The sequence below is a fragment of the Pararge aegeria genome, chromosome 23 (assembly GCF_905163445.1).
Source record: "Pararge aegeria chromosome 23, ilParAegt1.1, whole genome shotgun sequence".
Lineage (NCBI taxonomy): Eukaryota > Metazoa > Arthropoda > Insecta > Lepidoptera > Nymphalidae > Pararge > Pararge aegeria.
The window spans coordinates 1975313-2047401 of NC_053202.1; the positions used below are offsets into that span (position 1 = coordinate 1975313).

Below are 72089 nucleotides of genomic sequence, written 5' to 3' on the forward strand. Positions count from 1 at the left end.
TTACCTTTTCAAAAAGTTCAAAGTTAGACAAGGGTGGTCTATATACAGTGACAATTATTAATTGCTCTAATTCGACCGAGGCTAGCTCTATTGTCCGTTCAACAGACAGGCTCACAATATCATTTCTGTTTTTAAATTTTAAATTTTTATTTAATAGTATTAAAGAGCCTCCATGAATTGCAGTAACTCTGGTGAACGAACTACCAACCTGGTGGTTACCAAAATTAAACAAGTATTCATGAGTCTTCAACCAGTGTTCAGTTATACATAAAATATTAATGTTGAAATCATTCAAAAATAATTCAATCTCTAAGTCCTTTCCTTTAATACATTGAATATTTTGGTGAACCAAGTTGATATGATTAGAATTAGATTTTTTGTATATTTTTTGGTTTACTTTTAAATTGTGCAATGCCTTAATATAATTTATATTGTATATGCCAGAGATAGTCTCAGTTGTCTGTTTATCTAAGCAAGAGGAAACCTCTGTTGTCTCCTTAACTAGTTTAAAGTAGAATGACTTGGAATGATTTCCAAGGTGTTAATGTCAGAATTATTACACTGCTCAATAAAAGCAGCTTGTTTAGCCAAGTTCTTGGCTGTAATTGTAAAAAAATATGATAGCGAAACAGCTATCTGTCGTTTAAAATAGTGTGATAGGTAATACCTATCTCGGTACAAATTATAAGAAGGACTAGCACACTTGCTAAAGTCAATAATATGAAATTTTTTATTATATGTACATAAGTTGTACAAAGTCATGTTTAAATTATATCTAATAGTATTTTCTTGGTGTGGCAAACTATCACAATAAGGAAATGTGTACAATACTATACTATTTACATTTAAAGTATTTAGAGAATCAAAAAGTTTAATTAGATCGGGTTTGTTGACATTTCCTCTATTTCCTATTAGGATAATTAAATTAGTTTTAACATCATACAAATTCCTATTTTTACAAATAGCAGCTACAATACTTTTAAAATCTGATTTGGGTAAACAGAAGTTCAAAACTGTGTGTCCGTTTAACTGTGAGTTAAGATATAAGCCCATGTTACATCCAATTTCATCGCTGTACATAAATGTTTTTGTTGAGTTGGTACTATGAGTAACAGATGGAATAAAGGAATTATTAATATTTATATTTGGTTTTGAGTTACTTAACCTGACACACATATTCCTTACACAAGATGGTGATGATACTGGTGACACAGACTGTGGATGACTACATTTACTATGAAAACTATGGGTGCATAATGAAGTGGCTTTACCACTGTTGTGTTCAGGCTGATTTCTAAGTTCATCTGAAGTCTGCGTGTACTCAGATATCATTTTCCTTTTATATATGTCATACTTAGCTGCCAGTGTACGCAAAGAGGTCTGTAATCTGGCTATTTGTGCTTCTAAGATCTGTGTGTCAGATTCATAACTTAATCTATTATTTTCTAACTGTGAACTATACATTTTAATTTCATTTAATAACTCTAAACGTTCCTTTTTTGGTCTTAGAGACTTAGCAGATTTTTTATGAATTTTTAACAGCTTCTGGGTTTTTCTTATGTAACGGTTTAATTTTATATACTTTTTTAGCTTCCTACTGCTGCAGGTATGGACCACTGTTGTATCTGAGTTTACTATCAATAATTTGGATAAGTCAGTATTAACAGTAGACATGTCAGCAGCGGCAGTAACCAACTGCGGGGCCCTATCAACTAATTCTTCATATAGGCTTTGAGTGTGTATTGCTGTTGTGTACTGTGCAGCATCTTCCAGTTCGGTGATATGGTGGTGGGCATCACTTAGCTCCCGCTGCAGAGTAGTAATCTGGCTCAGAGCCTCCTCGTACTCAGCACGGCACTCATCAAACCTATTTACCAGCAACTGAAGTCTATCCCGCTCTCCTACAATGTCTACATACTTTATGTGCAAATCCGATAGTTCTGATTTTAGTCTATTATTATTCCTAAGGACGTCTAATAATTCCTTTTCGTTTTCATCTCTTTCACTATTCAGTTGGGTACATAACTCCTTGCTTGCCTTTAATTCTTTCAAGGCCAACTGTAATTTTGATTGCTCCTGGCGCGCTAAGGCTCTGCGGGTCATCATTTTGTAATAAAATAAACTTGGAACAAGGAGTAATTACCCAAAGAATGCAAGATGACAGGTAGTTTAGGTATTGCAGTGTATTGTTGTAACAATTGCAGCGTTACACTTGGATAACAGGCAATTGCAGTTACAAGTATGTATGTGTTTTTCACGCGCTAAATAGTTGTCTTAAAGCCAATACGACTAATAGCACTCTTTAAAAACACCACAACAGAAGTTTAAAATTCAAGTTTTACTAACCTAACTGTCACTTGGTTTACATCGACGAAAACTTTTCTTACGCACTTTTAACACTAAACTATTAAATATATACTACTATTTATTGTATAAATTAGGCGATTACATTGGATTTGGGCTATAAAAACACACTAAACAAATTAAAAATACAAATTAAATAACAGAGATCTTTGAACCGAGAGTAATCAGTCTCAAAAAAATAATTCCTCTTCTTCTAGAAAAGTTCTCTTTTTCTCTAACTGAAATTAAAAAAAAAACAGATAAAGGATTCCTATAGAAGGTAACTCTTACTTTTCAGTAAAAATCCCATCGAAATTTTTGTTTCGCCCGGCTAAAGATATTGTTACTATAGACAACTTAAAGAAGGTTTTATCATTCTAAACTAGGTTCTAAAACGTTCTAAAGTTATGCAAAGCTTTGTCGACTGACAACAAAAACTTCATTCTGTATGTCAATAAAAAGATCAACGTAAAATCTGTGACAAATATTTGTAATGACATACGAAAAGCAAATTAAAAAGTGATAACCTCAATAACTTGTATGTGTATTATACTTCCGTGCACTGCTTCACTCTTCTGTACTCCACTTATTATAATCTGTCCTTGGATTATTTTCATACCTTATATTTGCCCTTCGTGTTTTCTGTGCTTCCCGCATTGGTGGGATGAAGAAGACGACTGATTGTTTGAGAAGCAGCCGAGCTTGAATATCAAGTATAACTTCCAAGAACTAAAGAGTATTAAAACCAAGCACAAAATATGCGTGGATTATACTAGCCCCCCGTGCTTACCCTGCTTTGCTAATTAGGAAAATGTGTAAAAGTGTTACATAGCAGTAATGCTGGAATGGTAATTGATACAATTATCAAGAGCTAAACAATATTATTAACCAAGCACGAAATACGTTTGCCTTATATTAGCCCGCCTTGATTACTCTGCTTTCCAAATTGATAGTTTAACTCAAACAAAGACTACGAAGAAGAACGTGGACGTTAACAAATGTGAATAAATAGCAAATAGCGACTCAAGCAAGCACAAGTCAAGGATTATAAATGTTCATGGCATAGCCCAGCACGTAAATTATTGATACACAACAAGTTTTATTACTAAATCCTGACTAAACCAATAAGCTAATAAGGCGGTGATATTTATTTCAATAAATAAGTAAATCACCAGATCATACTTAATACAAAGGAACAGCGTATGAATATTATAACCTAGCTCAAAGCAATACAACGATGTTTTAACGTACCTAGTTAAAAGAATAATTACAAAAAAAAACGATCTAGTAGAAAATTTCATAGTATAAATTTCAAATGTGTCTTCTTGTTTATGTTCTGCCCTTATTGGTTAGTCCTTTTGTATCCTGTATTCCTTGTTGTGATTGTTGCATGGATTATATCATACCAGATGATAAAGAGAAACCGGAAACATATGATTAGTATCAAAATTAAGTGAATATTTCTAACCAAACAACCTTACTTGTGTTATATTAAAAGCAAGCAAAAGTGCTGCATCCATCAAGCACTAATATATTTTTTTTAAACGTATATTTTTGTAGTGTTTTTAAGTACCCATTTTTTGTTACTAAAAATATATATATATTTTGTGTTTCACGAAAACAACATGGTCTAGTATTATCTTGATATATTAATACCAAGGTTAAGCTGTTATGCTGAGTTATGATATAGAAAATAATGTAAAGTGCTTGGTTTGGGTAGTCAAATGTGCTGTTTTCCCTTATGTGGGATATGCTGTCCGTTTATATTGAGTGGTTTTATTGCTTGTTTGCCGTTCATATGCCCTCGATTTATAATTGGTTGTTTTAAATTAGATGACGACGAAGATATAGCATGAAAATATACGTGTTTGTTTTGTAAATGCATTATCTAGATGGAAATGTATAAAATGTTAACGCGCCAATTTTTCTTTTATTGTATTAAAAATAATAAATAAATTTAATATAAGTTCAAACATCTTTTTGGCATTGGGCGTACAAATTACCACAATTATTATTTTTGCAAGCATGACTTTATTAATTGACAGTTACTATTTAAGACATCATGTTAGTCTATATAAACAAAAAGTGGATATAAACAGTCGACTAATAGCCTCAGAGCCCAGGACGACCAGACCTTCGTTAATGAAAGCTGAAAGTTCTTCTTTGCCCGTCCTCTATACAGGTAAGGATGGCCAGGAAATAGAGAGTTTGAAAATAGTTCCTTAAATTCGTTAAAGAATAAAGCTAATTTTTTTAAATTTTATTAGGGATAACTTTAGAAGTCTCGTCTTCCATTGCCGGACACTTCTGACATTCAAAATTCGTTTATTCAAGTAGGCTTACTTCAAAAAAACTTCTGAAACGTCAAGTCTAACACTGTTCTGGCCTTTTGGTAGGTTTCGCCGTGGCTAGTCACCGCCCTACCGATAAAGACATGCAGCTTAGCTATTTAGCATTCCGATACGATGTCTTCAACTTTTACCTGTTAGGGAGTACAATGGTATACCATTTCCTACAATCCGAGCTCACTTCGCTAGTCCGCGCATCCACTTGTAGTGGAATTAAAAAAGCGTACAATAAAGCATATTTTGATTTCATTTCATTTTAATTTGAAACAATAAAAACTTTGCGTCCACTTTACTTTTTCAACCTAGGTAATGGATTAGGTAATAAACTCACTTCTATTCTAAGAATGGTTCCCACTCGATTGTGTTAGACGTAGAAGCTTCTCGTAAATAAGATTACTTACACTGAGGGGTAGAAAGATTTACGCTTGGATTACGAAGTTGTCGCCTATAACCGAATCCTTACTAATATTGGATTTTTTTTTGCCTGTGGAAACAACCACACTATACACAAAGGAGTGCCAACCGAGTTAACGTTCCGGTACGATGTCGCGTAGAAACTGACTAGGGGTAAGAATATAACAGGTTACAGTGGAACTCACTTCGCAGTGCACGCAAGAAACACTCTGTATGCACACCCATCAACGACGGAGGTGTTAGCCACTTGAGCGCGAAAATGTGCGTGTGTGATATATGCATATCGTCTGAGAAAGGTACAGAAATCCTTTATGGGGATGGGTATATGCTTTTATAATACAGGTAATATTAGATCTACCTTTACCTAAGTTTAAACAATATCATCATCATCATTTCAACCAATGGACGTCCACTGCTGGACCTAGGTCTTTTGTAGCTCCACAATCCAGCGGCTCCCAGCGACTCGCCTGATGTCATCTGTCCACCGCGTTGGGGGCCGACCTACGTTGCCTTTACCGGTGCGGGCTCGCCATTCCAACACCTTAAGACCCCAACGTCCATCGGTTCTCGAAGCTGTGCGCCCTACCCATTGCCACTCGACTCATTGCTTCGCGTCTCGCTGAGCTATGTCCGTAACTCTAGTTCTCCTACGGATCTCCTCATTTCTGATTTGATCACGTAGAGATACTCGTAGCATAGCTCTCTCGATCGCCCGCTGAGTAACTCTGAGCTTATGAGGCCCATAAGAAGAATCAGAGTTACTCAGAGGTAAACAATATATTAAAACACATTTAACCAATTGAGGAATTACTACACGTTTCATGAATTCCTTAACGACAAGGCTGCTTGGAAGCAAGCCCCTACGCTCTCGTCTCTCACAAAACAGAAAAATTCTAAAGAACAGTCTTTAAACTATTTATTTATAAGCTTTTCAAGGGAAACAGTACTATTACACATAAAAGTAATGCCGTATTTTTGTATCACATAAACCAATGAAGTTTCCACAACTTGGTTATACATATAATACGATAACATTAACCACAATTGCTTAGGAATAAGTACAAGCAATTATTATACAAAAAGAGAAAAAAAAAAATTAATTAAAACAAAAACTTTAAAGCTTATAATACTTATTAACTATAAAAGTATTTTGAGAGCAATCTGAGTTTATCGTCGGCTCTTCTAATAGGAATATGTCTTACGAACTGCTGGTAGAGTCACTACAAATAGATGGACTTGACGTTTTAAAAGTGCTAATAAACTAGGCCTACTTGAAATAAACGAATTTTGAATATTGTTTTTTTTTTAAATACACTGGCAACTCCCATCGCCATCAGACCTGAACAAAGCAATGCAGCTTCGCAGCAGAAATAAGCATCGTTGTAGTACTACCTCGGACGAGCTCACAAAAAACTCTATTATAAGACTAGCCTTGTATATCTTATTATTTCAAGGCGGATAATAAAAAGCAAAGAAATAGTATCCAAGTGCCAATATGGCCTAAGAGTTGCGGGAAAAGTTTTATCGCAAAGAAAAGTCGTCACGAAACTTTTCTTAGTAAATCTCTTATTGTCATGGGTAAAGGCAGCTTTCCACTAGCGAATTTTTCACCTTCCAATTGACACAATCACTTCATAAAGATTTCTTCAAGGCAACCAATGGAGAAGAAAACTCTAACTAAAGAAAATGGCTAGGTGGTGCATATAAGTGCGTAAAAAATATTTCATTACTTAAATAAATATATAGATAATATGTATACAATATTTATTTATTGTTATATATGTTGGCTAATGACTGATAGTTCAAGATAAATTGCTTAATATGTCCACAACTTTTATTTCGTTATTCGCTTTTTTTACAATATTATTATAATTATCATTCTTCGCTTAGAACCTAACACTTCTAAAATTATATCCATTCCAAGTACTCAATCCATAATTGGCGCCATCTTTTTCTTTTTTTTATTATTTTTTTTTTTCGGCATATAGACCAAAGAGGAAACAAACATACAATTTATATTCAAGCTAATATAAATTACTTAATTATTGTTGTAACTATTAAAATAATTATTGTCTAAATTATATTATAAACCTAATTTAAATAGGTTTTTTTTACAATTAGATACACTTCAATATAAAACGCCATTTATATAAAGATTAATATTATTTTATATATTTAAATAATATCATAAACGTAAATAACGCTAACATATATTTAATATTATATATAATACAAATTTTTGTAACTAAATTCGAATAAATAAATAACTTAAACTTAATGCTTTAGTAATAAATTTACTATATTCTAGTCCGGGGCAAACTAGAAACAAGTAGTTGCGTCCGGCACCCCTAAAAAAAAATAGGGACTCATTTTAGAAAAGTGCAAAAGGCCTTCCTGAGATACTTGTTCAAGCGCTGCTATGGGTATTACCCCTTTATATACCCAAACAAATTTATTTTATGTTGCTTAGGGTTCATATCCCTGGAGGTTAGACGGATTTGCGACCAACTAAAAATAATGTGCCAAATGTTACGACATGTCGATGCTCCAGATCTTCATAACGGCTGTGTTGTATACGTGCCCCAAAAGACAATAACCTTCGTCCACGACAAAACTAATTATTCATGGTCCCTTCCTGTAACACTATTATCATCTGCATATCGTCTGCGTAAGGTACAGGGATCATTTGTGGGATTGAGTATACGCTTTTATAATATGATTCCTAAGGTGATTTTGGACCTGCCAATGCACAAGTTTAAAGAATTTGTTAAAACACATTTATTAGAGCGAGGTTACTATACAATTGATGAATTTTTTAATGACAAGGTTGCTTGGAAGCATCCGGCTCCGCTTTCAGCTCTCACAAGATAGAAAAATGAATGTTAAAATACAAAATGTAAATTGTTGATGTTGGAAAAGAGCAACTGCTGAGTTTCTTGCCGGCTTCTTCTCGGTAGAATCTGCCTTCCGAACCGGTGGTAGAATCACTACAAACAGACAGACTTGACGTTTCAAAAGTGCTTATATTAGGCCTACTTGAAATAAATGAATTTTGAATTTTTGAATTTGAATTTATTGCACGAAGCATATCACCTGTACCGCGTTCATTGTCGTCATTCAATGCGCTCTTGGATAGCATTGCTCAATGGGATCTATTCCATGACGGGTGGACAACATTGTTCCGTGAATTAGTTCGAAGAAGTCCATAGTTCTGCTACTTTATCTATTTAATTGTTTCCGTATGTGATATCTAGTTTCAGAGAAGCATGTTTATATTTTAAACATTGAACTATATTTGTTTTATTCAAATTTACTTTTAAATTTAAAGATAATAGCCATTCTATTATTTTATTTAATGTTCTATGAATTTAATTTTCTACTTCATTTTCTGTAGGATTTTCTTTAGAGATAAATCTATATTTAGCAACATCAGCATACATAATGCATAAATGTTTTATGATTTTTGGTAATTCGTTGATAAAATTTAGAAATAAAAACAATAACTTCCGCCCACTAAAATGCCGGAAGTAGCCATAGAGCTTTCCCACAGCCTCGCTTAGCTCTGGTGGAAAAGTTGCCTAACCCTGTCGTGGTCGGAAACGGACTCTTTTCCCGTTTCTGCCTTTTCCGTAGGAGTTTTATCTTATTTAAAAGTTTTGGGGGATCTCTCGAATCTGTGTCCTACACACAAAACCGTTTAGGAGTGTTTTGTGTTTTTTCCCCACTTTTAGTTTTTTTTTAAATCTGCGGATTTTGTTTAGCGTAATTTTTGTTTATCTGAACAAGTTAGCAATTTTTTCCGGTCTCAATTTTAATTTTAATGAGATTATATAATCGAGTCTTTCTCGAGTTCCAAACAATTTAATATATACCAATATTTAAAAGAGAAGAAGATTTCTCTGTTTGGTTATTTATTTGTAAACGATAAACTGTTCTTTTTTATTTATTTTTAGATAACAACATAGCCCAAATGCTAACTCAGAATATCAGCTATAAGAATATCAAATCCTTATCCTTACATATTATAAAACAAACTCCACCTACGCGTCTGTCCGTCTGTCTGGGCGTTAATCTCAATAACTACTGAACGAATTTTCATACGGTTTTCACTAATGGCCAGAGTGATTTATGAGGACGGTTTTAGTGTTTAATTCATTATTTATGTCTGTACATTGGCTGAAATATAACGATAATTGTTAAAGATGTCAGCTGAAATATAACGATTGGGAGGATTTGGCGTGTACCGCGTTAATTATTTATGATACATACAAACAATGAGCTACATGTTTAAGTAATCATCATTGCCGACAAAAAAGTCTGAGAAGCTGCATTTCTATTATAGTTACTGAAGTCAAAATAACCGCTTTTTGTTCAAATTTTTTATCAGAACTCGGGTACAATCGAAAGATGCTGATATGCTATCATGCTATTAATTCTTATTCAAATAATTAGTTTTATAGTTTAGATTGATCAAATACCTAAAAATTCCAATTGACCTATCGTTTAGAAGTTGCGGCAGGTGTAAAAGGAGGAAAAATGCAGAGGTGTAAGCTAATCGGGTTTTCCTATCTTTCCCTCTGCTTTGTCCCATCAGCACGTCTAGCATGGGCAGGAGACAATTATCTCCCCTGGGAAAGGATAAAAAATTATCTTCTCCCATAGCTTTATCAACTCTCAGAGCACTGACGCACAATTGGAAATAATATCCAAATAATATATGTGTATAATAATATAGGTGGATACGTTAATTATATATATTATAGGGATATAATTAACGTATTATATAATCGGGGGACATCATTTTTGTACAGTTTAATTAGGTACAGAAGAAATAAGAATTTCTATCTATATATAGCTATTAAAAAAGTGTAATGAAATAAAATATGAAATTTGTTAAAATGTTTAAAAATGTAATTATGTTATGTAGTTTAATTATGTGAATGAGTGTAATATGTATTTCTTTATTTATTGATAGTAGAATAAATGCCTTTTTATTATTATTATTATTATAAGGGATAGAAGGAACACATTTGTAGGTACTTTCTACGGCGCCTAGGTTGTGAACCCCTGCTAGGTTATGAACTAGTCTATCACCGCTTATTTAATTCATATAAAACTGTATTAAAACCCTTATACGTTTTCTTTAACATTTTTGACAGTTGATAAGTGTTAAGATGGAAAACGTAATCAATTTAAAAGACTCTGGTAGCAGCGATACGAGCATCTCCTCAGAGCTTATTATGCGAAGTTGACACACTCATGCGGCGATGTTTGGACAGGGTGATGAATGACGTCATTATAATCTAATCTAAATTTAATAATATATTAGACTTGCGATTCTCTGCGACTTTATCTGCGTACAATTTCTTATAATCCCAAACAAACTTCTTTACACTATTATCACATGCTAAAAATATTTCTAACCGACCTACAAAAAGGACGTTATAACTTATAATGAAAGGTGAATTAGTCTAGAGTTTTCTTAGCTATGTTTTATGAAAATCAGTCCAAGATGGCCGCTGCCACAAAATGGTTACATATTTTTTCACAACTCCCTCAATATGGCTATCATTAGGACAAATTTTAAATGCAAGATGGCCGCCACCGATGGTTGGCATTTTGTGGTTGCCAAGCCCTTTCATTTGATACTACATTGTAAGTCGGAGGGTTTTTTATGTATTATAAAATATGTGCAATAAAGATTACAATCAAACAGAGTTGACAAAATTATTTATTTATGCCACACGCTATACCAGCACAAACTTTTTGCAACGGGTTCCGCTCTAAGCCATTTCCTAACAGCAGTTACCCGTCACCTAAGCCAGCGCTTTTATATTTCGGTCGAGCAAACAGCTTTCGCAGCCGTAATGTTGAGCTATAAAGGAAAACTGTTATTTTTACGCTTCGCGGTGCACTCAGAAACGCTATATTGCAATAAAGTAGTTCAAGAACTCTAAAATATTTCGAGTTCTTGCACGTGTATTAAAACTGTAAAAGTCTGTATCCATACTTGCACTTATCTTATTTCTTCGAACCAGTGATTAATTACGGATCTGACACGTCGCTTAAGTCTTATAAGAAAGCTGTGATTCGCTAAGCGGGCGATGGAGAGAGCTACGCTAGGAGAATCTCTACGTGATCTAAACAGAATTGATGAGATCCGTAGAAGTGCTAGAGTTACCGACATAGCTCAGCGAGTCGCAAAGGTGAAGTGGAAATGGGCGGGGGACATAGCTCCGAAGACTATCGTCGTTGGAGTCTTAAGGTGCTGGAATAGCACCCCGCATCGATAAACGCAGCGTAGGTCGGCCCCCAACAGACGACATCAAGTGAGTCGCTGGGAGCCGCTGAAAACAAGCGGCCCGGGACTGTGGATTTTGGAAGTCGGTGGACGTTAATCGGTTGAATTTATGCTGATGATGATTATAAATTTATTTTTGGCTCTCTCACTCACTTTTCTCGCACGTCCGAAGATTGGTTGGTAGATAATGCTTGAGCATTAAACCCCCCATTTGCAAGCCGATTTATGTGCGATAGAGACGAAATATTCTTCTATATATATAAAAGAGAAAGTGTGTGGGTATGTTCCGTATAGGCTCCGAAACGGCTGGACCTGGCGAGTAATCCTGTAAAGTTTGGTGACGATCGTAGAGGAGGAGTGCTCCTATTTTTGAACTGTCAAACTGTCAAATACAGCTTTTATTTACTATGATGATATTCTATTGCTGGGTGTACGTGGGTGTAGATAATGATCTTCACCCGCTCGAGAAGGGAATAGTAGAGAATGAATACGGAGAAAAATAAATGATTTAATATGTTATGAGACTTAAATTAAAAATTTAATGATGTATGTTTATTTTTTAAATAAAATAAAGCAAAATCTAGCCCGGCGAAGCGGGCTGGGTACGCTAGTCAATAATAAAAACTTCCAAGCATGCTGGTTTCATTACCGCTAAAACGAGTGATATTATTTAGCTAAAATACACATAACACGGAAAAGTTTGAGGTGCATCGAACAGCCTCCCTCTGAAAGGAAGGCCGTAGGCTTAACAATTAGGCGATATTAACTGCGAGTTACTGAAATTTATATCAACTGCTTTTTGATTCTAGTTCATAGATCCATTAACTGCTTTCCCCTTCTCACTCTGAGAATAGAATAGAATAGCTCTCTTCTCTTCTCTTCTCTGAAGTGATGAAATTCTTCAATTGGCGCTTTGCTGCTATTGGTTTTAGCGTGAGCATATATCGTTTATAGTCTTCCTCGATAAATGGGCTATCTAACATTGTAAGAATTTTTTCTAATCGGATCAGTAGTTCCTGAGATCAACGTGTTCAAGTAAACAAACATACAAACACACTCTTCAGCTTTATATATTAATTATTTTTTTTATTTGAGATTAGTGAAGCAAGGTCGCAAGGTGGCATTGTTTAGAGGTTTAGATTGCAACAACAAAGATGTTGGAAATAGTATTTACTACCCTGCAGTATAAAAAGTAGGTACACACCAACTACGTCACAAAGTCTAGATATCTTTAGGCATCCTTTTACGACCTATAACGTCGCTATACCACCGGTGAGGCACAGTGCAGTAAACTAAAACGAGCGGGTTGATGGAGTTTTATGACGACAGACTCTATTTTGAAATATGTAGGTACGTATACGTATATTTTTTTGTATATAGGTAGTAAGTTATTAACAGCCGATTGGCGCAGTGGGCAGCGACTTGCTTTCTGAGTCCAAGGCTGTGGATTCAATTCCCACAACTGGAAAATCTTTACGTGTATAAGTACTTATGTATTTTATTCGTAAAAATATTCATCAGTCATTTTAGTACCCATAACACAAGTTACGCTTACTCTGGGCCCCTGGGGCAGATGTGTGTATTGTCATAGTTTATGAAAAAAATAAAGAATTAAGCAGTCGGCATACCTGATGGTGAGTGAAAATGAGCAACAAATTTCGTTGACCCCTCATCGACAAATTACCAGCCTACTACACGGGTCTCTTCTAACAATGAAAAGTGGTTAAGGGTTTCACCACGCTGGCCCAGTGCGGATTGGTGAACTCCCTTTGAATGAATGAATGAATGAATACACTTTTATTGTACACCACATAAACATACAGTAAAATTATAAAAAAAATTAACAAAAAGTATACAATTTGGCGGCCTTACCTTACTACTAGATACTAATAGCGATCTCTTCCAGGAAACCTAAAGCGTTAAACACATCCCTTTGAGAACATTATGTAGAACTCTCAGGCATGCAGGTTTCCTCACGACGTTTTCCTTCATCGTCGAAGCAAATTATATTTTTAATTGCTTAAAACGCACATCTTTATATATATATATTTCTTGTGTGCGTGTGTATGTCACTGAACTCCTCCTAGACGGCTGGACCGATTTGAATGATTTTTTTGGTATACGTTTGGGTGGCACCCTGGATAGTTTAGTGTGATTCTAAACCATCCAGGCATTAGCCCGACAGACGGCGCTGGGGTCCGCTAGTAGCATAGAAAAGTTCGAGGCGCGTGCTGGGATTCGAACTCGGTACCCCGAAAGTGAAGTCGAGCTCCTACCCACTGCGCTATCACAGCTTTAGTTATAATCGATCTTAACTAAAAATAATTTGTTTTGGAAGGTGTGTCACCGCCAAAGGCAAAACCAGTGAAAGAAAGGATCTTAAAAGGTGCAGTGAAACGTAAAGGGGCCTATCGGGGCCGCTAAGGTAAAATACCTTGGAGAAATTCCCCAATAACCTTGTCTTTATTGATATGAAACATGGACGTAATAAAACTAATATTAAAGACACACGTGACTGAACGTAACTTTCGGGGCAGCGTCTCAGAAGTTTGTGATATGAAAACAAACATCAATCACTTTATACAATCCCGCGTAACTGCGTTACTTGTGTGGGAAACCTAGGTCGAGGTCGGATGATTTTTTAAGGACCAAAAACGGACGAGGGTTGCCAACTGTGCCAACTTTAAAATAGCATAGCTATTGTACTATATTTCCTGTAGGTGTACTTTACAATCTGTACACTCCATAATTTTCTGACATAACTATGTATACAATGTATGTATACAATATTTTGTTTATTTTTCAGTGTAAAGTATGTTTTAAAATTATATAAAGTTGCGATGAAATAAATAATAAGTTCAAAGTTTATATAAAACGTAAGCTTACAGAAAACTCCTATTATAATAAGTATTAAGGATTATATAGATATGTTTGTGTGTGTGGGCTTGTGTGCAAGTGTGTCTATGAGTGTTTGTGACGTGTGTTCGAGTGTGCTGTGTATACGTGTCTGCCAGCTTATGGCATCGGAGCTCCCGAACAGATGAACCGATTTTTATTTCTTTTATTTTTTTTGAAAGGGGAATTAGATGGATTGTTCTTAGCTATGTTTGATGTTCGGTATCAAATGAAAAAGATTGGCTAGTAGAATTATATAGACTATAATAATGATGGGGTTTCTTTTTATAATTATCTCTGTGATGATGCATTCTAAGATGGTAGCGGACTAATCCGTTAGTGTTATATTATATATAACACTAACGGATTAGTATATTAAATCCATACCCCGGCTTCTTAATCGGCTTCCACGCAACATCGTTTTTCATTCGCCCTTGACTGCAATCTCACCTGGTGGTAAGATGATACAGCCGCCCGGTGTCGGTCATCCTGATGCGAAAGTGCTACAGGAGCATGTTACGCTGAATAGCTTAGCGGCAAGGGTGGCAACTAAGAGAACCCATATGTTTGGATAACATCTTTACAAATATAATTCCTATAAGCAAAAATATTATTAGTAAATTAGACTCTGATCATTGTGGTCAAATTATTCAATTTGAAAATGTGAAGAAAAATGTTTCTAAACGTAAAATAACATTTGTTCCTGTAACATCCAACCGCATAGAGAAAATGAGATATAGCCTAGTAAATGACCTCCCATTCCTACCCTCAGGGGCGACTCCAAATGCAATGTACAGCTCCTTTTTCAATACCTTTAATAGACTATTTCATTCTATATTTACTAGTAAGTCGGTTGTGATTACTGATACATTAAATTTTAGTGAGTGGGCGACAGTTGAACTTCATAAAAATAGGCAAAAGCTGTACGAATTGTATGCTGAACGTCAATTTAACACTGGTGATAAGTTTGGGGATTATGTTAAATTGTTTTCCAAGAAATTTAAACGCGCTTGCCACTTAGAAAAGACGCGATACATCAAAAATAAAATTAAAAATAGCAGCAATGCAATCAAAACTACTTGGAACATAATTAATGAGGAGACGGGAAGAGTAACACCACGAAATATTAATTTTAAACTTAATGTAGATAATAAAGCCTTAACAACAGATTTCGAGGTGGCTACTGCTTTTGAAACCTTCTTTACCAACATTCCCGTCTCCACAACAGAATCATTAAACTCTTCACCAGATATGGCTCTCTCTCTATTAAAGGAAAATGTGCCTGAGTGTAACCATTCTTTTAAATTCACGCATGTTAGTGGCTCTGACGTTATTAAAGCCTTTAAATTATTAATTAATAAAAAAACAAATGATCTGTGGGGCATTTCCGTAAACGTTGTCAAATCATTAATTGATATTGTTGCACCCCATTTAGCCTTAATATTTAATAATTGTATAGATTGTGGTGTGTTTCCTGACTTAATGAAACTTAGTAAAATAGTTCCATTGTTTAAATCGGGTAGTACTTCTGACCCCACTAACTTTAGACCAGTATCCGTACTACCCACTTTCAGTAAAATCTTTGAAAAACTCATTTTAAATCAATTACTTTACCATTTTCATAAGTATAATTTACTTCATATTAAGCAATTTGGTTTCACACGGGGTCGCTCAACAATCGACGCAGGTGTTGAGCTAATACAAAACATATTTGAAGCCTGGGAGGAGTCACGTGATGCACTTGGTGTGTTCTGTGACTTATCTAAGGCGTTTGATTGTGTTCAACACGAAACGTTAGTTAGGAAACTACACCACTATGGAATTCAGGGTGTAGCTCTAGACTTAATGAGCAACTATCTACGCGATAGAATTCAGAAAGTCGACGTGAATGGAAAACGGTCTAATGGATCAGTTATGAAAATAGGTGTCCCACAGGGGTCTATATTAGGACCATTTCTGTTCCTTATTTACATTAATGACCTTCCTTACCTTGCCAAGGATAAACACGGGATAGTTCTGTTTGCCGATGATACATCACTGACTTTTAAAATAAATCGACGTGAACTAGCTTTTGACGACGTAAACAACTCTCTCGCTAAAGTGGTACAGTGGTTTGAAGCTAATAATTTGGTTCTTAACGGAAAAAAAACCAAGTGTATAAAATTCACTTTACCTAATATTAAACACGTGAAAACCACTGTACTACTTAATAATGAGGAACTGAAACTGGAGGATACGACAGTTTTTCTAGGAATAACGTTAGATTCTAAACTTCAATGGGGCCCTCATGTAAATAATTTATCGAACAGGCTTAGTTCTGCTGCCTATGCGGTAAAGAAGATACGCCATATGACCGACGTAGAAACTGCTAGACTGGTATATTTTAGTTACTTTCACAGCATTATGTCATATGGAATTTTACTTTGGGGTAATGCTGCTGATATTAGCACTATTTTCGTGCTGCAGAAGAGGGCTGTTCGTTCTATCTACAAAATGGGTCCGAGAGAGTCATTGAGAGATAAATTTAAAGATTTTAAAATAATGACAGTGTATAGTCAGTACATATTTGAAAATTTAATGTACGTCCATAAAAACATTTCTAAATTTAAGAAAAAATGTGACTGCAATAATTTAAACATTAGAAGTAAGAATAAACTTACAGTGCAATATACTAGGTTACATAAAATTCATAATTCGTTTAAAGGAAATTGCATACAATTCTACAATAAACTACCAATTGACATCTTGGAGATGTCTCTTAATAAGTTCAAAGTTTGTATTAAACGTAAGCTTATAGAAAAGTCCTATTATAGTATAAAAGACTACGTAAACGATAAAAAAGCTTGGGTGTAAATTATTGCTCTAACCAGGTTGCTCTTCTAATAATTTAAAATTACATTGTGAGATGGCGATAACAAAAAAAAAAAAAAAAAAACACCCGGCTAAGTTTGTTGTGGGCTTCTTCTTAGACCGGGACGCGTTTGGAACCCTCGGAGCTTTAGTTTTAAGTTTACGAATGTGGTTATCGCCGTCATCTCACTACCGTGTAATTCTTATGTACGCATCAAAAGTGCCACCTGTGGGCCTACTTGAATAAAGATATTTTTGACTTTGACTTTGACTTTGACATAACAGTCTCCGACCACAATGTCGTAGAAAAACAGGAAGGAACAAAAGAAAACAAGAAAAAAAAACTTCTTGGTACCATAAATAAACATGGCGGTAGCACTCGCTCGGTCGCAAAAATCTCTACTGCAACTACCGAAATGAGACCGAGATAAAATATTTTTAACCTTCCATAGATTTGTAGACTCAACGTCGTCACATCGAATAAACTTTTTATGCGATAATATTTGACGGTGGGAGCGGTGTTATGGGCTATTACGACCATACACTCTCGTGTCTTGATACCTTTATGGTTTCCACATCAATAAAACCTTTGGAACGTTCTTCTTGGCATACTAGATAATTTTTATTCGACTTCAAATAGCAGATAGCTGTACCTAGCTAAAGTCTATTTTTTCTTACCTGTTTTATAATGTAAACAATCTTTTAATTACTATTTAGTGTAAATTTTATTTTAAATTTGTTAAGAGAACAATTCACTAACTAACTTCTTCAATTCTGTGGTTACATAACATTATCAAAAGAACATCGGTAGTCATACAGACTGCCGACAGCAGTGAAAACTCAAAACAACTGTTTTCGACATTAAATACTTTGTTTTTTCATTTATTTTTAGCTGATACCCGCGACTACGTTCGCGTCGATTAAGGTTTTTGTTTTATTCCCGCGGGAACTCTCTCTCAAAAAGTAGACTAAGTATGTGCTACCAGACCACTAATACCAATCTATCTCTGTCACAAATTTCAGCCAAATCGGTTCAATCCTTGCGACGTGATTTAGTAACAAACATCCACACTTTCACATTTATAATACTAGGTAGGATAAATAATAATAATAATAATTGTTTAATTCAGGTAAAACCCATCTTAATATACACGTAAAAAAAGTAGCAAAGCAATTAAAAAGATCTAAAAAATAATAAATGAAATGAAAACAATTCAAAAAATACAAATAAAATATAATAAATTACCCCAAAAGAGGGTTCGTACCCTTATAACCTACTATTTACGGTTTCCGTCGCGATGCACGGCAAGCCAGCTTATAAACATATACCTAAGTATATTAAGTGCTCACTATTGCACAGTGCACAGCGATTTAACAACTGAATAATCAGTGGTCTCAAGGTAATTTCGGACCTGCCAATGCATAAGTTTAAAACTGTGTTAAAACACATTTAATATAATAATAAATCGTGGTTACTATACGATTGATGAATTTCTTAACGACAAGGCTGCTTGGAAGCAGACTCTGCTCTCATCTCTCACAAGATAGTGAATTTAGAAGATTGTAAACTACAAAATGATGTTGAAAAAGAGCAATCTGCTGAGTTACTTGCCGGCTCTTCTCGGTGCAATCTTCCTTCCGAACCGGTGGTAGAGTCACTACAAACAGGCTGACTTGACGTTTCAAAAGTGCTTATAAACTGGGCCTACTTGAAATAAATGAATTTTAAATTTTGAGTGGCCTTGCTAGCGCTTATTTAGCCCAACGGCTAAGTCTAGCAATTCAAATAGCGCCAGCATTTTGGGTACCATGCCCATGAACAGTTAGACGGCTTATATTTGTTGTAAATATTAATTTTAGTTTGTAATTATAATTATTTGAATTCTAATTGGAATTATATTACAGCTTGAATAAATAATTATAATATACTAATTACTAAGTAATCTCAATTTGTTATTTGTAAAATGGTGTTTAAAAGACCAACCGCTGAGTTTCTTGGCTGCAGGGCTAACACGGGCAGGAGACAAAAATTATATCCCCCGATTATATTCCCCGATTATATCCCCTGACAAGGGATATAATTAACGTTTAACCTCGTTTATTGTTACATATATATTATTCGGATATTATTTCCACATGTGCGCCAGTGCTCTGAGAGTTGATAAAACTGTGGGAGAAGATACATTTTTATCCTTTCCCCGGGATATAATTGTCTCCTGCTTATGCTAGCCGTGCAGATTCTTTTCGGTAGACTCTGCCTTCTGAATTACAGCCTACAAACAAACATACAAGACGTTGCAAAAGTTAGGTATTACTCGTATACAAGGCCAACTTGACAAAAATCGTAGTTTTAGTAATAGTTCATATCCAATATAATCTAACCGAAGTGCCGAGTAATAGGTTAGTTGAGTCACAACAAACCCTCTTCACACCACGTTCACAATAAAAGACGGACGGGATGGGTGCGAAACGACATATCTTTGCTGTGTCCCGTACGTACATGAAAAAAAAACTATATTTATAAATCACTAGTTCTTGCCCGTGTCGTCCGCATTTATCTCGGTTTTTGGATTGGTTTTTAAATCGTGCGCCACAAATTTTAAAATGAGATGTGCATTCGATAGAGGGCAGTTCACTTTTCCAAACAAACTGCTTTTCGTTTTTTGAGCAGTTTCGTAGTTTTTGTGAAAATCGAAAATGAAAATTTTTGTTAATGAAATTCAATAATATAGTAAAAACTTTGCGAAACTGAATATTATTGTTTTGAGGTGCCGTATCGATAAAAAGGTAGTGACTTTTCATAGCAAACTGCTATTCTTTTTCTGTGGAAAAGCATAGTTTTTGTGAAAATCAAAATTGGGATAGCCTTTATTACTCTCCGTCCTTGCAACTAACTCTTTGCCAAAAATAATGTTAATTGGTATATTAATATGAAAATTAAGTTTAGTTTGCTTTACTCCGGGAAAAGTAGGAGAATCTGTATGGTGACATTTATAATTACTGCAATCCTTATACTCCACACCAAACAGATCTTGGGCAATGTACCCTCGTAAGGAAATGTTGAGGAATGAACAATTGTGAAGTCAATATAATAAATTAATAATAAATATACTACGACAATACACACATCGCCACCTAGCCCCAAAGTAAGCGCAGCTTGTGTTATGGGTACTAAGATAGCTGTTGAATATTTTTATGAATATAATACATAAATACTTATAATATACATATAAACACCCAGACACTGAAAAACATTCATGCTCATCACACAAACATTTTCCAGTTGTGGGAATCGAACCCACGGCCTTGGACTCAGAAAGCAGGGTCGCTGCAAACTGCGCCAATCGGCCGTCGAATCCTATATCTCCTGAGACTGCTCGGGTGTCGGAGCGAAACGTGCGTAGAGGCGCGAAGTATAGCAAATTAAGTTAAATTTTCGTAATATATAGTGGAATTCTGCAAAATAACGCCTGCTTATATCCAATATCTTAATTGGTTGCTCAGTTAGGGCAACCAGTAAAGTAAGGACAAAAAACAAATAAATAAACATACTTTACAAAGGAACTATTTAAGGCCTTATTTACCCTGGGGCCAAAACAGTTTCTTCATTGAAATCAACAAACTATTGGATATTATTTTTTGGTCTTTAATTTATGGGTCGGCCAATCCTAAAATACGCTTCTGAAGGGAACGCTAAAAGTAGTACCTAATATTTCACGGCCGCACGAATCCGAGGCTTATTTCTACGGGACGTGACGTCAAATGTACTTATCAACATAAGTGGGATTATAACGGAAGAGTAAAAATATTTCCTCTTTTCCCCAAGCTTTTATTTAACTTACCATAGAAAACGTGGAGCAGTGGGCGCTGTGGTTTTAAGTCGGAGGTGCCGGTTTCGATACCCGACAGGGGCATTTTGTAATTTTATTATTTCGGAGTTTTATCTGGTATTGTGGTAGGCTTCGGCCGTGCCTTATTACCACCCTACCGATAGAGACTTGTCGCTAGGTCGGTACGATGTTGCTTAGAAACCGATTAAGGGTACCTATAGGTTTAATATAACTGCCATACTACCTAACTGGTTAGCCCGCTACCATCTTAGATTGCATCATCACATACAACGAGGTGAGATTGCATTCAAGGGCGAAAGTGTAGACAATGTCGTCACAAATTTTATCTATCACATAGTGGCATTCACACAAATGTTATCTATCAAATAGTGAAATTTTTAATTTATTTATTAATTTTTTATTTTTACCTAGCAGGCTTATTTTTTTTAAAACATTTGTTATTAGGGTCCAAATAATTGAACAAATTATTTTAATCGCTACCGTCGTAAAAAATCATGTTTGTTTCATGATCATCTGCTTATATTGTATAAACTTTATACTGTTTGTATAAAGTCATTAACGGCTAGAACACCAAGCCAGAAAGCTAGTTCATAAAAAATAAAACAGCTGTCAATGTCAAAAGTTCTAAAACAGATGTCAATGTCAAATAAATTTGCGATTCATGTCGCAGGCGAGCGTTTGCGTTTGCTTTCATTTATCTCAGGAATAGTAAAATAATCATTTAAAACCATGGAAAATATAAGGGAAAAGTCTTTTCAAGACTATCGCAAGAAACTAATGGAACACAAGGAGGTGGAATCACGGTTAAAAGATAGTAAGTTGAGCTGATAATACATCTATTTGTGCCGACTCATCGACATTTATTGTTAATTATAAGGCATTTGGATAGCAATTTGATCCTTTATACGTTATTTGCTAGACATTAATTCCTAGACTATTACCAAATTACTCTACCCACGTCATTTATCTTAACTCAGGCTTGTATCAATTCTGTCCACCACACAAAATGGTGCGTTTTCCAGTGCTATGTCGCTATTCTATCACTGGTACCCCAGCGTCCATCGGTCTTCAAAGCCGAGTAACTGTTTATTCATGTCTGAAATGCTCCAAGAAGAAATAACGGAAGTGATTGCTGGAAAAGCAGTGTTTGAGAAACACTGCTTTTCCAGCCAGAAGGCTAGCTTGTTACTATCTTAGACTGTGATAAGATCATCACTTACCAGCATGTGAGATTGCAGTCAAAGGCTAGCTTGTATTCAAAATAAAAATTGAATTTCCAATTTTAAAACACAACATTGCCTTTTATTACAGTGCGAGAACAATTAAAAGACTTAACAAAACAGTATGACAAGAGTGAAAATGATTTGAAAGCTCTGCAAAGTGTGGGGCAGATAGTTGGTGAAGTGCTGAAGCAACTAACTGAAGAGAAGTGTAAGTTATTTGATTCAGTTATGACCTCATGGCTTGCTTTTGTGCAATTGGTACAATTTACTAGGCCAATCTTATGTGGGATGGAGGAGACAGATTCTATGTTGGAATGATCAGAGTGAGCTGACAATTGGCATGAATTGACGGCCCATTGGTGCAGTTTGCAGCGACCCTGCTTTCAAGAGTCAAAGGCAGTGGGTTCGATTCCCACAACTGAAAAATATTAGTGTGATGAGCATGAATGTTTTCCAGTGTCTGGGTGTTTAAGTATTCATGTATATTATTCATTGAAAAAATATTCATCAGTTATCTTAGTACCCATAACACAAGCTACGCTTACTTTGGGGCTAGATGGCGGTGTGTGTATTGTCGTAGTATATTTATTTATTTTTATTATTTATTTATTTATTTTGATTTTCAGTCATAGTAAAAGCCACAAATGGCCCCAGATATGTGGTGGGCTGTCGACGTCAGTTGGACAAGAATAAGCTGAAGGGAGGCACCAGAGTTGCTCTTGACATGACCACTCTAACTATTATGAGGCATTTGCCGAGAGAGGTAACATCAAACAACAAATTTGCTTCTTCTTAGACCAGGGCGTGATTGGAACCCTCGTAGCTTTAGTTTTAAGTTAACGATTGTAGTTACATCACTACTCACTGCTTTGTACACATTTTGTATATAATAACGCATCAAAGGTGCCATCTATGTGCCTATTTGAATAAAGAAATATTTTACTTTGACTTTGAATCTATTATAGGGAGTGGTTTATCTTTGCAATATTTTTTTCCTTTTAAAACAAACAAATTTAATAACACATGGGCTAGATTTAAATTAATTATCTTATTTAGTAACACTATCATCTCAAAAGATGAAAATTATTTGTTGATGGGCTAGTTGAGATATTTTCGTAGTATATTTATAAATTTATTTGTTTGCGAGGGTATCAAAATATGTACCTAATAATTGTGGTTAATGTTATCGAAACCTCATTACTTTTATGTGTAATAGTACAGTTTGTTTCTCTTGAAAAGCTAATAAATAAATAAAATGAAATTGCAATTCCAGGTTGACCCCTTGGTGTATAACATGAGCCATGAAGATCCAGGTGACGTCACATATTCCGCTATTGGTGGTCTACAGGAACAGATAAGACAGCTTAGGGAGGTATGTTTGTTTTGTTTTAAAGAACTCTGATAATTACCCAATAGTAGTAAGTCACCAGATCTTAAAGCAATATTGTTTTAATATTGCTAGTGGCTATGAGAAAAATGTTTAGAGACCAATGGATTATTGGCAACTGGCAACTGGCTGAATTAATTAGTTGCTTGGTTAAGGCGTTAAGGAAAGACAAAGCAACAAACCCAATTTCGCATTAAGTTAGATGGTGATAATAAAAGCTATATTTATTCCACAATACAATAAAAACGTACGTTAGTTCTTATTTTAGATGGATCCCATAGGATGGGTGAAAGCTTCCTCAATATCTTTTCACACTTTTCTGTCTTGAGCAGCGTTCATCCACTCCGTCCCAGCGATATGGATTATGTCAATAGAATAGAATAGAATTGTAGTCCATCTATTATCTTTGCACCTGGAGATGTGACCAGCCAAGGCATGATTTAGAGCATCTGTTAGTTTTGTTTTATTTCTTATTTCTGTACTGTGTACCTTATGTATCTTTCTATGCTTTAGGATGTTCTCCTCTCCATGGCACATTGACAAGTTATCTTATTTTTTATTCTTTTGGTATATAGCCAAAGTTAGATAATGATAACAAAATAAATTACCCAGCTATGCTAAAACTTAGTTGTGGGCTCTTCTTAGAACGGGGCGCATTTCGAACTTCGTAGTAATATTACCACCATCACTTCACAATTATGTAAACAGATATGTATGAATCCTTCATAAGTGCCTATGACAAGGCGACATAAATAAAGAATATTTTAATTTTGAATTTCGAGTTTTGTCATTTCCTAGTAAGTCTAGATATCATCTGATAAGAAGTTTAAAAAAGACTCTGTTTTTTTTTCTAGGTCATTGAACTGCCGCTCATGAACCCAGAACTATTTGTCAGAGTCGGTATCACCCCACCCAAGGGTTGTTTACTGTACGGACCACCCGGAACAGGCAAGACTCTGTTAGCACGAGCGGTCGCTTCACAGTTGGATGCTAACTTTTTGAAGGTAAGAACAACTTACATCATCATATAAACCCACTACCGGCCCACTACAGGGCATGGGTATCCCACTATGAGAAGGGTTTAGGCCATAGTTTACTACGCTATCCCAGTGCGAATGATGGACGGCATGCCTTTGAAAACATTAAAGAGAACTCCCAGTAATGCTGGTTTCATCACTATGTTTTCCTCGTACGCACATAACTTTGAAAAGTTAGTGGTGGATGCAGGATACTTTGTGGCGCCATCTAGTTGAGTAATGTGGAGACGTACACCACACTGTACATCTTAACAGGTCTACCGGCTACCATCCTAAACAACATCATCATTACTCTTCCACTACCCTACCACCTGAATACCGCCAGATGAGATCGCAGCTAAGGGGTGACTTTCTTTTGTTATTATAACAATAACACTTAAATCTAAACAAAAAAGTCTGGGTTAGTAAGTTATCTACATAATATTGTAAGGCGCAGTACGGCGATACGATGAAGATACAAGTAACACTTACTAACTAGCTCTCATAGCAAGCTAATGCAAAAATCTCTTGTGCTAATAAAATAGAAAAAAAAACAAACAAATAGAAAATCTAATTAATTTATATAAAAGAAAAGAGGAGACTAAATATAGAGACTAGATTTACCAATTACCAATGCATAAGTTTAAAGAATGTGTTAAAACACATTTATTACAGCGAGGTTATTATACAATTGATGAATTTCTTAATGACAAGGTTGCTTGGAAGCATCCGGCTCCGCTTTCATCTCTCACAAGATAGAAAAATGAATTTTGAAATGTAAAATGTAAATTGTTAATGTTGAAAAAGAGCAACTGCTGAGTTTCTTGCCGGCTTCTTCTCAGTAGGATCTGCCTTCCGAACCGGTGGTAGAGTCACTACACACAGACAGACTTGACGTTTCAAAAGTGCTTATATTAGGCCTACTTGAAATAAATGAATGAATTTTTGAATTTTAAATTGCTAATGAGAGAAAATAATAATAAGTATTGATAAGGTACTCGGCAATTATTTTTGTAGCTACCTTCAGACAGCATGAAGATGTCAACTTGTAAAGGAAATTAAAAAAATAAGTGAATTCCATAATCAAATTTTTTTTTTTCTTTTCTAGGTAGTATCATCGGCCATAGTTGACAAGTACATCGGCGAATCGGCGCGTCTCATCCGGGAGATGTTCAACTATGCCAGAGATCACCAACCATGCATCATTTTCATGGACGAGATTGATGCTATCGGTGAGTGGGAAAATCATCATCATCATCATCGTGTCAACCAATGGACGTCCTCTGCTGGACATAGGTCTTTTGTAGGGAGATCCAAATAACACTGTCTTGTGCCGCTTGTGTCCAGAAGCTAGCAACTCTTTTGATGTCATCCATTCACCTCGTGGTTCTACTAACGCTGCGTTTACCGGTGCGAAGTCGCCTTTCCAGCACCTGGGATCCCAACCCCAACGTTTATCGGTTCTATGTCTATAATTCTGGTTCTTCTATGGAACTCCTCAAATAGAGAGTAAATAAAGTGAGGTTTTCTTTCTCACTATGAATTCCTCGCAGGTGGCAGACGTTTCTCCGAGGGCACCAGCGCTGATCGTGAGATCCAACGTACGCTGATGGAATTGCTGAACCAGATGGACGGCTTTGATTCACTGGGCCAGGTCAAGATCATCATGGCGACCAACCGGCCCGACACCTTGGACCCCGCCCTCCTCCGCCCCGGAAGGTTGGACAGGAAGATTGAAATACCACTGCCCAATGAGCAGGCCAGGTATGTCACTTGAAGAGCAATAATTTAATGTTTTCTACAGAAAATTTGTTAAAATAATAAACTGAAAAGCGAAAACTGACTTTGTTAAACAACTAAAAAGCAAGAAGTAAATATTTTCTCGAATATTCTTTGAAATTTGAGTACTAGCGGCCAGATAAATGACATAGCAAAACTCATATCTGTCGTCTAATTTAAAAATGGAACGACTTTACTCCGAAACATGGTATCCAAGGAGGTAACTTATCAAGGTTTTTATTAAAATTTCGAACTGGCTCGCAAATAAGGTTTTTGTTAATAAAAACAAATGAGCACTTTAAATGCGGAAAAAAATATTTTTAGTATGGCTGTACGGTTATATACCTTTGCCCTTTCAAGAACAATTTTTTTTTAAATAAATAGTGTTTTTAAATTTAAAAAATATAAAAATTGCATTCTTTTTCGTATCTTTCATTTCTTTAGTAGTCTAGCAGATGGTTACAAGTTTTTATTGACATAGCGTACAGACTTAATTTAAATTCATTTCTATTTTTTTTATTTTTAGGTTAGAAATCCTCAAGATCCACGCGGCGCCGATCGCTAAGCACGGCGAAGTGGACTACGAGGCGGTGGTGAAGCTATCCGATACTTTCAACGGCGCGGATCTCCGTAACGTGTGTACCGAAGCTGGTCTCTTCGCCATACGCGCCGAACGGGAATATATTGTTCAGGTTAGTAGCAGCAGCGCTCTTTGTGACGGAGCTCGTCCTGCTTTTTACTTCCGCTAAGCAGCAATGCTGTGTTCCGGTCTGAAGGGCGTGGTTGCCGGTGTTATTACAGGCGCATGAGGCTTAACACCTAGCATTAAAGTGTTCATTTTAATCGCCCGCTGAATGGTTCGGAGCCTTCTTATGGGCCTCATAACAAGGCTCAGAATCACTCAGCGCGCGATGGAAAGAGCAATGTTGGGGGATCTCTACGTGATCAAATCAGAAATGAGGAGATCCGTAGAAGAGCTTGGAGTTGCTAAGCCGAAGTGGAAATGGGCGGGGCACGTAGCTCGGAGAACCGATGGACCGGTAAACGCAGCGTTGGTCTGCCCCCAACGAGGTGGACAGACGACATCAAACGAGTCGCTGGGAGCCGCTGGAAACAAGCGGCCCAGGACCGTGGATTTTGGAACTCTCTACAAAAGACCTATGTCCAGCTGTGGACATCAATCGGTTGAAGGGATGATGAGGCTTAACACCTACGCCTAAGGTTGATGGGCACAGGACGGCACTTTGTAAGACGTTTTCCTTTCATTTCCTGTTAATTGTTGATGTTTATATTCGATGGTTTTCCACTTACAACCAAGCAGGCTATTTTCCTCGTACGTCAATCCCTACTGTCCCTACTAATATTATAAATGTCAATGTAAGTTTGTTTGTTACGCTTTTAACGCAAAAACTACTTAACCGATCCTCATGAAACTTTGTACACATATTCTTGGAAGTGTTAGAAGTAATATAGGATACTTTTTATCACGACATTAAGCTCGGTTACTTTGGGAGAGGGGATGAAAGTGTTTGACGATTTTACACGATAACTCCGACAAATTATAACCGATTTAAATAATAATTATTAAATATATGAGGTTATAATATGTGTTTAATTTTGCCCGAACTTTGTGTAGATCTGAATGTGGTTGGAGATAGAGGACAGAACTCCTCAGCGGACGGCAGAAAACCCCTTATTTAAGGCTTAGCGATACTGAATACTTTAAATTTTTTAAAACTACGAAATTGAACGCCACATCAAAAAAACAAAATCAAACGTAGACGAAGTCGCGGGGAACAGCTAGTTATGCTATAAAAAAAGATTATGATCAACCCCAATAAAGGCACAGGTATCGTCAGTTAAATTTTTGGGTGTAATAATGAGGATAGCTGGATAGACGAGATGACCTTTAAAAACATTAGCAGGTATCCTCAACATTTTTTCCTTCACGGTTAAAGCATTTGATATTGAATTAAAAGTGAATAATGCATATAACAACTCCGAAAAGTAAACCGCGTGTCCAGCTTGGTCGGGGGACCAAAGCCGAAGCCTTGCCCACTAAGCTATCACCGCTTTTTAGTACAAATATATTTTACTCAAATTCCAGGAGGATCTCATGAAGGCGGTACGCAAGGTGGCAGATAACAAGAAGTTGGAAAGCAAGTTGGACTACAAACCAGTCTAATTATAAAGCATTTATTCTTGTAATTAATTTTTAGGGAGCATCTTAAACTGTCATTATACATTCATTTCTTAATAAATAATAGTTTTAATGATTTTAGTTTTATTAACAGTTAAAAAATTATATAAGAAATAGCCCCAAAGTAAACGTAGCTTGTATTATGGGTACTAAGATGACTGATGAATATTTTTATGAATAATATATATATATATAGCAATATACATATAAACACCCATACACTGAAAAACATTCATGCTCATCACACAAACATTTTCCAGTAGTGGGAATCGAACCCACGGCCTTTGAATTCATTCAAATCGGTCCAGCCGTTTAGGAGGAGTTCAGTGACATACACACGCACACAAGAAATATATATATAAAGATATATATCTATGAACGCTTCATATGTTAGGCTGAAATGAATAAAGGATTAAAATAAAAAATTGTTACTACTTTAACCAAACTAAAATTCCCGAAGCATAAAATAATAATCCAAGCTCCAAAAAAAAAAAATTGCCCTTTCTTAAAAACGTTGATGGTTAGATCGTAAACGTTAGCGTTGAAAAAGATTTTGGAAATTTAGTGTTTGTGTTCTCTTTGACTACATACATAACTACAACATACAATTGACGGCCGACTGGCGCAGTGGCGCAGCGACACTGCTTTCTGAGTCCAATACCGTGGGTTCGATTCCCACAACTGAAAAATATTTATGTGATCAACATGAATGTTTTTCAGTGTCTGGGTGTTTATCTGTATATTATAAGTATTTATAAATATTATTTATAGAAATATTTATCAGTCATCTTAGTACCCATAACACAAGTTACTCTTACTTTGGGGCTAGATGGCGATGTGTGTATTGTTGTAGTTTATTTATTTATTCTCATAATAACAAGAGAAATCGACGTAGCCTTTGGTCCGTCTATCTATTTCGATTTGTATCGATATTCGAATCGTTCGTCTCCAAATCGTTATCGGCAGAATAAACGTCGGAATCGATTTCGTTGAGCAACGTATTCGGTTTCGATTGAACAATCGGATTGAAGCGTACGGCGTTTTATTTTTACACCGTCGCATTTCCCGTAGTAAGTTAAAAGTTACGAGTTATTATTGTTGCTTCGTGGAAATTGGAAGTAGGTTAATTTAAAAAAACGTATTTTTAGTGCGTTATAAAATAGTTTGTTACTTTACTCAGCTCTGGTAATATTTTTATAAATATTTTTATTAAAGTTTTGTATCCACGCTTGATAGAAATATAAAATAGAAATATAAATTAAAAATACACATATGTATATATAAACATTTATTTAATAAAACTAGGCAGCGTCCTACTTTTTCTTGCCTTAGCAACATTTTCATGATAGCAAGAGAAATCGACGTAGCCTTTGATGCGTCTATCTTTATCGTATGGTCGGTTCGGATAAATATCGGAAGACGATTCGATAGATCGATTAGTATCGATATTCGAATCGTTCGTCTCCACATCGTTACCGGAAGAATAAACGTCGGAATCGATTTCGTTTAGCAACGTATTCGATTTCGATTGAACAATCGGATTGAAACGTACTGCGTTTTGTTTTTGCACCGTCGTACTCGAGTCGTTTTGGGGAATGGGAGGTAGGAAGTTGAAGTTACGAATAAGTAATGTCACATGCGTATTAGGTTTTGGTGTTAAACTATTTCTAGCGCAGTATGTTAGGAACTCTTGCTCGATTTCTTCTAGAACAAATTGGCTGACCCTCTTGAAGTCGTTTTGTTTACGGAAGCTTTCGACTATGATTTGTGACAGCTGTTTGTTTGTTTGCTCACTGTTCCCTTTGACCTCTTGTATTCTCTTGTATACGCCTGCGCTGACTAGGACAAGAAATCTGAAACGTATTTTTTTTTTTTTAATTTTTTACTTAATTCCTGCAATCTCGCCTGGTAGTAAGTGATGATTCAGCCTAAGATTGTAGCGGGCTAAGCTGTTAAGGGTATGACAATTAAATCAAGGCCAATCCCGACTTAATATGAAGGTAGTATTTAAACGAGCGAACATGAATGTATATCAAAGATCGTAATAACTAAACATGGCGTATAAAACTACTCAGTGAGCGAATCTATAGCGGTGACTACTAATCTTGAAAAAGGACATTGTAAATTACCCAATAAAACGTAAGGGCACAATAAATCGTGAATATACATCTCGTAATCTTACCTAATAATTAGAGTTAGTCGCTCGCTTGGTATAATTATTCGCCCGTTTAGTAAATTTTTTGCAAACCTAATATAATACTGCATTGTTAAACTTTACTTACTCATTAAAGGACATAATATAACATTTAATGAACCAATTTTTTTCATATACCATTAACTAAATCCCATCTCGGAAAACAAGCGCCTTATATTATACGTATATGTGCGAAATACGAGTTATCTTAAAAGATACCTGGCATCTATATCTTCCAAGACCACAACTTTTAGGAAAATAGTCACCAAACACTTTTTAATGATTTTCAATTTTTTGTCAAATTAAGTTTACATGACGCCTTGTCAATGCTAAATTCAAATTATTTTATTTGCATAAAAAATTTTAGGTATACATGTTTAGTCATAAAATATAACATGCAAATCTTAATATAAACAAATTCATTTATGTAATAACTAAAAAAATAATCAATATATGTCGGCTGAATATAATAAAAATGTCATTAATTTTATTGTATTGAATAATAAGTTTATGAGCATGGAATGTCAATTAAAAAATAACTTATAAATTAAATTTGTACCTAAATAAATTATATTTTATTATCCAAGGACTCTCTTACCGAGTAATAGCATTTATCAACCAACCAGTCACGTAATTTTGCCTTGAATTTCAAAAATGAAATTTTACCTTGAATTTTGCTATGTGCAATACCTTAAAGTCAAAGTCAAAGTCAAAAATATCTTAATTCAAGTAGGCCCATAGGTGGCACTTTTGATGCGTACATAAGAATTACACGGTAGTGAGATGATGGCGATAACCACATTCGTAAACTTAAAACTAAAGCTACGAGGGTTCCAAACGCGTCCTGGTCTAAGAAGAAGCCCACAACAAACTTAGCCGGGTGCCTTAATTGAAATACCCAATCATCAAAATCAGTCCCATGTTTTTGTGTGTGTGCTATATTTAAAAACGTGTAATATACATGTTGTAAGTGCTCTTAATAAATAAAAAAATAAATAAAGTAATCGCTCGATTAATAATATTTTTTAATATAAATACGTACCTGCAGGATTCGTCCAATGCAATGGGTCCATGTATTTCCGGGGCTGCCACAACGGGCTCGGTCGATGCTGCGCTTATAGACGGGAACGCTTTGTACAGACCTTTGACTAGATGGTTGCCCAGACATCTAGTGCCAGTTTGATTGCCTAAGTACTGGGCTGGAAAAAAAAAAAAACAAAGAAGAAACCTCAAATAATGCTTCGTCAATATCCTATCACAGTAAGTGGCGTGCATAGAGGGTATGCAAAGGGTATGCAGATGATATAAAATTAAGAAAATCTCCAGTACGAGTTATAAAAACTTTCGGGTTGGCTTTTTATATCTATCACAACGCCTATCCTTAAGTTTTTTTATAACTCGCACCGGAGATTTTCTTGATTTTATATCATCTACATATATTTTGAAAATTTAGCTTAATTTGCAATACTCAGCGAAAAGCAGGAGAATCTGTATAATATATCTGTAAATATTATAATATGTGTTTAATTTTGCCCAAACTGTGGTTGGAGATAAAGGGCAGAACTCCTCAGCGGACAGCAGCAAACCCCTAAGCAAACCCCTTAAGGCTAAGCGATACTGAATACTTAAATTTTTTTTAGATCTACAATTAATTTAATGCCACGTCAAAAAACTAAATCAAACGCAGACGAAGTCGCGGGCAACAGCAAGTAAATAAATAAATAAATAAATAAATAAATAATTATGTAACATTACAATAAAACGCAATATTGACCCGCTAACACTAGATGGCGTTAGTTGTAGTTGCGTGAAATGTAAATCGCGCTAAAGAGATTGTTTCCCACTAGGACAACACAACGCGGCCAACCATTAACAATCTCTAGCGGTACGGACGCTGACGTTAGGAATCTTACTAGTTGAGCCTAAAGGACGTGCTTCCACTGTGTAGAACGTTAGCCAGGGACACTGTTCTTGACTGTCAAGTCATTCTAAGTGTATAACTTAGTTCTTCACTCGTGTTTTATAATTCCGTCGCCCCGTCCTTTTTTTTTTTTGTTTATTCAGAAGGACACTTGCCGATAACCTGAGGGTTTGCTACGGCGTCACGTCAAAGCTTGCCATGAGAAGAGCCCCAGGGCTCGACGACATCGGGGGGAGCGTCACGTAGTATGGATTACAATTATATATAAAAATTGGTTTGCGGCTGTGTTCCATAACTCTACTCACCGTTCCTAAGTTTGTTGACATCCAAGCCGAGCTGAGAGAGCCTCAACAGCTCGTCTTCGTTATTCAAGCTGTGGTCCTGAGTTAACTGCACTACTCGCAGCACAGCGTTGTCGTCAGTGCGGCACAGCAACGCGCGCGTCTCACCCACGTTGGCGACGTACAGCTTGTTGTTCTGGACAAGGGCTACCACCACAGTGGCTCCACCGGAAAGGTGCTGGTCGATCTCCTTGAGACGCTGGAGAATGTTCTCGCAATTCGGGTTCATCTGAAAGTTATTTATGTATATTGAAAGTACAGACCTGCAAGACCTAAAAATCTTAATTCATTTAAAAAAAAAAATTGCCTGCAAAGATCTTAGTATGGAGTTGAAATTTTATTTTAATTAATTTCTGCTATTAGATTATGAAAATTAAGCTTAATTTGAAATACTCCGCGAACAGCAGGAGAATCTGTGTGGTGCAATTTACAACTACTTCAATCCGTACACTCCACACCAAACAGATCCTCGGCAATGTACTCTCTACGCACGTTTCGCTCCGAAACCGGAGCATCCTCAGGAGATGTTGACTTTACAATGAATAATTATTAAGTCAAAGCACTAGTCAGTCATTGTAAAGTCAACATCTGCAAAGATCATAGTATGGAGCTAGAATTTTTTTTTCAATTTCTGCAATCTATAAGATTTCTTTGTACTCCAGGATGCAATCGATCTCTGCACTAAACCTAAAGATGTAACATTTGTCCAGAAACAAATGTTATTATGAATCACGTGGGAACCTTTATCTTCCTGGGATTAAAATTATCCTATATCTCCAGAATGCTTCGTTAATTTTATCTTTACTTTTTGTTTAATTTAATTCCATGTTGTGTACACATACTTTGACAACCGAGTGGCGCAGTGGGCAGCGACCCTGCTTTCTGAGTCCAAGGTCGTGGGTTCGATTCCCACAACTGGAAAATGTTTGTGTGATGAACATGAATGTTTTTCAGTGTCTGGGTGTTAATCTGTATATTATAAGTATTTATGTGTATTATATTCATAAAAAAAATATTCATCAGCTATCTCAGTACCCATAACATAGATGGCGATGTGTGTATTGTCGTAGTATATTTATTTATTTATTTACTTTGGGTTGTAGCTCAGAACAAAACTTGTTATTACTAATATTTAGATCTACTTTTAGTTATTATCTGTTTTGAAACAATAAATAAATTAATTAATTAATTAATTGTGAGTTATCTCTGAGCCCAATTTCACAGACCAGAGGGTAAACGGGAATTATAGTCCTGAAATAACCATTGGCAACGATCTTACTTGGAGCTCACAAGACCACAAATAAAGAGGTTTTCAAAAAAGAACAATAAAATAAAACAAATAAATTACCTGTGCAGTGTGTGCGTTCAATAATTGCAGTCTATATTGCAGGCTTGTCCTCTCAGCTATCATACCATCGTAGTTCTCAATGTATGCCTTCTCCACTGACACAAATGCATTTCTGTGAATACAATACAATAGATTAAATATCTATTCTATACTATTAATAAAGCTTTCATTTATATCAATATATTTATAATAATATAATCTTTGTTAAATAAAACATAAGTAATTATAAACAAAACGTAGGTATAAACAGTCTACTTACTAGAAACTGACATAAATTAGTGATATCTGCATATTGTCTGAGCAAAGTACAGAAATCCTTTGTGAAGATGGGTACAACATGATACCGAAGTTAATATTAGATCTACCTTTACCTAAGTATAAACAATATATATAAACACATTTAACAAATCGTGTTTACTACACGGTTGATGAAACGACAAGGCTGCTTGGAAGCAGGCCACTCTGCTCTCATCTCCCACAAAACAGAAAAATTCTTGTTAAACTATAAAATGATGTTGGAAAAGAGCAATCTGCTGAGTTTCTTGCCGGCTCTTCTCAGTGGACTCTGCCTCCCAAACCGGTGGTAGAGTCACTTCAAACAGACTGACTTGACGTTTCAAAAGTGCTTATAAATTAGGCCTACTTGAAATAAATAAATTTTGAATTTTTTCTGCAATAGTTCAGTGATCAACCAGACAATGCTTGGTCCATGTCCTATGAAGTGCAGGGTTACTCAACCTTTTTTTTTTTTTTGCTTTGTGGAAAAGCTTTATCTACCAACTACTCTACCTCCGACCCTTGGGCAGGACGGAGGTTATGTGGACTCCTTCTGCAAAATCACGTCTTCGCAGAAGTCGGCCACGGCTACCTAAGAGCTCTCGCTGCTCAGAATGGCAAGCACAACGCTGGGCAGCGAGAGGTCCCCGCTGATGGCCGCCACCAGAGTGCGACACTGGGGACCCCACTTGCTACACACCTCGAGGGTGTTCTGAGCCGTGTCGTCCGCATCACCGCACTCATGGCACGACGGGTTCGTCTCCCTCAGGAGTACCTGTATCAACTGGAAGGAGAGCATCCCATGCCTTCGACCACTGGTCTAAGACCTGGCAGATTGTCTCTAAGCTGCGTGAGCATGTAATAACATGGGAAATCATACCAAAGTCAAAAATATCTTTATTCAAGTAGGCCCATAGGTGGCACTTTTGATGCGTACATGAGAATTACACAGTAGTGAGATGATGGCGATGACCATATTCGTAAACTTAAAAGAGCAAGCTTAGAAACTAATAAGCGTCCTGCTCAAAGAAAAAGCCCACAACAAACATAGCCGGGAGGTTTTTTTTTGTTATCACCATCTCGCATTGTCATTTAAAATTGTTAGAAGAGCTACCTGGTTACAGCAATAATTCACACCTAAGCTTTTTTATCGATTACCCCCAGATATTAATTGATATTATGATTACCCTTCAGAGGCACAGCAATTCTGTAAAAACGTATGATGGTTGTTCTTCCCATGACATGCTCCGTCATAAAAAGCTGTTTTACTATAGCAACTAAAATTACCAGGTTGCTCTTCTAACAATTTTAAATGACAATGTAAGATGGAGATAACAAGAAGATTAGTTGTGGGCTTCTTCTAAGACTAGGGTGTGTTACAAATATCATAGTTAAAGCCACCATCATCACACTACCATCTATGTGTATGTATGTCTATATATTTTCGAACATATATGTATATATAATTGCACTATCCCGTTCTCTTGCAGCTTTTCCTTCTGCCAGAGGTTACCTGTAAGAGATTGCTTGCAGCAATAAGGCCACCTTTGCATGCCTACAATTCTAGTTCTTTTGCTTATTCTATATTTTATGTATATTTTGATGTTTGTGTGCAATAAAATATTTCTTCTTCTACCATGTACACATTGAATGAAGATTTTTTTGACTTTGAGTTTGTTAAAGCTCTCCAACCCTCATTTGTCATGCTCAAGAAATGGGTTACAAACCTCAATCTTTCCCTTATCTCTTCATCCGTGTTATTCATAGATGGGGGAGGAAAGAGAAGTTCAGCAGCCATCCTCTGCATTATAAACCTGGCAGCTTCTAGCCCATTGTGTGGCTCAAAAACACCATATAGACAGCTGAAAAGGATTTCATATTAATGAGATAATCTTTATCAGATCACAACATAGCAATAATGAAACATATTATAGGAGAATCATTTCAGATACTAAGTCTTGATAAAAGGGTCCTATCTTTTTTTCTATATTATTTTTAGCAAATATATAATAGATATATACCTTTAATATTGTGAGTAAACCAGCATTCCTGAGTTTTTAAAAGTGTATAAACAGTGGGCCAGTGGTGTGCGCAGGGTTTCTGACCAGGGTATGCATAAAGCAGGTGCATAACATAAAATGAAAAAAATTTCCTCCAATACGAGTTATATACAATAATTTGGGTATGCAGTGCTTTTGTGCATGTATGAAGTGCTGCAGCACGCCGCTGCAGTGGGCCTATAATGGGTTGATGATGATGATGAACATATATATAGCATTGAGTTTTTTTCAGATGAAGTGTTAAAAACCTTCTAATTGTAGTGAGAGTGTGCTCAGGAGCTATTCGATTTGGTCAAACCATCTGCTTTCTACCATCGAACTGCGAGGTACCGAAAGAATCTGCACCGTTACGTGGTTGAAATACCATCAACACGTACGAAGCGTTTTGCTTCTTCCTTTCTGATCCGCACCGCAAAGGCCTGGAATGCCCTCCCATCTTCCGTCTTCCCCGATACCTATAATCTGGGTACCTTCAAATCAAGAGTGAATAGGCATCTTCTAGGCAGCTTGCTTAGTTACGAAGATTTAGATAAGCCATGAAACTCACGCATTATCCTCAGTCTGGCAGTAAAAACAGAGATAGTCGTCATTTGAACTGTTAGTCCCATCTAAAGGCGAGAAGTACGAGGCGACGCAGGTATTTCGACATTTCGGCAAATCGTCCGTCCAGGGTCTGGCGATCATTATTGCTCGATTTTAGTATTAAACTACGACTTCTAGAAGGCAAAATCACACTACTTGCTGCATGAAATAACAATCAAAATAATTCAATTCAATTCTATGTTAAGGCTTTAGGACCAAAATATAAATTTTAATCTGTCAACTTACTATTTTGATGTTGACTTTACTTTTCAGTCAATGACAATTGCATTTTGTTTCTGCTCCTAGCGTTGCAATTAATATGTGAGACCATTTTCACTTACAAAAATATATCTCTGGAATCAAAATTAAATGATTGTAATTTGTTGTCATGAAACCTTAATATTCGATTTAGCCTATCTCAATCTGTTTTTTATTGTAAGTTACACACAGCACGCTTACCATGCGATTTAACGCATACCAATCTATGTTGATGCTTAAGATGATAATTCTTCTTTCAAGGGTTGGAACTCTATTAGCCAGAGGTTATCAATGATGATGCAAATTATTACAATTCTAAATCTACTAGTTCTATCCATCTAATTTTTACTGAACCATTTATATCAGTTATAAAAGTTATCGTTGAAAACATTCTAACCACAAAACCACAGAAGTACGATAAAATAAATATAAGCGGGAGGGAGTGCCCACTTATCTAAAAATGTGGGTGGCATTACTAAATATAAATAGGAAGGTAGGTATCTTTACTAAATTATGGCTGTAGGTCTATTCAACATATTTCTGTTACTTCAATTTTGGAAATGAATATGAATAAAATATGAAAGGTCACAGGTCAAAGGAAATTCAGACTAGAGTAGGGACCTTTATTCTTTAGGTACAAAATTATGACTCACTTTTGCACTATAATAAATTCATATCTATTAAATATCTGTTATTGATACAATATCAATTAAGTGCTTGCACATGGAGACATGATATGAATTTATACCAACAACTTTTGGTACGTTCTGGAAATAGAATACCATAAATATATATTATGATTTGGCCCAGTTTAAACATGTATAGGTTTAATGTATCTGTTCTCTGGTTAACCAGTAACCATATTAAGACTGCATGATCACTTACCACCAAGAGAGATAGCAGTGAAGTTCTTAGCTTGTAGTGGAGTAAAAAAAAAGTAGACTTAAATTATACATACATTAGTATGTGAAAAAACTTATAGAGTCCATAAATGTTACAATTTTATGTTCTAAAGGAGAAAATAATAAACAAATATTTCTTTGACAAAAGTTTATGTCATGTCAATTCATAACAAACTCGGTCTTTTACATTTTTCAATTTTTTTTTAATATTATACAATATTAGCTCTGTTATCTATAGAGCCATCTGTGACTAACTTCAATTCATTTTATAACCTAAGTTTTTTGTATGAAATGAGAAAGCAGATTTATATGAAATGAATTAACAGTTTTAGAAAATACCTTCTTTACAAAGTTTCATATTGTTATGATGCATAGCACCATCCTATAGATATAATATTGCTATTATATACCAATGTGTCAATTTTAACTCATATTATGCTATATTTTGATAACATAGTGAACCTATACTGAACAACAGATATATAAAATACTTATCTATGCCCTATTGCATGAGAATTCCATATTTCCTCTCATAACGCAGTTTTAATAACTATATTGTTAGTGGATTTTGTAAAAGAAAAAGCATTTAACGGGATGGCTGTATACAGAATTTCCAAAGTCTAAGAGTTTTTTTTTTAAGTGTCCCTCACTGGCACCATCACCAAACAGAACAGTTCACAAATTCAACTTAGGAACACATTTAAATTTTACCAAAAAAAAACATTTTGAGACACACTCTTTGCCTTTGGAAACCCGAATCACTTTGGGTGAGCAAAATTAAAAACTAGAACTTTTTGTAGGGGGACTATTTAATCTGTCTTCTTATCCGCAGCTTTGGTTTCTGTCTCAGGCGTTTTCTCCTTTTCCTTTTCCTTTTCGGTTTCCTTCTCATCAGTGATCACCTCCTTGGCCTCTTGTTTTGAAGCCTCGTCGAAGTTCCCGACTAGGTTAGGTACTTCGTCGTCCTCATCGAGCGGTTTCGGCGGCGCTACACTTGACGCTATTTTCTTTAATTGGTTTAACCCTTCAGGGCCCAACTGGCTCAAAATACCTGGAAGCATCTCCGCGATTTGCTTGTTCTCACCATGCCCAGTTATAGCGAATGTGTTCGCCGCCAGCGACGCCTGTGCTTTTGGGTTATTAAAGTGTATCACAGTGCCGTCATCCTTTATCATATTTACCTCTTCGATGCCCGGTATAGTGTTAACTGAAAGTTTTTTGAGGGAAGACTGCAGTTTCTTGTCGTCTGTGGCGGCAGTCGCATGGACGACCTTCTTCTTGCGCCTCGGGGTACCCTTGCCGCCTATGCGGACTTGGGACTGCAACTTCTTCAGCTTTTCGGTGTTCATTCTTATAATTCAACACGTAACACTTATCGGCAAAAAAGTGACACACTTTTTAGTGTTGTTTATGTGTTAATTTCAGTCGCGAACACACAGGTTTCCCATGTAACTTGATCGTACACACGTGTTTTGAACACCGGTTAGTTACAAAGGGAAAATGGTGGATCTGCGACAGCACAAGTTATTTCTGAATTTTGACGTCGTGCGATTGGCACCATTGAGGAAAATGCGTTTCGTTTCTTGAAAATTTTATTAAACAACAACGAATTTTTTATTACAAAATAACATCAATAAACTTTCCTTATCTAATTAATTAATAGAAAACTAAAATAGCTATTCTTTTTGTGTAGATTGTTTCAACAATTATGCGATGGAAATGTATCCTTTCTAGTAATACATAACATAATTCTCTGAAATATTTTATTAACTACTGAATATAATGCTAAAATTAGAAACAACAATGAAAGAAATATGAAATAATTTATTTATTTTAATCTAGATTAAAACTTAACAAACTGCGTTTATCAAAACGTATTGCACCATTTTGCAGTTCGTGATGTTATCACTAGGTGGTGTCGTTATGAAGGACGAAGTTGGCAAAAAGCTCCGATAGATGTCGCTATAAGTATTAAAATTGTAAAAAGCTCCACTTTCGAACTTTTGCCTTTTTTTAAGATTTCGCGACTAAAATGGAAAGGAACACCATGTTTGCCCGTCTGTCACGATATAATATTTAAGTGAATTTTTTTTTATTAAAAAACTTTGTTCCCAAAAAAAACCTCTTCATCTCAACAATGCCTCTTTATAAATGCTTAATTATAACAAAACTGAATTGTGCGTGTCTCTCGTAAAATTCGAAAAATGTTTTATTAATCTCAATGTAAGGGGTATTTCAACCTTATGGTGCAGTGGTAAGCCCTGTGGTACTTATATATTGGAGATCCCGGGTTTAAGAGGTGCCGAGATGCCGGGGAGGCAGGGGCAATTTGTAGTTTTAAATTTCCGCATTTTTCTGGTCTGGTCTGATGTGGTCGGATGGCTGCTGGTTTAATACCGCGTAGAAACCGATAATGAGAGTTAATAAAACTGCATTATCCTAACAGTTAGCCGGCTAGCATCTCATATTTCATCATCATTTGCCGCCGAATGAGATTGCACCAAAGGGCTAAATTGTACTGGCATTAAGAAAATTTTGAAACAAAATTTCAGAAAACCCATATAACAACAACCAAAAAATCTACAAGATACATTTCGGAGAGTGTGCTCAGGAGCTATTCGATTTGGTTAAACCATCTCTTTTCTACCATCGAACTGCGAGGTACCGAAAGAATCTGCACCGTTACGTTGTTGAAACACCATCAACACGTACGAAGCGTTTTGCTCTTCCTTTCAGATCCGCGCCGCAAAGGCCTGGAATGCCCTCCCATCTTCCGTCTTCTCCGATACCTACAATTTGGGTAACTTCAAATCAAGAATGAATAGGCATCTTCTAGGCAAGCGCGCTTCATCTTAGGCTGCATCATCACTTACCATCAGGTGTAATTTACAACAGTAAAATTTTCAGAAAAAAAAACGAGAAATAAACAACTTCTAGCTCTTATTATCTTCAATAGGTGGTACGAAGTTCATTAGGTACTAACAAGATAAAGTTTAAAGATAAGTAGTGATTCCTTTTTTTTATCTGTCTACCAAAAAAGGGTTAACAAAGGCCGACGCATCTCTTACTTTACTGAGTTATAGGCGTTTTAAGCAGTTAAAGATCACATGATGTAACAGAAAAGGGAAACATCGTTTTCTCAAAGACGTGAGAAGTAGTTTTTTTTTATTTTTTCCTTTTCATTCTAAGAGGAGACTCGTGCCCTGCGTAAGCTGATAATGGGGGTTGATTGATGACGATGATTAGAAACGGCTTGCAAAACCTACATGTAACCATCTCAGTCATTCTAAATGGACAATAAAATCGCGAACCGCTAGAAAATAATGTATCTACACTTAGGTCATTTTGTAAACATACGGCGCCACAGATTATTAATCAAACGTTTACGAACGAACTCGATATTCTAAGAAAGCTCTCAGTTACGAAAATAAACACCTCTCATCGCCAACACCAAGTTATCAGCCGATAAATATTTATCTGCATTTTACTAAATGCACTCTAAAATGGCCGCCAATAAAACTGTCAACGCGGGATCTCTTCGCGCCATCTCGTTGATTATGACAGCTATTAATAATTTCCGAACGCGTCGATATACGGCAACAACTATTGAATGTTTCGCTAAAACGTTTCTGAACGCAAACTTGCTCGCACTTAGTTGATGTGATGACAGATGTAATGTTGCGCACGAAAGCAAAAAAATCAAAAATATTATTCTTAACTTATGTCCCACAGCTGGGCACAGACCCTCTCTCGTGTACGGAGGATTTTAAAGCAATATCTAGCAACGCAATAATTGAATCAAAATTCCTTAAAAGTTGGTCATAGCGTGTAAAGTTCAAAATTTCTGTTTACCATTCCTCCGTGTCTTGGAGAGCACGTAAAAGTTGGTAGTCCCAATCTTTACCTGATAGTAAACGCTACTTAAGCCTACTAACTCAAATTCGAATAGGGTGCTGGTTCTAAGCTTTTTATCTATGTCCTGCCCCGAAAAAAAAATAGGTAATTTTAACACATACCATTTTTAGTGGACTGAAATTTTTAATATCAAACTTTTAATTTTACCCTTCAAGTCCGTCTAAGCGAATTCGACCGTGTGAGCGAAACGAAAAAAGTTGCTACGTATCGCTTTTATGGAAAAAATAATAAGAATAACACGTTTATTTCATGCGTGAGGCTCATATTTTTGGTTTGTTTATTGGTAAAAACACGTTAATTCTATGTTAGTGTTTCAGGAAATAATTTTTGGATATGCGAATCACTGCCGCTCCGATCCATTTGAAAAAGCACAGCGAAGATTCACATATCTGCAGTCCAACCTGCTAGCAATCGTCTTCAGGATGCTGGCGGTGCTGACCCGTAACCTTCGCATTATGCAACACTATTAAGCGTCTTGAAATTCCAGTTGCATTGGTTACTGGCAGCACTAATCGCAAACATGAACAGAAAGAGCACCGGTGAGTGGCAATGGCGGCCATTTTCGTAGCCAGAAAGCGCCAAAGTTTTCATCCAGATTGCAGTTTTATAAACAGAATATAAACTTTATATAGCTTAAGTGATGATTTCGTCGTGTAGAGACCATAACTAGGTCGGAGAACAAGCGACTATGCATCCCAAATAAAATTCACAGATACCTCTGCAAAGCGCGCGTTAAAGACGAGGTTTCCGACGTCTGACATATCACGTCATCCGGATTGTCTTACCAATTACGATACAGTAATAAACCTAAGCTAAGGTCCGAGCCTCAAAGAAGGCCTCCATGGGTCTGACGTCTTCCTTTTCCCCCCACTGTTATCGCATCGTGTTTAACTCCTGACGAGCAATGCGCTCTCTTCCGTCCCCTGATTACGCTTTTAAAAAGGTGGTTTTCAGCTACAGTTCGTTCGAAACAGCAACAACGTTCAAAGCTTTTGAGGCTAACCACTTGTGTTACCAACTGTACCCCAGTGACTAATAAACTAATGCATTTATATTTAGGAAGCTTTACCAGTTTATTACTTTTTTATAATCGTATTTTAGTACAGATACTAGCACGTTGATTTGCCGTTCCACTAACTTACTCTGAGAGGTTATTTGAGTAATTTCATGTAGTGAGGTGTTAACAATTCGGATATAAACATCTTTACATTAGGAGCGCTGCGTAAATCACATAGACGTTCCGAGTTTTGTTACGATATTATTTTATGAAGCGGTGATAGCGTAGTGTTAAGGACTTATGCTTTCGGGGAGTCTGAGTTTGAAACCCAGAACACATCTCTACTTTTTCTAAGTTATATGAGTTTTAGGCATTTAAATATCACTTGCTGTCACAAAATCTACTACTAGTAAAATGCAAGCGAGCAATTTTTGAAACTCTCATCAAAAAAACTGTTATTGTATAAAATAATACCTAGGTGACAGTAATATAGCTACTTAGTTAACTTTGCAACCGTACAACAACATTTGTAATTGTAATTTATATTTAATTTTTTATGTTTGAAAACATTAGCACACTGTCTGTGACAGTCGATTGTGAAGGGTCTGTTTAATGAAATGTGTACTCGTTATGTACACACAATTTGGCAAATAAATATATATATTTTTTTTATTGAATGCTGTAGGAAAACGGAATTAGGAAACTGTACTTTCAGTACTTTGCTGTTTTGAAGGAGTTTGTTGCAAGCTATAAAAGCTTCGAAATCACACTACACCAACACGATTTCACGAAACATAAGTATCCTAGCTACGTCCATGTTCATTAAAATCGCAGCCTATGTGTTGAGCCGAACATGGGTAAACAAACTAACAAGTAAACAAAAGAAGAGACATTTTTTTTTATCGCGGTTGTAAGGTAAAGGCGGATGGATGGACGCATAGACAGGCAGCCATTGGCGGATCCAGATTCTGGTGGCAGGTGGCAAGTAACATGGTTTTGTTTTGTGAATTTTATTAGAGGGCCTCTAAAATCGATACTTCAACAAAACTGTATTTTTTTTATTTTTGTCTGTCCATCTGTAAGAGTTTACAGATGCGAGATTGCGAGATTTCCATGGGGGGCGGCAGCTACCCTCCCCTGCCCTCTTACGCCCATGCAGACAGAGGCTTAGCGGCAGGTTACGGAACCCTATTATTCTTGTTTCGCATATTTTTAGTATCAACTAACACTGTAACAAATGAGTATCCGTTTCGAATACCAACATGACAGAAAAAACATTTCCTCAAGCTTGTCACCGAAGTAACAAATTAAAGTTTACATCAACATCTTATTAACAAAGTCTCGTTTTTGAGTAAAATATATTATTTAAGTCTAATTCGGGGAACGTTTTTTTATTTATATTTGACAGAATGATAACGATTTGTCGTAATTGTTTTAACGAAAGGCCGTCACCAAAATGGCGCTGATTAATTGGGCGCGGGAAACAACGCGTTCAAAAAAAGAACTCACAATTGTCACAGAGTAGAGCTGTACTTTTGTAATATTTTTTTGAAAGCTTAACACGCATTGATGTATTAACTAACAAAGTTCTGTCTTCTTCTTCTTCTTCTTTGAGTTAATGGCTTTTTGTCATGCCGGAACGGCACAGTTTACTTCGCCAATGACGGGTGAAGTTCTGTCTTACTTAGGATGATAATAATTTTGACATCTCACAGTAGGGTTGAAGGATTATATAATTCGATTATCAATTATTCTTTTCATAGAACTTGGAATCGATTGTTTTATGGCAATAGTGTATTGTCAGATTATAATTTATGAAACAAAACATTTAATATTTCATTATTTTTTCGATAAAATCTTTTCCATAGATGTTTTTGCATGCTACACAAATGGCAATAATCATGTGTAATGATTTCTAATTTTAAAACTAAAATAGGTTGATTGAATGTTCGATTTATTATATTTTAAAACCGATTTCGATAGTTTATAGTTGTTCGTTATGCGTTGCGTTCACTAAGTGGGCGGGACTTATCAATGAAATACGACATTATCTTTATTTTACCGGAAGGTAATATGAAACTTTACGCGCCTGCAAAAATTTTCATCCCAAATTAGACCAAGCTAATATTCGGAATATCGCTTTGTTTTATTTAATGTAAATTTGTAATCGTCTGGTGTCTTGTTTACATACAATAAGTAGGTGGGTAAATGAAGAAATTTAAGATGCAATACTTTCTGTTACTTAATTAAATGTTTTTTTTTTTATGGATTTAGTTACGATGAGTTATTTTAAAAACTGTCCTATGATGTTCGAAAGGTATCTACTATATCAAAATATATCTTATTTTTGCAGAACTGAAAGGTTTGTTGTTTTAATTTGCAAATTATACTTTATTACACTCACCGGGTGATGTCCGTCATAGGTATATAAGAGCTATCTGCCTTGTTCCTTATTAAAAGATTATTAAATTCGGTAAAGGTGATGATAACATTAAACTAAGCAACCGATAGTTTGAAATCACAATATACTTAATATAAATTGCTGAGATTTTCGAAGTTATGTAACAAAATTATGTTTTTATAGGCGTGACGTCATTCGGTGATCCCCCTTGCTATTATATCGGATCGCTAGATTTGCATTTTGTTCATTGAAAATAAATATCGCCCAATCTCTCTCGCCTAAGTTACTAGGTAACTTACTGTATGTTAAAAAGACGGTAGAAGGACAGTCAGATGATTTGAAATTTAAATTCAATTAAATTCCTCGATTTTTCCGAATTACACTATGCTTTGTCTAATTTATGATGAAAATAGGCAGGTGCGGGCCCGTAAAGTTTTATATTATTTTCCGGTAATATAAATAAAAATATGTATTTCATAAAACATGAAATATTTATTTGATAAAAACATTATTCTACTATAACCACTTTTCTACCGATAGGGAGCACTTGTTTCATAACCTGTATAAAAACTTGTGATGGTTAGTTATACGATTTCTGTAATTAGTCAAATACGTAGGTATTGATATACCGCATGCACATTACGCGCGCTAACAATACTTCCGGTGCGCGAACGACCGCCTTTTTGGTTCCGCGATTCACGAACGAACTACTTACCTCCAACGTTGATCTTAAATGTAAATATTAAAAACATTAAGCGTAAACTCAAAGAATACTTTTTAACGAAGTTATTTTGTTGACTCTTTTGTATCTCGTATAGTTTATATTAATTTATTTTGGTACTTACTACTATTAAAAATTAAAATTTACACGCTTACTTAGCTCTTATCGTTCTAGAATGTGGCAGTATGTTTTTCCCACAGCTGTTTTTTTATTCTTCTTATTAACACCTAAGGTTGCAGATAGGCACCGAGGACAAACCTCTGCGGTTTTTTCGGTGCTTTTACGTACATGAGCACCATGTAAAGGTTTTTAAATTGAAACAGATAAAATCTTATATTATTTAGGAAATGACGCTCACAAACATCTTGACAAAGATTTACATCTATTAAGGTGATTACAATAATAAATGTCAAACTGTAATTTTAAGCCACAAATGTGTCAAAAGTCGTTAAACAAATCTAAACTATCATATTACATCTAATACCGCGTAATCTCTATTTTTTGTCTCTTTTTTTCTCCATGAGATTAGGTGGAAGACATAATTTTTAACATGCCGAGATAATTCAAGAGAACTCGTTAGTTATCTAAACAGGTTGGATTAAGTGGATTTCTGAACGACCACCCAAACGCGCGAAATGTGACAGCTGTCACAATTGGCGGCACTTTCGAAAGGTTTTTGCATCTGTCGCGTGACTATGTTGTTCTAATGTTACTCATCTGTAGCCCGTAGAACCGTTAAAGTCCAAAAAAAACAGCTTTTGACATAGTGTAGTTGATTTGATATACTTTTATTGCACACCACAAAAAGTACATAAAAAGAAGATTGTACTCTAGGAAAACACCCGGAAGTTATAATTTAAATAATAATTTGTATAATACTTTGTATGTCTCTGTCTACATTTCTATTTGTCTACTCTTAAACCAATTCAAAAACCGATTCAGTCACACACTGAATATATTGACCAAGACCGATAGAATATGCTAAAAAAACCGGTGATGTGCGAGTCTCGTGCACCGTTTCGGGTTCCGCACCTTAAACGATGAATTGAATAGATTTTTAATTAAATAAGGATTACTAAACCTTTTAAAAAACAGGTAACTAAAAAGGAATAAGCTTGTTTATAAAGAATTATGATTTAGTTAAACAGCTGGTTGCATTTGTTGAAATACAGTAAAATAGCTATATCTCTTACGTCATCATCATCATTATTGTACGGGAGCTGTGGTGATACGCTCGACCGTAACAATAGGGAGATCTGCCTCCGAGCGGGTGATCGTGCTCGGGGACCGAGGTCCGAAAAATCATTTTTTGAGGTTGTATATATAGACATTCTTTGTGAACACTTCGCTAGCGCGATGCAGGGTTTTTGTGGCGCCATCTAGTTCTGTAATGTGGAGACAGCTACATTATCACTTAAACCGATTGACGTCCACGCTATTTTGTAGGGCCGAATTGAAGCCCGTAATATTTCAAGCCTTTTGCAACTATTATCAGTTAAGTTAGTCAGTATTCGTTACAACATATAGACGCTAAGAAATTATACATTATATACTATGACAATACACACAACGCCATCTAGCCCCTAAGTTAAATAAGAGATTTAAATAAATTAGGCGAATGGTTTCTCTCAAATTTACTTACCATAAATATTAAAAAGACGGCCTACATGATTTTTGCGCCCAAAAACAAAAAAATCCGCATTCATGACCAGTTGAAAATTTACGGTAATCCTTTACAAAAATCAAATACGGAAAAGTATTTAGGACTTATAATGGACACTAAACTAACGTGGCAAAATCATATAGACAACCTTAAAACAAAAATCTCGCCCTTAATAGGAGCTTTGCGTAGAATATCATCCTGTATACCAAATAAAATAAGATCTACTATATACAACTCCCTAGTTAAACCCCATATTGAATACCTCATCGAAATTTGGGGAACCGCCGCGAAATCACATATTAAAAAATTGCAAATTATCCAAAATAAAATTATTAAAGCTCTTTATAAGTATAACTATCTAACTCCAACAAATAAATTGTATACAGAGACTAAAATTCTTAATATAAATCAATTATACGCATTAAAAACCTGCACCTTAATAAGAAAAATAAGCACAGATAATATACTCTCACAATTACGATTTCAAACAAAAACATACGCAAACTATCTAAGAAAACGTAAAACTAAATTTTTACTATCTAAAACTAGAACCAATTATGGAAAGAAAAGTATACTGTGTGAGGGAGTGTTGTTGTACAATAATTTACCTGAGAGAATCATTAACACTAAAAGTTTACCAATGTTTAAAAAACTTGTTATTGAACATGTACAAAATACCGTTCAGTTAAGTTAATGTGACCTCTTTCCTATAAAACGATTTGTATTATCGCTCGCTAACTTTTTCTTTAACCACCCGCAAAAATTTTTACTTTTAAATAATATGGTACATCTGTAAAGCACTTTGAGATTTTGCATCTACTTATTTTAAAATGTTATTGTATTCTCGATGTAAGTGAACTATTGTGTTCTTTTTTGAGAAAATAAATGTCTTTAAGCTGAAGTAATCGTAGATTGTGTTATGGGTACTAAGATGACTGATGAGTATTTTTATGAATAATATAATATACGGATAAACAACCATTCACTGAAAAACATTCAAATTTATTACACACACATTTATTTAATTGTGGGAATCGAACCCACGGACTCAGAAAGCAGGGTTGCTGTCCACTACGCTAAACGGCCGTCTGAATTATGAATTAGTTGTGAACGACGTAGGGAGTCATACCACTGTCTCTGTTTTACCATTTTGATACGGAACCCAAATAGAGAGCAGTTCTACAGAATACATATACAAAATTCAATCTCGCGATATCCGTGCGAAAACTCGGGCACAATTTGCTAAAACAATCTGCCTAACCTTTTTGTATCTATACCAGAGAGTAGAGAATGGTGCCTTTTATGTTTTTCACGCATTCGATTGTGACAGGGTTACAGTGCGACATTTTGATAGGTGTTTTTAATCTCAAATCAAATTCAAAACTCCTTATTTTAATTACGCCTACTGTATAAGCATTTTTGTTGTTTGGTGACACCCGATTGGCGCAGTGGGCTGCGACCCTGCTTTCTGAGTCCAAGGCCGTGGGTTCGATTCCCACTACTGGAAAATGTTTCTGTGATGAACATGAATGTTTTTCAGTGTCTGGGTGGTGGTGGTGGTGGTATTCATCAAATTATTCGTCAGTCATCTTAGTAACTATAACACAACTTCACAATATATATAATATACGAGTAATAGCAGATTGCTTTTTTTCCAACATCAATTTTACCGTTCAACAATCATTTTTCTATCTTTTGGGATATGATAGTTAAGTGGCCTGCTTCCAAGCAGCCTCTTTGTTAAATAATTTAACTATCTCAACACTGGCCTCTCCTTTAAGTCTAGATACAGAGAGGTTCGCATGTTCGTTCTTATTAAACAATTTTTCTCTATCTGATCTGTGATATGAATTTTTTTTCCACATTCTATTTTAATCAGATATTATTATATTTATATACATAGAATCTTTTTTTTTTCGGCATTTGCTTTTCGGTAGCCTGTGACTTTATAACACTTTATAAGTACATCGCACAATGCAGGTAGAGCTACGTGATGTAGAGATCAAACTACAGATCGCAGTCACAAATAATGTTGGTACTTTTTATTGTCTATGGTCAGAAGAGTTTGAAACATGCCTGGCTATTTCGATCGTAGGAGTTCCTTTTTCCGTATAGTGGGTTAATCCGTTGGACATACCTAATATGAATCTCCATTTGACATTTTAAAAAAGGTTTTGAATTTTTGAATGATTGTCTTAATATGTATTATGTTTCGTAGGCTTACCTACCCATTTTAATCGTGAAAATTTTATTACAAATGTTATGATAAAAAAGTGTCGCAATGAAAACGTAGCTAAAAACGACAAAGCGTCACACAAAAATGGCCGATGAATTTTTTTTTTCACCTAAAAATCTTACGGTTCGTTCGGAATCGACCCGCTGGGAACAATTTTCGTTCAAGAGCCTTTGAAAATATTACACGGATATTGTTTCCGAACGGATTATAGTGCCGTAGAGGCGCGAATTGTTTGTTTAGTTTAGTTTTAGAGTCGTTGGATTTAAAAAAAGGTAGTAGTATCTATAAAGAAGGTATAAAAGAAGAGAACAATGAATATGTTTTGATCAATTCATGATGCAAGTTCTCCAAAGGATTTTATTACGTTATCAAACAGGAACGACGTCTTTTGTCTTAAATTGACTTATTTTCTACGAGGTAAACCTACGAGTATATATTAAAAAAACTGTGCTTCAATGCAATATTAGTTACAATAATCGTAGCATAAGGCTCAACATGCCCTCAAAAGGTCTTAACAACGAAAATCCCCGCTATGTGCTAGTACAGACAAAAATCTAGATAGAAAAACTCAAACATGTACTTCATTTAGCCAGATTCATGAATCAAACTCAGAATCTCTAATAAATTACCATACCTCTTCAATCAATTCAATCTTGCGCTTCTCCAACTAAGACTGAAATGACAACACTGTATTAAATAAATGGTTGCAAGGAGAAAAAATCTACTCCATAGAATTAGAGGTTTTTTTTTCCAGTACCTAAGACGAAAAAATTGTGACATTTGTAATTTTATCTGGACATTTAACCTGATATTTCTGACATATCTTCAAATTCAAAAATGTCAATAATATTCCTGTAGACCTTATTACAATTTACAGGCACTTATAAAGCGTTCATGCATTTTACATGTTATAATGTTAGTGATGGTGATAACTGCATTCGTTAACTTAAAACTAAAGCTTGGAGGCTTCCAAACGCGCCCTGGTCTAAGAAGAGCCCACAACAAACTAAGCCAGGTTTTTTAATAATACACTAGCGTACCCAGCCCGCTTCGCCGGCCTAGATGTTGCTTTATTTTATTTAAACAATAAACTTACAACATTAAATTTTCAAATTTAAGTCTCATAATATATTAAATCATTTATTTCTCTCCGTATTCATTCTCTTCTATTTTCTTCTCGAGCGGGTGAAGATCACCCACCCATGTACACCCAACAATAGAATATCATCATAGTAAACAAAAGCCGTATTTGACAGTTCGACAGTTCAAAAATAGGAGTGGTCCGATCGTCACCAAACTTTACAGGATTACTCGCCAGGTCAAATCGGAGATTCCCTGGAAGTTTCATTGAAATCGGTCCAGCCGTTTCGGAGCCTATACGGAACATACCCACACACTTTCTCTTTTATATATATATAGATGTAATCCTTAATATTGATTTTATGTGTTAATCGCAATCTATTGTTTGTAATCTTTATATGCCAGCTAATGGCAATAGACACACTGTGACTTTGTTATTGATATTTAAATGGCATCTATGTAAACGTGTGTATTTTGCAAATAAAGATAAAGTGCCGCCATGTTTCTGCCAACGTGAGGCGAAGGTGTTAAGCCTTAAGCGCCTTTTATTACACCAGCAACCTCACCCTTCAGACCGAAACAGCATGCGCAGCAGCATTGCAAAAATGCTGTTTAGCGACAGAAATAAGCAAGGACCCACTTTGGAAGCTTTCAGTTCATAAAAGTTGTCATGCCCTGATAGTGAGATACAAACTTAGCCGGGTCTTTTTTTATCACCATCTCACATTGTCATTTGAAATCGCAACCTGGTTCGTAGTTTTGAGAACGTTATGTAGTACACTCAGGCATGCAGTTTTCCTCGCGATGTTTTCCTTTAAAGCGAGTGATATTTTAATTGATTAAAAACGCACATTACTCCGAAATGTAAGAGGTATGTGCTGGGGAGCGAACTTATTCAATTCTATTTGATTTGTTATCGTCAAATAATTTCAACTGCATTATTTAACGTAGGCAAGAATAGGGGGGGGGTTGTATTTTTTTATAGTAATTATTTCTGACAGAGGTTGCTTGGAAGCATCCGGCTCCGCTTTCATCTCTCACAAGATAGAAAAATGAATGAGAAAATGTAAATTGTTGATGTTGGAAAAGAGCAACTGCTGAGTTTCTTGCTGGCCTCTTCTCGGTAGAATCTGCCTTCCGAACCGGTGGTAGAGCGACTACAAACAGACATACTTGACGTTTCAAAAGTGCTTATTAGGCCTACTTGAAATAAATGAATTTTGATTTTTGATTTTTATTTAATTTTATTATTATTTTTAAAATCGAGATTTATTTTCACGCCCGTGTACAAGATAAATGTATATAGTGCGCCAAAAGAACATTTATATACTTACTTAGATACATAGAAATTAAAACACTTAAATGTACATTACATAAATACATATTTATATTATGTATATTTAAGTGTATTAATTATCAATTATTACTATTATTATTATATACCCATATATGTTTATGACATTGTTTTTTTATGGTTTAAAGATATGTGAAAATTTACATCTCAAACTTCCTTTTCAGGCAACTAAGTTTTTAATGTCATAGACAATCAGGGCAATGATATTGCAGTCTAAAATAATAATTATTTGCAAGAATGTTTGTACAATACCAAGATGTTAGTTAACAATACATTCAGTTTAGAAGGCATCACATTATATTGAATTAATTGTGTGCAAATTTGGTTCATGGACAGAGATTCAAATTATTCAAATATTAAAAATAAAACAACCTTAATTAAATGTCAAATTAGATTAAACTAAGCACTAAAAACGCAATATATCTTCTTCTTCTTCTTTTGATTTATGGCTTTTCGTAGTGCCAAAACAGCACAATGTACTTTGCCAGTGTCAAGTAGCTAACGCAATATATCTATGGTAACTCTTTTAAGGTTAATTGTGTCAAACTCTGGAACTCACTGCCTGCTGACATACGTCAGGCTAAATCCCTAAATATCTTCAAGAAGCGTTCGGAAAACTTTTTCTTATTTAAGTCATATTATATCTAAGTAGATATACTGCATAAATATGTATATACTTTTGTATATAATTTGTATAATATGTGTGTAGTATTAGGCTTTAGGAGTAAGTGGTTTGTATTTCTTATATCTATAGATATATATATATATAAGTATATATTTTAAACATAAATTGCTGCACCAACCCGTTTTTCTTCGTACTAACGTCAAAGGTGGTCTGGAAGAGATTGCTTTAGCGATAAGACCATCTTTGCACGCCCCATGTTCTATTCTGTTTATTTTGTATTATATGTGTTTACTTTGTATACAATTTGTGTGAGCAATAAAGTATTCCATCAAAAAAAATATGAAATTAAAAATATGAATACCTCAGTATCGTACCTATATAAAAAAAAAAATTGTCGACCACATTGTTCTAAAGATACGCAATTCTATTTGGTAGTTTTATTATCAAAAGAGGATTTTTATCGGTTCCCTTTCTCCCATTCTCGTTTTACGGGAGGAGGACATATTGAATAGAAGTGGTGTGGAGTGTGATCCACACTGCTCCAAAGTCCACCGAGATTGTTTCATGGATAATAACTTTAAAATGGTGATGATTTTAAAGAATAATTGCAGAGTTTCTGGCCGGTTTTTTCTAGTAAGAATTGAATTTGCCTTTTGAACCGGGGGCAGTGTCACTACAAACAGACATACTTGACGTTTCAAAAGTGCTTATGTTAGTTATACTTGAAATAAAAGACATTTTGATTTTTATTTGTTTATTGTTATTAGGTACACAAAAAGGTAATAACTGAAGGTAGATCTAAAAAACTTTAGGGAAATTATATATGTATATATATAATTATATATATACATATATAACTTCCCTTTTCCACGCTTATATGCTTAATAATTAGATTTTTAAAAATATTTATCCTTTTGTTAAAATTATTGATTGACATGATTTGATAATCTGCCCTTCAAATTGTAAGTAGAGTCCGTACAAACAGACAGACTTGATTATTTCAAAAGTAATTATTTAAGGTCTACTTGAATAAATTGAAAATTTAAAAACCCCTGACACAATAAATAAAGGTAATCCGCCATTTTTTGGTGGTGGCCATCTTAGATTTGAAATTTAAATAAATAAATATACTTCGACGATACACACATCGCCATCTAGTCTCAAAGTAAGCGTAGCTTGTGCTATGGGTAGGTACTGAGATGACTTTTATTAATAACTAGCGGACCCGCGCGACTTCGTCCGCGAATAAGTCGACTTAAAAAAAAAACACGTCAATTATGCCTATCCAAAAAACCACGTCAATCTAAAACTCCGTTGCGCGGATTTTGAAACACGGGGAAAAAATAGCCATGCTATCCTGTAGAAGCTGTTTGCTTTTCCGGGATAAAACGAAGCCTATGAGCTATGCCAGACTATATTGTAGGTATCTTTGCCAAATGTTAGCCAAATCGGTTCATTCGTTGTGGCGTTAAATCGTAACAAACATCCATCCATATATACATCCATCCAAACATAGTAGGATGGTACGCATGCATTCGATCGTTGTCCCATATGCTTTGCGACTTGCTGTTATCTGTGAAGCATTATGTCCTTGATCTCCAAAAATATTAATCAGATCTTCATTAAAATAAGACAATACATGCTTAGTAGTACACACTGTCAAATAAAAAAAGAATGATTAAAATCGGTGCAAATTTAATAGAGATATGAAGTAAAATTGATAAAAAATTTCACCCGGAGGAAACTTAAAGTGTCCTATAATTTGCTACCACTATACCAAATTTTATTTAAATCCGTTCAGTAGTTTTCACGTGATTCCCGGACAGACAGACAGAGAAAAATTAAATAAATATCTGTTTTGGACTCAGTATCGATTATAAAGTATCCCCCAGTCAAAATTTTCAAAATATATTAAATGTACAGGAATCTTCCAGTTACAGTTTTATTATTGGTAAAGATATCCATAAATTCAAAAAAAATTCAAATTCATTTATTTCAAGTCGGCCTAATTTATAAGCACTATTGAAACGTCAAGTCAGTCTGTTTGTAGTGACTCTACCACAGTTCGGAAGGCAGATTCCACTGCGAAGAGCCGGCAAGAAACTCAGCAGATTTCTCTTTTCCAACATCATTTTAAAGTTTAAATACTTATAATATACAGATAAATACCCAGCACTGAAAAACATTCGTGCTCATCACACAAACATATTCCAGTTGTGGGAATCGAACCCGCGGCCATGGACTCAGAAAGCAGGGTTTATGCCCACTGCGCCAGTCGGCTGATGAAAATTTAAAGTGTGTAGTATCCTACTAGGCTAGCTCTTTAATTTGATACCCATATTGAGGGAGTGAAAATAAAAAATATTTGAAAGAAGAAAATAGTTGAAACCCACCGCATTTGGTCAAAGTCAAAGTCAAATATTTCTTTATTCAAATAGGCACATAGATGGCACTTTTGATGCGTACATTGCATGTAAAATATAATATACAAGTGATTTGATGGCGATGACTAAATTCGTCAACTTAAAACTAAAGCTACGAGGGTTCCAAACGCGCCCCGGTCATAAGAAGAAGCCCACAACAAAATTAGCGGGTTGTTTTTTTTTGTTATCACCATCTCACATAGTCACTTAAAACTATTAAAAAAAAAACAACCTGGTTAGAGCAATAATTTACACCCAAGCATTTTTATCGTTGACGTAGTCCTTAATACTATAATAGAACTTTTCTATAAGCTTATGTTTAACAACTATAAACTTTTTCGGAGACATCTCTAAGATATAAACTGGTAGTTTATTGTAAAATTGTATACAATTTCCTTTAAATTAATTACTTATTTTACGTAGTCTGCTATATTTCACTGCAATGTACTAGACTAGATGACATATATTGCACTGCAATGATGAGGATAATGTATATCTGAACTCTAAATTAAAGAAACCAATCGGTTAATATCATATCGAGCAAAGCAGAGAAGAAAAGTAACCATAGACAAATATAAAGGTGAAGACCATAGTGGAAAAGCGCCAGTAAACGAAATCTATCGGTTACAAATTTATTACGTCTCAACAAAATTGCCTGGCAGCAATAAATTGTGATTGCTAGTATCGAGTTACTTTGTGATTGGACTTCTGTTGAGACCACTTGGGTTAAAGTTATTAGTTTTTTTTTGGGCGTTGTTATGGGGTTTTGTATAAATTCTGCCAAACTTTAAATCAATGAGTGAATTCGTTCAAATATTCATCTGTCATTTTAGTACCAATATACACAAGCTACGCTGACTTTGGGGCTAGATGGCGATGTATGTACTGTCGCAGTATGTTTTTTATTTTTTTTTAAAGCACGTGACAGTTAATTGTCTAAAACGCACATAACTCAGGAAAGGTAGTGAGCGTGCCAGAGTTCGAGCCCGCCCAAAGTGTAGCAGAACGTGTATATGCGATCACTGTTTATGACCATTTACTTTTCGTTAAAATAACAAATGAAAATTCCACGCACACATACAAACAAGATAAACATGTATAAAAGCTCCATAAACCTTCTGTGCTGTAATGACAACGTTAAAGTTTAATTGCCCCCCCCTTTCCTCAATAAAACCCCACCCTATATCGCACGCACACATGAACCCCGACGACGTGATTGGTCGCCCCAATGCGCAAGTGTTAAACGATTTAAGCCATGCAGATAGGTTTATACGGGGTGATGTTTTAACGGTGGGTTATATTGGGAATTTAATTTAATCTTTAAATGTTGTTGTTTTTAGTCGCGATGAATTAATGAGCTGTAGCTGAAGCCCACGACTTCGATTGCGTGGAATATCTGATGTTCCGTTCCCGCTAAACGGTATAATTTTTTCATTTCACGGCCGACTTGCGTAGTGGGCTGCGACTCTGCTTGCTGAGTTCAAGGCCGTGGGTTCGATTTTTGAGAGTGTGGGCGTTTATCTGTATATAATAAGTATTTATGTGTATTATTTTCATAAAAATATTTAACAGCTATCTTAGTACGCATAACACAAGCTACGCTTACTTTGGGGCTAGATGGCGATGTGTGTATTGGCTTTATTATTTATTTATTTATTATTAATTAATCTCCTACGTACCTAATGCAGTTCTGAGTAAACAATATAAAATTCAGGTACACAAAGCCTTTTATTTTCCAAATGAATGGAATGATAATAGCTATATATTTTTTTCTAGCTATCTATCAATCAATCAAATACACTTTATTGTACACCAAATTCAAAGCATTCAATAAAAAAACCACAATTAAAATAAAAGAAATGAAAGGTACAAAAGGCGGCTTTATCGTTAAAAGCGATCTCTTCTAGGCATTCTATCTACCAAATCAAATTAAGTAGATGCAAAATAATAAACATTAATTAAAAAAATAAATAAATAAAAATAATAATTTAAATAAAATATACTTATACAAATAAAATTCATATACGTACACAAATAATATAAAAAATATAATAGAATATTTATATAAAATAAATATAATATAATACATACAATATATACCTATATATATCTAATCTATCTTATATATAAAAATCTATGATCTGAGTATCGTAATATCATGCTTTTCTAATTAAAATCCCTCTTTATAAACTGACATGCATCTATAGGGTAAACCACATGTTTTATAGGAACAGATAATATAATAAATAAATAAATAAATATAATACGACAATACACACATCGCCATCTAGTCCCAAAGTAAGCGTAGCCTGTGTTATGGGTACTAAGATAACTGATGAATATTTTTTATGAATAATATACATAAATACTTATAATATATAGATAAACACCCAGACACTGAAAATCATTCATGTTCATCACACAAATGAGTCGAACCCACGGCCTTGGACTCAGAAAGCAGGGTCGCTGCCCACTGGGCCAATCGGCCGTCAGATATTCGACCAATCGATCAAGAAATATAAAATCTCTAGATCCAACAGCTTGTTTTTTGAGTATATAAAAAATGAATGAAGGCCTTTTTAACGTTCACCACAAATGGTGTGGATCAACCCATTACCGTCCCAGTACAAGGGTCGCCTCTCAGAATGAGAAGGGCTTATGCGGACTTATGTCGACTTCTCACACCTTTAAAAACATTGTGAAGAACTCTAAAGTATGCAGGTTTTCTCACGATGTTTTTCTTCACCGTTAAAGCAAGTGATATTTGTTTAAATTAAAAACGCACATAACTCCGCAAAGTTACAGGCAACGACGCCGGGGATTAAACTCGATCCCCTCGAAACGGAAATCAAGGTCCTAACATACTTTTAACGACCATACTAACACCGCTTGAAGTCGGTGTACTTTGCGAACTTTGCGAATTCGAATCACCCTGTAGTGCTTCGCTATGTTTTCTCGGTAATGACTCGTTTACTGATTCAGCCACGTCCTCCGGCACAGGGGGATTTGGGTTCGATGCCACCGAAGTAAAGCATTTTAGATTCAAAGTTTTTGAACTTATGAAGGAAGTTAAACTTCTAGTTTTTTTTGAATGACGTAGGCATTAGGTTTCCGTACCCGAACAGTGCCCTTTTACTAAACCTCTGCGGTCCGTCATCATCAGATTCATTAGCAAACCATTACCGAGGACGAGTCCCTTCTCGGAATGAGAAGGTGATAGGAGTCCATGCTCCCAAGTGCAGATTGGCAGTATTTCCACACCTTTGTTAACATTATAAAGAACTGTCAGGCATACAGATCTCTAAACGTTATCATTCTTTACCATTGAAGCATTCAATTCCTCAAAAGCACATAACTAATAACATACAAGTACTATATATTTTTATTTAAGTAATGATATTTTCTACAGGCATATGTGTATATGCACCACTTGTGATATTTTCTGTATTCGTTTTTATTTACTATTGGTTGCCTGGAAGAAACCGCTTTGAAGCGATAAGGCGGCAAAATTGTTTACACTGGTTTGTTAGTGATACTTTTTTTATGTACTTTTTCTGTTGTGCGATAGAAGTACATCCATTCATTCATTAATTCATTCATAACTCCGAAAAGTTTGATGTGCTCGGATCTAACTCGTTCCCCGAAAGGGAAGCGATAGTCTTACCAGCTAGGCTATCACCGCTTAAAGTGAGTACTTTGTGAATTCGAAGCACCCTGTACTGCTTCGCGATGTTCGGTAATGACTCGTTTACGGATTCAGGCACGTCCACGAGAGATTTCGGTTTCGATGCTACCGGCGTGAAGTTCATATTTTTACAAATTAAAAAGGAACTTCTACTACTAGTTTTTATAGTTATGTATATTTAAAGTTATACTTCTTTTTGGCGCGTTAGGGAAAAATTATGAGAGTAAACTACTGCTGGGCCTCTTCCAAAGCGAGTTGTTGCCCATAAGTCCACGCTGGGCAGGCGGGTTGGTAGTCGCAGAAGATTGTAGTATTACCACGGAGGACGCTGCTGCCCGTACAACAACTATGACAGCTATAATAAATCGACGCCCGATTGGCGTAGTTCGCAGCGACCCTGCTTTCTGAGTCCAAGGCCGTTGGTTCGATTCCCACAACAGAAAAATGTTTGTGTGATGAGCATGAACGGTTTTCAATGTCTGGGTGTTTATATGTATATTCTATGTATTTATGTATATTATTCATAAACATATTCACCAGTCATCTTAGTACCCATAACACAAGCTACGCTTACTTTGGGGCTAGGTGGCGATGTGTGTCGTAGTAGTAGAAGTAGAAGTAATGAACTCATACCCCTAATCGGTTTCCACGCATGTACCAGACCAGAAAATCACTTGCCAACACATCTTTATCGGTAGGTTGGTAACTACCCACGACCGTAGCCTCCAGACCAGAGATCAGAAATTATAAACTCACAAATCCCCTGCCGGGCATCAAACCGGGGACCTCCTATTTAAAATACCAAAGCGATCACCACTGAGCCAATAACGTTATTACCCCATATAGTTTAAAAATTACTTAACTTTATTTTGGTACAAAAATGGATGAAACCTATTTATGCTTTAATTTATCAACTAATTTAACCCACTTTGGGGTTAAAATTATAACCCATTATAAGTAGTTTAGATCACCCATACAAATATCTGACATGAAAATAATATATCCTTAGATAACATCAGAGCAAATTGTGCTATGTAAATTTCCTCTAAGAGCCTTATCTGGGAGAAAATCAATACAGCCTTCCAGCCAGACAGAGATAGATATATACAGATCGTAATATGGTAGAGAAAGATAGGTGTAACCCCTCTTTTCTACTGGGACCGACGCTGGGAAATTAGATCAGACGATCACATACAGTTTTAGACTTAAAAACGTTTGCATTAGAACTCAATATAGTTCGCAACGTGATTTTAATTCCAATTTTCGCTGCATCACATTTGCGAAAGAATTTGGATTGTATTAAATAAGCGATAAAGTTGTTTTTTGATTGCATATAAAGCATATTTCTCGTATAATTGGTAGTGATTTCATAATGGTGATAAATGGGGACTATGAGTTTAATTCCAGCCCATAATGTTTTTATTAAGGACAGTTAAAGGATATAACGTTACCAATTAGGTCTGTTGTTTTGATTGGCAATTTATATTATTGTCGGCCATTAGGGCTTTGCAGGTTGGTTAAATGCTTTCAGGGCGTTTTGATATATATGCAATAATTTATTTATTTAACTCTATGTTTGTACACCACTGTGAAGTTAGGAAAAAAAAACAATATAAATACAAAGACAGAAGTAGAAAACAAAAGGTGGCCTTATCGCTTAGTAGCGATCTCTGCCAGGCAACCTTTAATTTAAACATTAAAGTAAGAAAAACATTTGATCTTATCTCAGAGTATCGGAACAAATTGAAATGGCTTTCTATGAGGCATCGGCGTAATCTGCATGTATTATCTATTCTGTGCTCTACTCTTTTTCTTCCTTGGACACCACCCTACCTTAAAGAACGCTTCAAATTTCTTGGCCCGTGCATATCCCAAGTCTCTCAGCGATCCACCAGAGAAAATGTGCCAAGAATGGTAAAGTGTAATTCTCGCAGTTATTCGGAGTCCTTTACAGTAAAAGCAGCAAAGCTATGGAATGCACTCCCTGATGACATTCGACGCTCTAAATACCTTGCGATTTTTAAAAGTCGTGTAAGGAGGCACTATTTTTTTACCATAAACATGTTAATATTGTATGTATATGTATGTGTATTTATGCATATGTATTAATATATATATATAAATATTTATATATATTATTACATTTATTATTTTATTTAATTCGCTGTTGCCCGCGACTTCATTTGCGTTTGATTTTGTTTTTTGATGCGGGATTAAATTTAGTTGTAGATCTAAAAAAAAATTAAGTATTCAGTATCGGTACGCCTTAAATGAGGGGTTTGCTGCTGTCCGCTGAGCCGCTGAGGAGTTCTGACCTCTATCTCCAACCACAGCTTGGGCAAAATTAAACACATATTATAACCTCTTTAGTACAAAAATAATTATTGAAATCGGTTATAATTTGTAGGAGTTATGGTGTGAAATCGTCAAAAACTCATCCCCTCTCCCGAGCCGAGCTAATGTCGGGATAAAAAGTATCCTATTTTACTTCTAACACTTCCAAGAATATGTGAACAAAGTTTCATGAGGATAGGTTAAGTAGTTTTTGCGTGAAAGCGTAACAAACCAACTTACACTCACATTTATAATATTAGTATTATGTATATTTTTTTTTATAGAATTGCGATTTCCCGTCTCTCATTGCATTATTCCATTAGTTAAGGTAGCCTGGAAGATATCACTTTTAGTGATAAGCCCGCCTTTTGTATATAATTTATGTTAATGTAAGAGTTCCTGTGTGTGCTTCCTTTATTATGCAATAAAGCTGTCTAAATAAATAAATAAATAAAAAACTTACAGTGCAATATACTAGGTCACGTAAAGTTCTCAATTCGTTCAAAGGAAATTGCATACAATTCTACAATAAACTACCCATTGACATCTTGGAGATGTCGCTTAAAAAGTTCAAAGTTTATATTAAACGTAAGTTTATAGAAAAGTCTTATTACAGTATAAAGTACTTTGCAAGGATATTGCAATATATATAATGGGCCCAAGAGAGCCATTAAGCGATAAATTTAAAGAAGTTAAAATAATGACGGTGCACTATCACATACATACATAGTACATATTTGAAAATTTAATTTATGTCCGTAAGAATGTAACAAATTGAAAAAGAAAATGGACTGCAAAAATATAAATATTAGAAGCCAAAATAACCTCGTTGTGCAGTTTACTAGGCTATATAATACAATTGCTAGTTCATTTAAGGGCAATTGTATATTATTTTATAACAAATTACCGAATGATATCTTTGAGATGTCTCTCAAAAAGTTCAAAGTTTACATAAAACGTAAGCTTACAGAGAAATCCTATTATAATGTTAAGGATAACTTAATCGATAAAAAAGCTTGGGTGTGAATAATTGCTCTTAACAGGTTGCTCTTCTAATAATTTTAATGTGAGATGGTGGTAACAAAAAAAAACATCCGGCTAAATTTGTTGTCTGTTTCTTCTTAGACCAGTACGCGTTTGGAACCCTCGTAGCTTTAGTTTTAAGTTTACGAATATGGTTATCGCCATCATCTCACTACCGTGTACTTCTTATGTACCTAATGTACGCATCAAAAGTGCCACCTACGTGGCCTACTTGAATAAAGATATTTTTGACTTTGACTTTGTAGTTTTAGTCATCATTTTAACCTTTATGGGACACGTGTCTCCTCTGAGGATGAGATGGGATTACGCCGTATTCCACTTCGCTGCCCAAGCGCTGTGTGTTCCTCTATAGACCTATAAGTGAGAGGCACGGGGTTCACTTGTGTATTCACCGCGCTCTCGCTAAGGTCTTGACCCCCCAGTGCCTGGCGGGTCCTATCATCAATGGCCTGATCGCTGCCAAATCCTCCAGAGAGGCGTGCGCTACACAGCACGCCACCTTCTTAGACCTTTCATTAGTTTGGTGACAAACTTCACCTTTAATTCGCCACCCGCGGGCCTACAAATCTGCCTGCCTGTGACTTCTCCGTAATAATTAAATAATTTATTATACTACGCCAATGCACACATCAAAATTCTAAATTCAAAATTAATCTATTTCAAGTAGGCCCAGTTTATATGCACTTTTGAAAAGTCAAGTCAGCCTGTTTGTAGTGACTCTACCACCGGTTTGGATGGCATCGCCATCTAGCCCCATTGTAAGCGTAGCTTGTGTGTAGGTACTAAGATGACTGATGAATATTCTTGTGAATAATATACATAAATAGTTATAATATACACATAAACACACATTGAAAATCATTTATGTTTATCACACAGACATTTTCCAGTTGTGGGCGATATCGATATCAATGGAACCCACGGCCTTGGACTCAGAAAGCAGGGTCGCTACCCACTGCGCCATTCGGCCGTCTTGTCTATATTTCGATCCAGTTGCATGGATCGCGGTCACGACGGGACTGCGTAGTTACGAGATGTCTAGTTGGATGTCACGGGCAGAATCTGACTACCCGCTTTCGTGTTCTTTTTGTCGGTATTTCACGAACTGTTCGACACACTACACTGTCAATGTCACTTTTAAATTGAGAAGCTGTACGATGCTTTCTTGGTTTGCATAATTCTACCACTGGTAGAACACGAAAGCGGGTGTAGTCAAAAATGCCAGGTCTCTCAGATTGAGAAAGGTTTAGGCCGCAGTGGTTGGCAGTCTTCATACGCCTTTGAGAACATTATGGAGAAATCTCCTGGCATACGGGTTACCCAAAGATGATTTCCTTCACGCTCCTTTGCGCTGGTTGAACAACGCTGCGTTTTCCCATGGGTTGTCGTCAGTGGCGTGCATAGAGGTTTGCGCTGGTTGAACAACGTGTGGCGTGCATAGAGGGTATGCACAGGGTATGCACAGGGTATGCACAGGGTATGCACAGGGTATGCACAGGGTATGCAGATGATATAAAATGAAGAAAATCTCCGTACGAGTTATAACAAACAGGAGGGGCTTTTTGTAAGTCTTACAATGCCTATCCTTAAGTCTTTTATAACTCGTACTGGAGATTTTCTTCAATTTATATTAACTGCATACCCTGTGCTTACCCTCTATGCACGCCACTGCAGCTGATACAAAATGAAGAAAATATCCAGTACGAGTTATGAATAGTAAAGGATGGGCTTTTTATAACTCTTACAATGCCCATTATTAAGTCGTTTAGTTGTCCTAAATAGCAATGTGTCATCGCTTGTTTCAAACGTGTCTCATTGTAATATGGACCTTTGAAGAAGTAGATCGAAACTGCAACGTTTCCTACTAGATGACGCTACAGTTGGTATAAGACTGATGTGAAAGGCATATACTAATTTCGGCATCGACGAGTTATATATACTTAAGGGTAGAATTTTAATAACTCTTACAATGCCCATCCTAAAAGTATTTTATAGTGATAGCATTGAGACTGCGTGCTGGACATGTTCCGCTAAACAAATTTGGATATCTTATGAAAAGGGTCAGTTCACCTAAGTGTGAAATTTGTAATATAGACGAAGATGTCTTGCATTTGTTGCGGGAGTGTGTTCGGAATAGGCCAATGAGAGACCAATTAATATGTAAATTTAAAATAAATCTTCATGATGTGGGGATTTGGCAAAGTATCCTGGTGGCACCTTATTCAGAGGTAGCCAGAATGCTATTTAAGATTTTAAGTTAAGATAAGAGAAAGGAAGTACCAATTTTTGTAAAGGGAACGATGGGGCTGACATTCTTATTGTTAAGAAAAGTCCCGAATAAATAAAGTCTTTTATAACTCGTACTGGAGATTTTCTTCATTTTATATCACCTGCATACCCTGGGCATACCCTCTATGCACGCCACTGGTTGTCGTCACTCCACCACCATGGAAGCTGAATGAACTCCGGTTATAATATGATCAACGTGCCTATTGTACTTTGCAATCACAAAACGATTAGAAGAAGCAGAAGAACTCTTTATTGCACGCAAAACATAAAGGAAAAGAGACAGAAAGATGCTTATGATAAAGGACATTGTAGGCATGCAGGGGCGGCTTTATTTTCCTATTGTGACTGGTAATTTAAAAGCGTGACACGTTTATATTCGATCTCAGAATGCGACGATTAAATTGCAATTTTATGTTAGCATTTTTTGGTGATGTATAGGTATCATCGAGTTCACTATAAACTGAATTTTATATTTTTACTTGTATTTTACTTAAACTTGGAGGGAATTTTAGGTTAATTAGATAAAATAAGAATTAACTAATTCTAATTTGCTTTTCAGATAACATCTTTTTCGCTCAAGAACTGAAGAACAAGTTTTTACTGAATTGTGTATTTCGGTGAAAAATTTAGTCATTTATGTAGTCAAATACATATATTTTTGTGCTCTGTGCAACTACAAAGATTATGTATAATAGCTTAAGTTATTTCAATCTCATTTACCAACCATCAACGTCTTAAACACGTCGAGATATGAAACTTTTTTCGTCCTCGCGATTAGACCTTAGTTTACATAACAGGCTCGTCGTAAGCGAGCATGAGTCATCTCATAACAACTGCTCGAAGACTAGTCTTCATAAAAAAGAATCCTTTAGTTAGATACCAGCGCTGAATCTTACAGTTTATGGGCGTGCTGTGTTTTTGTACAGTTTATCTCATATCTAAGTTGCCAAGTTGGGTATAAACATCAGGCGAACAAATCTGTAGGCTAAGTCTCATTATGCGGTCGCGACAAAAAAGCGTTCGAGGCGACATCGAAACGCGGCCCTCATAAATAAATACATATAGGGGTGGGTGCCCCATGGGATAGCAGGAAGCGTTTTTCGGTGCAAAGATAGTGTGCGATATACTTAACTCATTAAACAAGGGCAATTTGAGGAAATAGTAATTAATATTTCTCTAGAAAAATTCATTTTTCGTTGGATTATTTAAAAAAGAAAGAAAGTAATATATACTTTAGCATACCATAAATTCGTTAATATGAGTAACAGTAAATATATATACATTATACCTAGTTTTCTTTATTTGAGGATTTATAACAATTTTTCTCCGGTCTGGTGGACGGCTGGTGGCTTCGGACGTGTCTTATCACCTTACAAACAAAGATATACCGCTAGTTCACATCTGCCGACAGTTAAATAAATATCATCATCATCATCATCATCTCAACCAATTGACGTCCACTGCTGGACATAGGTCTTTTGTAGGGAGTTCCACAATGCACGGTCCTGGGCCGCTTGCCTCCAACGGCTCCCAGCTACTCGCCTGATGTCATCTGTCCACCTCGTTTGGGGCCGACCTACGCTGCGTTTACCGGTGCGGGGTCGCCATTCCAGCACCTTAAGACCCCAACGTCCATCGGTTCTCCGAGCTATGTGCCCCGCCCATTGCCACTTCAGCTTCGCAACTCGCTGAGCTATGTCGGTAAATAAATATACCCCGACAATACACACGTCGCCATCTAGTCCCAAAGTAAGCGTAGCTTGTGTTATAGGTACTGAGATAACTGGTGAATAATATACATAAATACTCATAATATATGTATATGTCGGTGCTCGTTTGATGAACCGAACTTGAATGTGTAATTAATTAATTAGAAATTTTATTAATGGGTATTACTTATAAATGGGCCTTTATACGTAAAGAGCGTATCGGTGACTCGAAGCTATAAGTTTATTGAAGTGATAACTTTTTATAGGAGAGTAAACCGTTTCGTTTAGTTTTATGGCGCCAGTCTGGCTTCCCTTTCTCTCACGCGTACAACAGCGATAGGCCGGCTTCTCCTCTCTCACTCTTACCCATAATGATTTTATTAATTACAAAATATATTATATAATCAATAACGACAACAGACAGAAACATAAAGAAAGAAGTAGAATACAAAAGGCGGCCTTATCGCTTAATAGTGATCTTTGCCAGGCAACCTTTGAATTAGGAAAAAAAAACATCCTGAGACCCCTATCCGCGTTAGTGCGGCTACAGAAGTTTTAACTTCCAAAACCTATCGCTACCGCCAGCACCTCGCACCAAACGCTTAGATAAAAGACGGACACCGCGTCCTCACCAATGCATGAGGCATCGCGAAAAACCTGTGAAACTACGCGTAATGGCCGCTGAACATTTGTAAAATTATACCGCGATTGTTTGAGATGACATCCCGCTCGCCGGCGATTTATAGCTGCATAGACGGGCTATAGCGCAGACATGAGTGGCGACTTCGAACTTAATGACGGGATTGTCGGGGCGTGTGAAAGCTCTTAAGTTATCACGCCTGATTCCCATCTTACGACTAGCTGTTCACGGCTTCAACCGCGTTAACTAAGGATCCTTAAGTAATACTATTGTATTATTGTTTAAGAGCCGCGTACTCATAGACGTAAGCTTACCATTCGACCTAGCCTAGCGTTTTTCTTTGGATTCCAATGCATAACGCGTGATCGAGTACCATAAATTTTATATTATTTGTATGTAAAAATAACATGCGTTATAGCAGCAAGTAGAACGTTTATAAGCTGATGATTTTGAAGATGGCCGTCTTAAACCAATAATTTTAGATAGAAGCAGGCGTTACTTTGCGGAAATCCATGATATATTATGAAAATTAAGCTTAATTTGCTATACCTACTCCGCGAAAAGCAGTTCAGTTAACAATCATTCATTGTAAAGTCAACATCTCCTGAGGATGCTCCGGTTTCGGAGCGGAACGTGCGTAGAGGGTACATTGCCGGAGATCTGTTTTGTATGTAAAAGGATTGAAGAAATATAAATTACACCACACAGATTCTCCTGCTTTTCGCGGAGTATAGCAAATTAAGCTTAATTTTCATAACCAATATTTTGACATAATGTTGATATTTTGGTAGTTTTGGTGAACTAATAATTTTGACAAAATGCTGATAATTTTGGTAGTTTGGAAAGCTGCTTATATTACGGTCGTAAGGATGTTACGGTCTAATAAGCTGATGATCTTCCATCAATAAAAATCACTCTAAATGGGATCTAATCCATGGGTTGACAATTGTTCCGCGAATTGTTGTGATACTCTGAGAATGTTGAATGACCTTTACTTCAGTGTAACGTTTAATTTTGTCAACAGTATTGAACCCTTCGTTTGCCTTTGCAATTCTCACTTAATCGTTTATGAAAATGTTTTGTAGTTAACCAGTTTCCAACAGCTATGTCTGTTCGTACACTGGTCTGTGGCGGCGTCCGAATGTGAAGTTTTTGTGGTGATTCTTAAATAACTTAGCTTCTATGTTTAATTTATATTGTCATTTATTAAATAACGCGAGGCTTTTACACGTATCAAACGTTTTTTGTAACACTTATGTGTGTTTGAGTACTAAAGTACACTGTTTACAAATAATTATTTTAATTTTATGAGGCGTATGAAGGCAGATAAAGTCGCATTTTATTGGCTATGCCAATCTATAAACGATGTGTTTTTGAGACAGGTTTAATAAAAAAGTGCCGGGTGGTGACGGCAGATCAGAATGCAGTCTCCGTGCTATCTTGTGCGATCACCAAACCGTCTGACCAGCGGTACGTGCAAACCTTCGCGTTGGAAGAGGCCTTTAGTCCAGTAGTGGACTTTTATAGCTATTGCTAAGAAATGGTATTAACTTTTTTTTTGAAAAACTAAAATGTTGTCTATAGCTAACTTCAGGGTGTCGGTTTTTTGTGACGGTCTGCGCGCGCATCGTAAAAATTTACTCTAATCATTTTATTCCTAAAGCGCCAAAAGAAGTATAAATTGAAAAATAAAACTCTTGTATTATTGTAATAATAATAATAAATTATGATCGGTCATTTTCATAGAACATTTGTTTATTGTTATTGTTATTAGGTACACAAAACAGGTAATAACTAAAAGTAGATATAAATATAAGTAATAACAAGTTTTGTTCTAAGCTACAACCCAAAGTATGTGTACACTACTTGGAATTAAATTATACAGAAAGTAAAGATAAAATTAAAGTTGAAACAAAAAAGAAACACTTAAATAATAATATATATATTATTTCCCTAAAGATTATGTGGAATAGTGCTTAATAACTTGATTTTTAAAAATATTTATCCCTTTGTTAAAAATGTCAATATTATGATTACTTGATACTAAATCAACTCGAACATTAAAAGCAAATCGATTTTTTTTTTCTCAAAACATCTCGTTATCCAATTATAATCTAATCGAAACAACTCTTATGTTGGCTCTGTGCCCTATGGTTTAAATTACCACCCATAGAACATATTTAGAAAAAAAAAAATTAAACCAAGTAATAATTGACGGTCCAAGAAGATGGCCCACGCGGCCGACTTGGTTTCAGACGACCTCGGTGCAGCCGCTGTGAATATAAGCAGGAGGTCCCGGGTTTGATACCCAGCAAGGGTAATTTGGGAATTTATATTTTCTGAATTTTCTCTTGGCTGGTCCGGTGGGAGACTTTGGCCGTGGCTAGCTACCATCCTATCGACAAAGACGCGACGCTAAGCGATTCAGTGTTCCGTTGCGATGTCGCGTAGAAACCGATTAGGGGTATGACTACCATACTCCCCAAAATACTATCTTAGACTGCACGCTGCAACCTAACTTGTAGAGAAATAAAAAAAATATATAAAGAAAAAAAAAAATAAAGAAAAATATTGGATAGAAGCAGGCGTTGCTTTGCGGAATTCCTTTTTCTTGGTGTACTACGAAAATTAGGCTTAATTTGCCATACTAATAAATAAATAAATAAATATAATACTACAATAAATAAATAAATAAATATACTACGACAATACACACATCGCCATCTAGCCCCAAAGTAAGCGTAGCTTGTGAAGTTGTGTTATGGGTACTAAGATGACTGATGAATAATTATATGAATAATATACGTAAATACTTATAATATATAGATAAACACCCGAACACTGAAAAACATTCATGTTCATCTCGCAAAAACGGCCGTCAAATTAAAATTTCTTTAATCTTTATATTATATTATCTTCGGCGATGTACATTCTACGCAAGTTTCCCACCGACACCGGAGCATCCTCAGCAGGGCCAGGGGAGATAAAAATTATATCCCCTGACAGGGGATATAATTAAAGTGCCCACCTGCTAAATCACTGGAACATGGAATAGGAGAAGTTTACCCCCGTTTACACATATATATTGCTTGGATATGATTTCCGCTTCTGTACCAGTGCTCTGAGTGTGATAAAGCTGGATTTTTTATCGTTTTTAACTTTTCAAAGTTATAATAATATCTTTATTGCCAGATTGTAAGTATACAAGGTGTAGTATAGTCAATTTGAATTGTGCAATTTACAATCAGCCACACAATGGCATGCAATGGTTTACATTAAATTCCACCACAATAAACAATATTTTTTGTCAAATTTATTACATGTGTGTGATAATAATAACATTTAATTTTTATTTTATAGTAATATTTTCAATATAGTAATAAGTTATGTGCGCTTTAAGCAATTAAAATAGCACTTGCTTCTTGCTTGATGGAAAACATCGTGAGGAAACCTACATACATGAGAGTTCTCCATAACGTTCTCAAAGGTATAGAGTCCACTAATTCGCACTGGGCCAGCGTGGTTGACTGCGGCTTTAAACCCTACTCATTGTGGAAGGAGACCCGTGCCTTGTAGTGGGCCGGCAATGGGTTGATATGATGATGATGATAAAACGTTAAGTATACCCCTTGCCCGAAGAGGTTACTCCTTTTTCTAGGCTTGATTAAGCAGCCATTGGCAACTTTTTTAATCCATAAAAACACTTTCACCAGAAAGAAACCTCGCGACATGAAACATTTTAATTAATTCAATGCGCCCCGTTATGCAGTGACAACATAATACGTCGGGCCTTCTGTCTCGCCGCAAAAACTCCCAAACTGATGGAGTGATTCGCGCCGGGCCCTGGTATTCGGTATATTATGCGACAGGGGAAAAAACTGTACAAATTTCTGTTCGAACAGTGTTTTTTTAAACCAGCTCTTATTTAACTTGCTCTATACGTTTTCCGGTTCAAAGTTTGGATTTTATTTAAAATTTTTGTGATTATTAAATTTTGACAGCGCAGTGGACAGTTACTCTGCTTTCTGAGTCCAAGGCTGTCGAAGGTTCGCGTACCACCACTGGAAAATGTTTGTGTGATGAACGCGATTGGTTTTCAGTGTCTGGGTGTTTAAAAGTATTTATGTATATCGTTCATAAAAATATAGTACGCTTTGGGGCTACGTGGCGATGTGTGTATTGTCGTCGTATATTTATTTATTATTTATTTATTTTACAGTTTAACAATCTTTAGAATTCTTCTATCTTGTGAGAGATGCTGAGCGGTCTGATTCCTAGCAGCCGTTAGTTAACCCCGTAAGTAAAACGATATGCTTCTATTTGCCTAACTTATGCGTGCGCTCAACCCCCCTTGTTTTACACTATAATATTTCAGCAAGCCAATCGCCTGCATGTTGCTTGATCCCGCAACAAGCGTCATGGGGACGCTTACAAGTCCCCACGCGTCGATTTACAACCCCACGTCACTTGCCCCTCGGTCCCCA

The 72089-nt window shown here is 35.8% G+C and overlaps 3 protein-coding genes across 3 annotated transcripts; 1 reads left to right on the forward strand and 2 right to left on the reverse strand.

The window, feature by feature from the left end:
* Positions 1 to 21643: 21643 nt before the first annotated feature.
* On the forward strand, positions 21644 to 28681 carry LOC120634191 (26S proteasome regulatory subunit 10B). Its single transcript, XM_039904645.1, has 9 exons — positions 21644 to 21816; positions 22314 to 22433; positions 22852 to 22988; positions 23499 to 23597; positions 24467 to 24616; positions 25737 to 25860; positions 26182 to 26392; positions 26934 to 27099; positions 28515 to 28681. Exons 1-9 carry the CDS (start codon positions 21732 to 21734, stop codon positions 28590 to 28592), a joined length of 1170 nt encoding a protein of 389 aa, XP_039760579.1. The 5' UTR covers positions 21644 to 21731; the 3' UTR covers positions 28593 to 28681.
* Positions 28682 to 29880: 1199 nt separating this feature from the next.
* LOC120634190 (TGF-beta-activated kinase 1 and MAP3K7-binding protein 1-like) lies at positions 29881 to 37554 on the reverse strand. The gene is made up of 6 exons (XM_039904644.1): positions 37295 to 37554; positions 36415 to 36549; positions 34412 to 34523; positions 33028 to 33292; positions 31844 to 32000; positions 29881 to 30460 (listed from the first exon to the last, which is right to left on the reverse strand). The coding sequence occupies exons 1-6, from the start codon at positions 37429 to 37431 to the stop codon at positions 29896 to 29898; spliced, it is 1371 nt and encodes a 456-aa protein (XP_039760578.1). The 5' UTR covers positions 37432 to 37554; the 3' UTR covers positions 29881 to 29895.
* Positions 37555 to 38622: 1068 nt separating this feature from the next.
* LOC120634310 (transcription factor BTF3 homolog 4-like) lies at positions 38623 to 40020 on the reverse strand. Its single transcript, XM_039904808.1, has one exon. The coding sequence runs from the start codon at positions 39836 to 39838 to the stop codon at positions 39299 to 39301; it is 540 nt and encodes a 179-aa protein (XP_039760742.1). The 5' UTR covers positions 39839 to 40020; the 3' UTR covers positions 38623 to 39298.
* Between the last annotated feature and the right edge of the window lie 32069 nt (positions 40021 to 72089).

Coding starts and splice junctions, on each gene's coding strand:
- LOC120634191 (XM_039904645.1), top strand. CDS start 21,732: ATGGAAAATATAAGGGAAAAGTCTTTTCAAGACTATCGCAAGAAACTA. Junction 24,617..25,736: donor TGGATGCTAACTTTTTGAAG/GTAAGAACAACT, acceptor TTTCTTTTCTAG/GTAGTATCATCGGCCATAGT. Junction 25,861..26,181: donor GGACGAGATTGATGCTATCG/GTGAGTGGGAAA, acceptor AATTCCTCGCAG/GTGGCAGACGTTTCTCCGAG.
- LOC120634190 (XM_039904644.1), bottom strand. CDS start 37,431: ATGATCGCCAGACCCTGGACGGACGATTTGCCGAAATGTCGAAATACC. Junction 36,550..37,294: donor TGCCAGACTGAGGATAATGC/GTGAGTTTCATG, acceptor AATCCTTTTCAG/CTGTCTATATGGTGTTTTTG. Junction 30,461..31,843: donor GCATTGGACGAATCCTGCAG/GTACGTATTTAT, acceptor AATACGTTTCAG/ATTTCTTGTCCTAGTCAGCG.
- LOC120634310 (XM_039904808.1), bottom strand. CDS start 39,838: ATGAACACCGAAAAGCTGAAGAAGTTGCAGTCCCAAGTCCGCATAGGC.